The following is a 72,089-nucleotide window of genomic DNA, read 5'->3' as shown; positions in this document are numbered from 1 at the left end:
TGTTCCTCAAAAAACAACTTTTTATTGCAACTAATCATGATCACTAGGCCTATTGCTATTTCCTAATTTCTCCTCCTTCGCTATATGTTTGTTGTTAACAGCTCGAGACCACAGAGAAGTTCATGGAGGGAAGAATTATGGATTAAATTCAAAAAGCATCTGCTTTTGCTCCCTGACACTAGTATGGTCAAGCCCTCTCTGTTCCTTCTCCTTTAGTGAGTGCTCAGTGTCAGTTCACTGAACTACACGGATGTCCAACCTAAGCCCCCTCTCTTTCTTTCTTCAATTGTTGCACATCTTCTTGCTTTTTGGTTCTGAAATTTTACTTCGGGAGGATCTGGTGTAATCGGTATACAAACGTGAAAATGTCAAAATCAACTCAAACGATAACCAATTTATCTGCTTCTAGGAAGCAAGTCCTTCAATTCCCGAATTATGAGCAATATCCCATTGGTTAATTCCTGGGTCATCCACATTCAAGGTAGACGAAGCACGAGCTCTTCAAAGTTTTCAATTGCAATGCTCTCACGGTTCTTCACTTTTTGAATTCCGATTGAGCAAATTCAAAGTTTCACCTGCATGAGGGATGTCGCGCCCACCAAGACCCCAAGATTTGAGCCGTCACTAGCGTTAACCTCAACCCAACCATCTTCGCTCCGTCTCAATCTAAGAATTTTGAGAAGTCTGATGTTGGGAAGGAAGAAGAATCGTCGATGTGAAAAAAAGGATCGCAAACAAATAAGCTATTCCGATCAAAAGAAATTAAATAAAAATGGATAAGCTATGCTTTATACTTCCCCCCTCGAATCAGTTCATCTCTTCCGATACAATTGTGTCGCCATGAGAGAGAAGGCTTCTTTGAGGGCTAGGGCTTTGATGCACTCGGTCGAGGATATGCAGATCGATTTTGCAAACCTGGCGGCCGAATTCCCCTGTGGAATCACAGTGTACGTCGGCGGTGTTTCCTTCCGATTCTCCCTCAAGGATGGATCCATTGATGTTGAGCTTCGTGGAACCATTCTTTGGTGCTTTGCACTGTACAGGTTTGTTTTCTCTCTTCTTCGATCTGTTTGGTGTTGCTAGATTCCAACACTAAAAGCTTTTGTGATTCTGCTCAGATATGGTCCCTTTGAAAAAGAGGGCTTTTGAAGCCCTAATTTGTTTTCCTTTTTAAAAGTATATATTGAGTTATAATTTTAATAATCCAACTCAGCTCCATTTCATCAATTAGTGCTCCACGTCATCACTTAACGGTTTAACTAAATAGAAGGACTAGATTGGACATTTGTTGATAATTCGGAGACCAAATTGAGCCCAATCGAAAGTCTATGGGCGAATTGAACACCAAATAAAAGTCTGAGACCATTTATGACATTTTCCCAAATAAAGGGAAATAAAAATTGAGAAAATATTGCATAGGCGCCCTCCGGTTTAGCATGGAGGTGGACCATTCAGCAATCAACACATGGTGCAACGCGGCGCTGGTGGGTCCCACGGACGAAGCTTCACTTGCTCTTTCTCTATCCACTGTTCATCATCCGCAATGCGCAACTTTTTTCTCTCCATGCTTTTGACAGACCGCAGAACCAGCTGAAATGAAAATTGGAAAGGAGGAAAAGTGATTAAGCAATTAATTAAGGAGCAAAGCAAATAAAAGGAGCACGGAAAGGAAAAAAAAATGGAGGTCCTTGGCGAGTGGATTCCGAGAAAGAAAGGGGTATTAGGCCCCCTCCGGCTCACCATGGAGTCAGACCATCCAGCAATCGACACATGGTGCAACGCGGCGCTGGTGGTTCCCACGGACGAAGCTTCACCCGTTCTTTCTCTATCCACTGTTCATCATCCGCAACGCGGAACTTTTTTCTCTCCATGCTTTTGACAGACTGCAGAACCAGCTGAAATGAAAATTGGAAAGGAGGAAAAGTGATTAAGCAATTAATTAAGGAGCAAAGCAAATAAAAGGAGCACGGAAAGGAAAAAAAATGGAGGTCCTTCGCGGGTGGATTCCGAGAAAGAAAGGGGGATTAGGCCCCCTCCGGCTCATCATGGAGTCAGACCATTCAGCGATCGACACATGGTGCAACGCGGCGCTGGTGGTTCCCACGGACGAAGCTTCAGTCGCTCTTTCTATATCCACTGTTCATCATCCGCAACGCGCAACTTCTTTGTCTCCATGCTATTGACTGACTGTAGAACCAGTTGGCATGAAAATCGGAAAGGAGGAAAAGTGATTAAGCAATTAAATAAGGAGCAAAGCAAATAAAAGGAGTGCGGAAAGGAAAAAAATGGAGGTCCTTGGCGGGTGGATTCAGAGAAAGAAAGTGGAATTAGGGCCCCTCCGGCTCACCATGGAGTCGGACCATTCAGCAATCGACAAATAAAAGGAGTGCGGAAAGGAAAAAAAAAATGGAGGTCCTTGGCGGGTGGATTCAGAGAAAGAAAGTGGAATTAGGGCCCTCCGGCTCACCATGGAGTCGGACCATTCAGCAATCGACACATGGTGCAACGCGGCGCTGGTGGGTCCCATGGACGAAGCTTCACTCGCTCCTTCTCTATCCACTGTTCATCATCCGTATACAAAAGAAAGAATTGAAGACGAAATCAATTTGACAAAGCAATGGAACATCCAAATTTCGCTCTCTTTCTTTTGCTCATGTTTGCTTCCACCATGAACGCCCATCTCTTCCCTCACGAGATCTGTGCCACCGCCGGTAACTTCACAGCCAACGGCACTTACCAAACCACCCTCACAGCCCTTCTCTCCTCCATTTCCACCACCAACTCCTTGTCCCTCACCTACGGCTTCTTCAATGCCTCCGCTGCGGTCTCCGGCACCTCCCAAACCCTCTACGTTGTCGGCTCCTGCCGTGGTGACCTCACTGCCGAGAGCTGCCGCACCTGCCTCGAAGCGGCGACCTCCGATATCCGCCGCCTCTGCCCCCTCAGGAAGGCGGCGGTCCTCTACTGCGAGAACTGCACCGTCCGTTACTCTAGCACCTCAATCTTCGGCACAGTCGCAACCGACCCCGACTACCAAGTGGTCAACGTGAACAACGTCACCAGTCCGGACACGTACAACTCAGCGCTGAAGACTCTACTGGACGAACTGCGGGGCGAGGCGGCGGGAGGCAGCTTCTTGAGGAAATATGCGACAGGGGACGCATCGACGGGTTTCGACTCCATCTACGCGATGACACAGTGCACGCCGGACTTGACGAAGCAGGAATGCAGCGACTGCCTGGTGACAGTCATCGGGAGGCTCACATGGTGCTGTGCCGGGAAGATGGGAGTGCTAATCGTGGCACCGAGTTGCCAGTTCCGGTACGAGACCAATAATCGGTTCTTCGGCCCGATCAGCGAGCCACTTCTGCCGCTGCCCGCATCGTCATCTCCAAAGACAGATGCGCTGCCTCCACCACGAGGTACTTTGGCTCTTGTTTAGTAGTTAGGTGCACGGTGGTTGTGTTGTTTGGTCTTTTCTATAATTAAGATGGATTAAGATCATATAAATTTTCAATTGTGCAGATTTCACGTCACAATAAAAAATATGGGCTGGTAAGATTAACAATGACTGATTGGGAAACAAAGTAGAAAATAGAATATCACCTCACAAAACAGGAAGAGACATGCGATTAATGAGATAGCATGCAATTAGGACAATATTAGACTAAAGGGTTTTGGGGCCATCTCAAACAACATGGATTTAGTGACTTCCAATAAATGCCTATTCTTCCTTTTAGCTACACCATTTAGTTGTGGTGTATCAAAATAGAAAGATTCATGGATTATACCATGTTGTGTCATAAAGTTAGAAAAATTTGCAAAAAGTACTCATTAACATTATTAGAACGCTCCCTTTACCCAAAAAAAAAAAAAAAACATTATTAGAACGCAAAACTTTAACATACACACCAAACATAGCATGAATTTAAAAATAAAGGTACAAAATATATAACAATTCTAAACGAATTTTCATTAAATGTAGCCAAGTGACTCTAGAATAGTTATTAACAAAAGTAATAAGTATCTAAAATCCAAATTGGAAACCACATGACAAGGACCCCAAATATCTGAATTAATTAATGGAAAAGGAGATGTTGCTTGCTTAATGACTCAAGGTGGATAACTGACATGAAACAATTTGCCAAGTTGATATGACTCACATTCTAAACTAAGAGAGAGAATGATAACTAGAATATAATTTCTGAAGGAAGCAAAGGATGACCAAGACCACAATGGATTTGATATATGGAAGCAACACTAGAGCATGCCATAAATGAAGCATTTTCAAGCACATACAATGCCTTGCATCATGCCCTCTACCAATCATCCTCTTCTTAGCCAAATCTTGGAAAATACAAGAATTGATGTAGAATGACACTTAGCACTAAAATTTTTTGGTTAATTTACTAATAGACATGAGGCTAAATGGAAACCGTGGGAGATAAAGCATTAAGGACAATGGCAACGAAGGAGTTGGATGAATTGTACCGACCTCTTTACCTTCGTAGATGAACCATTAGTTAGGGTAATAGTGGATGATAATGGAGAAGAGAGGATAATATACCTAAAATACTTGACATAAAATCAGAGGCCCCAAATCTATGGTTCAAGGATAAGAAGTAACCGAAAGGCATGCAGTGGCATTACCTATCTATACTAAAGTAGTAGTGAAAGAAGTAGACGGTGAAATTTGAAATTGCTTATACTAAGCAAATTTCTCATTAGACATAACTATTACGTTGAATTAGAAGACTATGGCAAAGAAGAAGAATCAGTACTAGTTGCAGCATTTGCAGCATTTGTATATTATTATTGTTATTGCCCTAGTCTCCTAGGTAACTTGTAGCAAAATTTATGAATGTGATTAGGTTCACCACATTAATGATAAGTTCGGATAGCCCCTAAGCTATCAGTAGAAATGTAGGATTATCCATAAAGCTACTATTGGCCTTGGCCTCTCCCTGTTCCTGTGCCTCGGCCACCACCAAGGCTACCATGACCATTATGTCCTCCAAGGTTTCCTCTATCACTCCTACGACTACCACCAGCTCGAGAGTGGGAAATAAGAGCTAAACTAATATGGTGTCTTGAGAAAACTCATAAGATACTTGAAGAACTCAAGCAAATGTATTTGTGAGTGATGCAATAGTCTCTCCTCCAATAATATGAGATCTAATAATTTTATAGTATAGATCGAAACCTCCTAGGGATCCCATTACAACCAATCGTTCACTCTAAAGTTACATTTGCTAAACATTGGCTAAAATAGGAAGAAGATCTTTCAACTCCTCATGCATCCTCTTAAAATCAGCAAAGTATTGTATAATGGAATGCCTCTTCCTATTGGATCGGTGAAATTCTTGCAATAACTCATAAATCCGTTAAAGGTTATTTTGGCCATAACACAATGCACCCAAATTCTTCCATGGTTCTGACCATGTCAATATGAGTTATTAGATCAACTATATTACTCTCCATAGAGTTCAACATCTAACTATGAATATTGCATCATTCTTGGATTTAGGCCTAGTCAAGTGTATATGCTCCACCTGTCAAAGTTAGCTTTACAATTTTCTTCTATTGTTGAAAGTTGGTACTACCTTCAAGCTTCTTATAAATATTTTTAGCGAAGTGGAATTGACCTTAGTCATCACAGTATTACTCTTCTCGGAATCACCTATTTTTCAATATTAATAAGAAAACTATTACAATATTTTCCTTCAAATGATTCAACCTCGATAGTTGAATAATCCAACACAATAAAAAAATCACATCAATAAACCACTTCATATTAATGGCTTAACAAGTTTTTCACAATAGCAGTAACCAATCGAACCAACAATTCAAACATAGGAACATACTACTGAATAATATCCTTTCCTATCACAAAGTTTTCCTAGGGAACCGAGAAGCTCGATCGGTGTTAGATCTTGGCTGGTCAACACTGGAACTGGGATGAATGAGATTACGTTACACCAGACGATGCTAGATCTAAGTTGGATGGAGTTAGGCGATGCCGGATTTAATTAGGGTTGGACAAGGCTGGTCAATGCCAGGTGACGCTTGATTTGGGTTGGAATTTTTTTTTTTTTTAGAGAGAAATTTTAGCGGTAACGGGTGATGGCTTTGATACCATGTAGAATAATAATAAACAAAAGAGAGAAATTTTATACATTTTCAATATCATAAAAAAGAGTACATCAAGCCTACTTATAGGCTTGAATAGATGACAATTTAAGGAAATCATTTCAGATATGCATAATCAAAATAGATATCGAGAATGAAATAAGATACCCTAAATATCTCTAACAATGTTCATCAAATCTAGTTCTTGTCTCGTACAAATGAGATTACACCTCTATTTATAGAGGGATACTTCTAAACAAAAGAAAATGACTCTTGAAATCCTACAAACCGAGATGACTCTTGAGGTATTCACATAATGAAGACTCTTGAAATTCACATCATAGTAAAGACTCATGAAAGACTAAGAATTAAGAAGCTTAGTAACTAAGACTAAATGCATTTAACTGAGATTTTATGCACAATGGCTAGGATAAGACTTTCCAAATTCGTCCACCAGTCTTGAAAGCCAAATATCCACCATATCAATTAACAACCATGGTATCAACCAAAAGAGCCTTGGGTTGCTAGGTAGTTGTTAAGTAGTGATTAGAGTCTCGAAGTTGACAACAAATTGGTAAATCGACATCTTAGTAGTTGATTGATCAGCATGAAATTGACAACTAGTCCATTGAATCGACAACTTCCCTATGGACTCAACATCTTCAATCTTGAACCCATCAAATCAAATTTAGCCAAAATTGGCCTTTGCTTGCAAGAGTAAGGATTGGCTGGATCAATCAATGAAATTTGAGTTGGATTTGAGAATTGTTCCATGGAACTTGATGCTCCCGAATCAAGGTCTCTTTTAATCAATTAAGGGATATTCCCCTATATATTTATGGTGCACTCACGTGGGACTGAATGGACTGATTATGCATTGTGGGTCTCTTTAAGCGTACTTTTTTTGGTTTTCTCTATTTTTGACATTTGTTTTGACCTATCAATTTTAGTTTGTAGAATCTCATTTAACTAAAGACATATGGTGATGCTATTATGTAGGCAAAAGCAATAAATCTACTGGGATAATCCTTGTTGTTGCCATCGTCGTTGGCGAAGGCCTAGTGTTTCTCTTCTTTGCTTGTTGTTTTTGTCCAAAGAAAGCGACCAGGACGTACGCAGATGTCCAAGGAGATCGAAATGGTACGAAATATGTACCTTTGTCTTATTCTTTGATAGAATTGATGTACTGTTCCATGCTCCGGGTGAAATAACCATCTCGTGTTTCTTCATCTTTTAGGCATAAATGAAATTACAAAGGAGGATGTAGTTACAGATGCCGAGTCCCCGCAGTATGATTTAGCCACCATAAGAGCCGCCACAGCCAATTTCTCTCATCAAAACAAATTGGGAGAGGGCGGATTTGGCGAAGTTTTTAAGGTACTGTCAATTATTATACTTGAAAGTCCTTTAGTGTAAAAAAATACTTGAAAATCTTAAATTTCCTAATTTTGAAAAGTTTTGATCAAAGCAATTAATGTGTTCTTAATCATCAAAATACTAAACTTTTAGGGTAAGCTTCCAAATGGACAACTGATAGCTGTGAAGAGACTATCTCAAAGCTCGAACAAGGGACCGTTGAATTTAAGAATGAAGTCATATTGCTAGCGAAGCTTCAACATCGAAACCTTGTGCAGCTTCTCGGATTTTCCTTAGAGGGTGAACAAAAACTGCTTGTCTACGAGTTTGTGCCAAATAAAAGTCTTGACTTCTTTTTATTTGGTAAGCTGCATTTCAATATGTTTCTTAGCCATTGCTTTCCATGTTGATTTGAATATGTGATTAGCCTCAAATTATGTTGAATCTTTTACTAACTTTTGGAACCTAAAGTTACTTCCACAAAATCTATACAAGAGTATTTGTTAATCGAAGATACCTGCATTTTAATTGTGCATATATGTAGATCCTCAAAAGAGTAGGCAATTGAATTGGTCGACACGTTACCAAATAGCATGTGGGGTTGCTCGAGGAGTGCTCTATCTACATCGGGACTCTCGACTTCGAATCATTCACCGTGATCTAAAACCAAGCAACATCTTGTTGGATAGTGAAATGAACCCGAAGATTTCAGATTTCGGCATGGCAAGGATTTTCAAAGATGGTCAAACACAAGCAAACACCAAAAAAGTCATTGGAACCCTGTAAGTATTGCTATGCTTTGTTCTCTACTTTCTATGCTTCCGTATGCTTTTATTGTTGATAAATTATTGTTTGCAGCGGTTACATATCACCTGAGTATGCAATGAATGGTGACTTCTCTGAGAAGTCTGATGTCTATAGTGTTGGTGTACTATTTCTTGAGCTTATTAGCGGTGAGAAGAATATATCCTTCTCGCAAGCAAATGGGGGTGAAGGTCTTGCTAGCTATGTAAGTTACACAAATTGACTCTATAACTAAATTGTTAAAAGCAAATTTGACATACTGAGAGTTTTTTTCTTAATTAACTGCTTTTAGGCGTGGAAAAAATGGAAAGCCGGTAGGCCATTGGAAGTATTAGATCCGGCGATTGGGGAGACGTATTCAGGAAATGAAGTTGTTCGATGTCTCAAAATCGGTTTAGCATGTGTACAGCAAGATCCAAATTATAGACCCACAATGGCGGTGGTAGTCAACGCGTTGGACAGCCACCTTTCTCCTCTAGAATTGCCCCAACAACTGGCCTTCTTCCCCAGCACTAGCAGCACGGAAAGACCGATGGAAGAGCTCGGATCAGACCAATCCACCTTTAGGTCTGCACATTCGACTCTCATCAAGTGATGAACACGGAGCAAACACCAATGTCACGTACTAAGTGTCTTCTCTTCGAGGCTAATCATGTCTAAACCTATAGACATGGAAGGATTTTATATTAATATATATATATATGGTATGTCTTGTACATCTAAGTACAAATTGAACCTTTGATGCTAATTATATTTTGAACCTTTAGACATGAAAGATTGTTTGTAAATATATGTGTGTGTGGTTTTATTGGATGGAGGAATATAAGTTCTCCCTTCCATAGAAAAGAACTATAGGAATGGTGCTGATTCCAGGTTGCATAGCATGTGCTGATACAGCCATTATTGCTCATCTACTAGAACTTCTAGCAGCAGATAGTGTAAATCTGAGAGAACTTAAATTGGCAGCTCCACCATTCTTATGCTGTGGTCAAATTCCCACAAGTCTTCGTAAAGAAATTTTACCACTTGTAATCAATTTGCCATTCAAAACAAAGTCCAATTGCAAAATAGCAACTTAGCTAACAAACTCGAAACCAATAGCACAGAAAGAAATGACAGATGAAGCAACAGAGGTAAAACCTTCGTAATATATTTATTAAGAGAACCAAGCAGTTTTAGATTTGTTTCTACATTGATTGCTGCCGTCCCCTCCTTGAATACTAAATGATGGTGGACTGATAAGCAGCCTCCTGATGGACACCCTTGAGCTTATCAACATATCCAGTGAGCCCAACTATGACATCCCAAATTTTCAATTTTGTTTTCTACTGAATAAATCGGGCATTTCATTGACGCGCTGTTCTCAGAGCTGATCACTCTCAATATAACTAAAATACCTGGGGAAGCTATTAAGGATTTTAAGGTAAATAGACTTGAGAATTCGACTAGGAATCGGCTTCTTGACTGTGCTTATCTTTAGTGGTCAATACGGCACAATATAAAATCGATTCGAAATCAAAGATAGACCGGTTCGACTGAGATGTGTGGCTAATCGTGGGTGGCACCACTAAATTAGAAAATTCTCGTCAACCGGCATTAGACTGATTTTTCTATTGTTTTGGGACCACGTGTAATGCGTATTTGGATCCTCGGGATTTCACGACAATTGAGAGTCACCAATGAGTCGAGTGGGTTTATATTGGCTCGAAGAAAATCGACCACGAGTCAGTTGTACTAAAAATGCCTGAAAGTTACCTGGTAGCCTAGGTCACGCTAAAAACGCACCAAGTGAAATTAACTATGAATTCAAGTCCGATTTCAGAAATTGAAGTTTCTGTTATGTCACAATAAATTTTAGGAGTATCGACTCAGTCTCAGAAGATTTTTCTAACACCCGACACTTTTTGGGAAAAAGTTGTCGTGTGGCCATTTTCATTCAGTTGAAATCAGGAATTATTTCTAATGGTGAAATTGAGGAGCATGAGGGATTCTTGGATGCAAAAATGCAAATGTAGACCAAGTGCTTTAATTTGGATTTTTTCCTTGGTTATCTAGGTGCTAATTCAAAAGAAATTGGGATAAGAATTTCCTACTTAAGGAAATTCTTTTCTTTTATTTTTCTTCCCAATTCTTTCCTTTCTTGGCCAAGCATCCAAGCATCCTTTCTCTCCCCCTTTTTCTTTTTTCTTTTCCTTCTCTCTCTCTCTCTCTCTCTCTCTCTCTCTCTCTCTCTCTCTCTCTCTCTCTCTCTCTCCTCCCCTTCGTGCGAAGCCTCCATCAAATGCCCCCTAGCTGTCTCCCTCTTTGCTTTTCACTTTGACTTTTCAAACTTTTCACTCTTATCCTTTCTTTCTCTCTCGTAACCGACTTTTTCTTCTCCCTTCTTGCTTGTGCGAACTAGTAGAATAGAAACGGAAGCAGCTCGCCTGGGATCAGAGCAGCCCGCCCAAGCTCAGCCGCTCGCCGATCGTCCTTCCCCGCGCGACGCCACGCGTTTAGCCGCTCGCCCCTCGCGCCGTGCGCCTCTGTCCCCGTCCAGCAAAGCTGCAGTCTCTGCCTCGCCTCTGTCCCGTCGCGTTCAGCCGCCTCCGGCCATCGTCTAGCTTTGTCTGGCCACCATCCGGCCTCATTGGAGCTCCCCTCACCCTCCGCTGGCCTCGCCTCGCCAAACCAGCCACCGGACGAGCTTCGTCCAACCAAGAACAGTGACTGGAAAAGTGGGTTTCCAGCACTGTTCAAGGCCCGCTTTGGGCCGTTTGCGAGCCCCGAACCTGAGTCGTGCTTTGGGAAGTATCGACCCTTGCGCCGTCCCCGTTGAATTGATCCGATTTGGGCACGATTCCGGTGAGTAATCTCACTAATCCTTGGTTAGTGGATTAATTATACTTAAGGTTGTTTAGTTTTAATTAATTATGTTTAGGTGGTTAGATTAATATAAATTAGTATTTGTTAGTCAATTGTGATGCGAAAATGTGTATTTAGCAAGTAGACATGGTCTACTGTTTATTGAGGTAGCTTGGGATTTTTCCAACCCTTTATCAGGCTTCAATTTGTCAATTCGGCCCTAAGTGGAATTTTTGGTATTTAAATATTTTTTTGGAATTAAATTAATTATTTATTTATTTTTCGAAAAATTCAACTGGGATGGCCAGTGACTAGAATATTATGTTGATGACCGTGGTGAAGTCCGTTTATTTAATCGGGCTTTATTTTGAGCTAAATTAAAATTTAATATTAATTATTTAATTTTCAAATTTATTTATTTATTTTTCGGAAATTAAGGTTGAGATGGTCAACGACCGAAATCTCGTGTTGATTGTCGTGGCGCAGTCCGTTTATTTAACTGAGCTCGTTGCATGGAATTAAATAAATTGTGATATTTTAGGGATTTACCCTAAATTGATTGAAATTGAATTATTGATTGGTAGTTGACCGAGTATGGCTATTTAGCATTTTTAATGCCTTGTTGAGCGGTAAGTGGAGAGAGTGGTGAGAGCTAACTGAGAATTCTATTGGCTGAGACCGATTAAGTACAAAGTATAGACAAGCGTAGTTCGGTGATTAAGGATATCACTGTGTGAAAATGGCGCCTTAAAGAACGCACGTAGACCATCTGTGATCTATGACGGGTGTGGTTCAGTGATGAGGAATATCACTGTGTGAAAACAATGCTTTAAAGAACGTATGTAGACCATCTGATATTTACGTCACATTGGCGAAAGCGACGCCCAAGAGCATTGATGTGGCTCTGTGACCGATTGCACTATGGGAGGTTATATAGTGTGGAACGAATGACTAGGAATGATCCGACTGACATGTAATCGACTAGTTCGATTGATCAATGGTTTGATCCGATTGTTGTGATTTGATTGATTGTTCATTGTGATTTATGAAGTGTCTGTATATAAACTTGAATTGCAGGTTGAGACTGAGGCTAAGGTAAGTCCTCTGACTCGTGCTGTGCTTAGGTAACCGAGTAGTGTATTGGTTCCCTAATTGAGTCTTAGTGGGGTAGAACTCGCTGAGACGTAGTCTCATCCCCGTTATCGGACAACATTTCAAGACCCCGATGAGGAGCTGAGGAGGAGGAATCTGAGAAGGAGAACTCTAAAGGGAAACCTGAGGAGAAGGATTTTTGGAAGAAGAAGATACTACCGAGAGGGATCTTGAGTACGATCCAAATGAGGACTGAGATCCCATCCTCTTTTGTGAATCATGTTTTGATGTGAATAGAGTAGAGTAAAAAGTTGTGAATAGTAGTGAAGTATTCTAGTTTATGTCATGTATAAAGGTTTGGTTGTGAATTTCAATAAAAACGATATGGCCTACTTTTCTATCCCATTATTTTATTGACTGGAGATTTATAACTGCTTCCGCATATGCTTAATTAATGAAAGGGTTGGCAATACATAGTCCTGGGATATTGCATTTTAAAATTGACTAAGTAGAAGGATGTGTGCATGGGTGAGGATCGGGGCGTGACATCCCCTTTTTGTGGTATCAGAGCTTAGTTCAAGATTGGAGTGATAAGGAGTGATGAGTCTTGGGATAGTAATAAGAAAGGCCTTTAAGTTCATGCCGGTGCATGTCTGTGTTAGCTGGATACTAGAATTTCTTGTTGTTTGAATCGCTCTGTTTCTAATTCGGTGTTGAATTGGTGTTGACACCCGATTTTTGTCGACATTTAAAACATTCCATTTGCAAGAAACATATAAAAAAATGAATGAAAAAGAATGAAAACATTTAAAAAAATGTAAAGAAAACAAAGAAATAAAAAGAAAACAAAAAGAGAAAAAACAAAGAAAAAATGCTGAAAAAAATATAAAGGCTCGCTCATTTTTTTGGCGCGGGGGGGGGGGGGGGCATTTTCACGATCGATTCTCTCTTTCCCGCTCTTCTACGGACTCTCTATGTGGCATCCCAAAAATCTAAGTCAAGCTATAAGGTGTGTTAAAGCCTCTAATTAGGTAATGAAATTACCTATGGTTTATGCTTTAGCCATTAGTCTCTTTTTAAGATTAGGTGATTTGTGCTTGTGTTTATGAAATTTTAAATTTGATAGATTAATAATGATAATTTATGCTTGGCCATGCACCTTATGAATTAAATAAAAATGTCACAAGACTTTGGCCATGTGGAAATTAAAAAAGAAAAAGAAAAAGAGGGTTGATTTTAGGATAATTAAGCTTGGATCTTAGGCCCAAGAGGGATGGGCCTAAGATAGGCCAAGTTGGTCGGCCCAAATGGAGGCCCACGGAAGGGCTGTCGCCGGCCCATTGAGGCCCAAGAAGAAGGTGGTCGGCCCATGCATGGGTCTTGCCAAGTGGCAAGAAGAGCCTCCATGCATTGGTCCATTTAAGTGGCATGTGATGATTACTAATGATGAGGTTTAGAGGGAATAAAAGGGAAGGAGAGAGGAGAGAGAGTGGCCGGATTGCTTGTTCGCCCAAAAGAGAGAGAGAGATTGTGCGAGAGAAAGGGAGAGCGGCCGAGAGAGAGGAGAAGCCGAGGAGGGAGTCGCCGTCGCTCGCCGTCCGTCCGCCGTGTTCGCCACTGTTCGTGTAATCTAGAGGCAAGTGGGAGTCCTCTAGCTGCTCTTGCATGTGTTTTTGTTACATGTATGGTTGATATAGTGTCGAGTTTGGGTGATTAGGTGAGGAAAATCGAAGTATGGATGGATTGTTCTTGGGTGGTATGACTGTTTTCGCTTGAACAGTTCGAGTCAGAATGTTGTGTGAGCTTGCATGCATGTTTTGAGTCCGATTTTGGCTTCTATTTCTTCATGAAAGTTGTAGCTAACATTTTGAAATACAATATACTCAAATTTCGTGGAAAATGATGGAGATTTGAGGGGTTAAACTCTCATCCTACAGAGACCACAGATCTGGAACGATTTTACTGACCTCTTGTTGGATTTGTGGTTGTATGTTGATTTGTGCTAAAAATATTTATTCGATTTCTTCATGAAAGTTGTAGGGGACATCTTAAACTACAACATAATAAAATTTTAAGTGAAATGAACAAGTATAGCCTAGTAAATCGACTAGATCTTGAAGACGGTAATTCTGGAGATGTATTACAGGACACCCAAGACTTCATGGCCCTAAATGTCGACTATAATCTGGATATTTGACTTGGATCTCTTCACAAAACTTGTAGATAATATCTTGATGTAGAACATATCCAAATTTCAGAGGTAAAGAAGAAGAATAGGTAGGTGAAAACTCAGTATTTCGGAGAAGCATGTACTGGACGTTTTCGGTGATGGATCCAGAAGCTTCGTGAGACTGTAGAAATTAATCTAAAAAGAATCTGACTTGGAAGTCTTCACAAAAAAATGTAATTTAATGTCTTGGCTATAACTCGGTAAAATTTCGTAATTTTTGGAGGTCATATAGATATTTTAATCGAATTTCTTCGGAAACTGTGCATTCTGATTTCATCCAAAAATTACATGTTGTTTTGTGTGAATTGTGAAATTATGTGGAATTCTATTTGGCCATGTATTTTGCACGAAATCATTATCCTATTGTCTTGATTAGCACTTGCCTTAATTTTTATGATTTTTGAGAATTATATAGATATTAAATTAATATTTTTTAAAATGGCACAAGCTGGAATTTAAATAATAAAAAAATAAGAAGGGGCATGAAAAATGGATTATTTTATTGGCCATAAATTCCATTAAATTTATTTCATAAATAATTATACCATGTAGCATGTATGATGAGGTCTTGATGTATGCATGACATTGAATTGACATACATGTATGAATTCCATGTCAAGTATGACTTGTTTGATGTCACATCATATGCCATGCTAAATTAAGACCGAAATTGGTGAACATGTATAATGTTAAATGAGGAGATGGTTGTGGTGGATGATGATGCCCGGATTGTATTGAGATACAAGGCCGGATGACCCTAGGAGATTCAGGATGCCCGGAATGTGGGGGGCCGGAAGCCCTGTCGGAGGTCTTTGCCCGAAGGGAATGCCTCGCGATGCCAGGATTGGGGTGCGGGATGCCCAGCCAGGGAGTGTAAATGCCGGAAGCCCTGTCGGAGGTCTTTGCCCGAGGGGAATGCCTCGTGATGCCAGTTGGGACGCGAGATGCTCGGAATGTTGTAGGGCCGGATGCCCGGTGGCCTGGAATGGCTAAATGCCGGAGGTTTTTCTCGCATGGGATGCGAGTGTATAATATGAGATGAAATTGATGATCCGAGGAAAGATGATGTGGTGATCAAATTGAAAGTTAAAAGTGGAAATCAAACCATGATATATGATATGCATGATGATGATGGTGATGATATATGATATGGCATGATGACATGCATGATGATGATATGCATGATGATGATGATGATGATATATGATAAGGCATGATGACATGTGTGATGTGATGATGTCATGATGATGACGACATGTGTATAATATGATGATGATGACATGTACGATATGATGATATCATGTATATGATGATGATGATGTGTGTGTAATATAATAATGTCATGATGACGACTATATGAGTATGACATGATGATACACATGTATGTATTATGATTGTGATGATGATGCATGATAATATGCACATGGCTTCAAGGTAAGTAATGCCTGAAATGCATGTATGACTTGTATGATGCATTGAGTGGTTATTGGATTCCTTTACCTGCTGAGTGGTTGTACTCACCCCTTTTGGGGACCAACATTTCAGATTAGCAGCATGCCGCTCCCTGCCATCACGCGAGGTGTATTTTACGGTCTACCATCTGATGTCGAGGTTGAGTGCGAGGAGTTCGGCTGTCCTTCTGTGCCTAGATTGACGTATATACGAGTGCGTTGTTTTGTCACGTACGACATAGGCCTAGCTGGGGGCCCGATTGTCTAGGAGTTCGTCTCCGTCCACATTCGTTGCGACGGGGTGATGAGAGGGATTTTGCTACCGCCACCGCCTGATGCACCGGATTGGGTGTGAGGCCCGTGCGTGACGAGTAGGAGCTGGATCTTTTTGGATAGTTAGCCGACACTGATGATGGGGGTTGTGCACGTGAGATGTAGAGGGTCGAAGGTTCTTTTTGGGGTTTTAGGCCGGACGTGGCTGAGTCCTGGCTTTTCCTTTTGATGTATCGACCCAAAAGAAGTCTCATCTTGAAAATATATGTAAATAAAGTGTTGTGGCTTGTCTATAAAATCATGATGATTAGTGGTGTGTATTTGTATCATGGTTGGTAGGGGGAGAGGTGGTGATATTTTAATTTGCTTCCGCTAATGAGTCGCACTGGGACCGTTTTGTTTTGTTTTTTGTTTTTAAATGTGTCTATGAATTACAACGCTTCTTCTAAGGAGAAATGTAATAAGGTGTAACATTGGCGCTGGTGGCGACCTATAAAGGATTCAGGGTGCCACACTCTCTCTTGGTAGAACTGTTTTCTCCCGCTCTCTGGCATTGGCTCTTGAAGACTCTCTCATGATGGAGCGTTCTCTCTCTCTCAGAATTCTCGTCGAAGGCTAGGGTTTTCCTCCATCGGTGCGCGATCGAAGGTGTTTCCTCTATTCAACGAAGAGCTTGCTAGGGGATCCGGTTTCGAAACCGATCAGCGTCGGCAGCGACGGCGGCGATGGAGCCTGATTCGACCTCTTCTATTCGTCATCAACTGCCGCTCACCTCGGCTCGACTCGTGCTCCGAGCTCCGAGATCGTGAATCGCCTCTCGTTCCTTGTCTCTCTTCGTCTGGTGCACTGACGTGAAGTCTCTTCCGCCGCTGCTGAATTGATCTCCATGGAGCGTTGGTTCGATAGAGAACCGGAAGGAGAAGACGGAGTATCTACACTTTGAAGAGCTTGGGGTGTGAGGCTCAGTTTCCTCTATTCGTCATCTACCGCTAGGGTTTTCTCTCGACTCTGTATCTGGCTTGATCAGTAGGCTCGTTTTAATCTTTCCTATGATGCTGATCTCGCATGATTTGTGATGAGTTGATGACTTTTGATGATGAACATTGAAGTTGATTGAACTTGATTTGCCTTAGTCTGCAATTTCGTATACTTGATATGTCACTCTCTGTTTTAGCTGAAACGAGGTGCTAGATGAGGTTTGTTGATCTCGAGCTCTTCTAGACATAAAAAATAAACTTCTAGAGCTTCGATGTGATATGTCACATGCTCAGAGTGGATGTCGTTTGGTCGCTGAAAAACACTTTTAAAATCTGTCAATTCTACAGTAGTTTTAGATTGATTTGCTGTTTCGACTTACTGATGTTCTGTTTTGACTAGAATGAGCTGGTAAATGATGTTATTAGGAATTAATGTCTTCTAGAGATTTGTAATAGGCTTCTCAAGCTTTCCATTGACATATTATATGTGCGATTTGGTCATCATTTGCCCTGCCTTTCTTTTTCTTTTTAAATCGAGCTTTGAAATATGGAATTTGTCTTGAATTGCAATGTTGTCTTTTCTGTGGCTAGTTGCTATTAGTCTTGAAACGAAATAGTAGATGTGTCTAGTTACTTTCAATATGTTGTAGAATGCCTATGTTACATATTGCCCTATTCTATTATAGACTGACTAGTTCATGTTCTAATATTTTTAGAAATTCATGTGTTGATATGATGATAGTGTCTCTATGAGATTTATTTGGGATATCACCTAGAATTTGATCTAGAGACTTTACGACTTTAGTCACTCTTTTTAATAAAAAAAAAATGTCTTGCTTTTGATTGTTTTGATACGTGATGTTTGTTTCTCTCATTTGTATTTACCTAGTTATTAGTTTCTTGGACTAGGTTTAGAATAAGTTCCTGAGCATGGATAAAGCGTGAAGAGGGTGGAGGTCGATGTCCATTCCGACCATTGTCATATATTATTTGTTTTCCCGACATATGTCTCGGGTTCCATGCATTGTATAAAACCTGACGAGTTGCGGGTTTTCTTTCTTTCCCAATTGTTTTCCCTTTTATATTTTTTAGAATTGCATGATTAAGTTTAACTGCTTTCCTTGATTGTCTACCTAATGTCTTGCAATTTCAATTTCATTGATTATTTTCCTTTCATTTCTTAGGAATAGAATAGAATAGAATAGAATAGAATGAAAGTAATCCACCACGCATGACCACTTAGTCTAGAAATAACAATCCTGAAAATATAAAAAGAAACGCATGGATATGTTAGAAAAAAAACACAACATACTGTTTAGGTACCGAAAGGCCGTTAATAGAAATATTAGCGTAACCCAGTTCCCGAACCTAGGTATCTGGTTGCGTAGGAATCGAGGGAACTCTCCCGACCCTCGATTGGGTTTTCTAGCCGACCCCCAAAGAATGAGGCTAGTGGCGACTCCTGTATATTCTTAGGTTGTTAAACAATTAGACCACATAAATAAACCCGTTGTCACGCGGGGTACAAGCTTGGGAGAGCTCGTGATCTCGTGAGGAAACTCTCGTGATCAAAGTACCCCTAAACTTGACCTTTCCCACCTTGGACTTTTTTAAGGCGGTGAGATTGAGTCGCGACAATTGAAAGCAAGTGTCAATAAATTAAGGCAACACCATGAGCGATCAGGAGCCTAGAACTCCTGCAAAAAGGGTCGGTAGGGCCGTGACTCGGGGAAGAGCGCCGACTAGAGTCGGTACTCGAGGAGGCCGTGGTCAAGCGCCAGCACAGGCTAGCGCAAGTGGAATGATTCAACCTGTTGTAGATGCTAGAGTAGCACCACCTCCTGTTGGTATTGGGGTAGTAGCCCTGGGTGAGCAAGGAACTGTCGAAATCAACCAGGCTCTAGATGTTATGCGGGAGATGATGGGACAACAGGCCCGAGATCAAACTGCTGCCTTTACTGCCACTGTTGAAGCTGCTGCTACTGCCAACACTGCCATTGCTACCGCTGCTGCTCAAGCCACCCCTGTCGCAGCACCTGCAGTTCCACCTGCCGTCTCTCCTACTGAAATACTACCAGGAGTTGTAGCCGCTGTGTCACGCCTCAAACCCCGAGACACGTGAACAACCCACCATGGTCATGTAATTGCGACATTCCCAGGTAGTGTCGCCGACCTCATTTGAATTATTACGCGCATGCGAAACGTGCTAAGAAACCCCTGACAAAAACTTACGGGATATGACAGTAGGAAAATCAATTAAAAATCAAACAACCATACTTTCAAATATCATTATCATCATCAATCCAGGGCTTACATACATCAACAGGATCCAGCGACTATATGCACCAAAAATGGGTCAGAGTTTATGTGCATCCAAAAATGGGTCAGCCTACGCAACATGGATCGGCCCACCAAAAAGAGGGATAGTCCTATAACTACTAATCAGCCCTGTTCGACGATCCCACATCTTCCACATTTGACTGCCTCGGGTCCGGAGACGAAGGGTTGTCCACCCTACCATCAGGAAGGTCAGCTACACCCTCACCCAGAATAGCATCCATCACGGCGAGTGGACCAATCCTAAAGCCATTGGCCCCAAAACAGAACCAAGCCCTAAACCTATGGGGTACCCTAACATCCTCAGTCTCCTAGATCCATACGGTAGCCCTGATCAGCTTGTAAACCTAATGGCTCCCAAGATCAGGAAAGTTGTGCACCTGCTCGATGATCTGCACTAGGAGGCCATTCTTCTCCGGGGGTCCCGCCATCTACGGTCCTGTAATATTTTCCCCAAACCGGGATGAGACATTGTCTCAGCAAGTTCACCCCTCCTAAACCCCTATTAGAAAGAAAATACGCCCCAGAGTGGTCTAGCCACATAGCACAGAAGACTTACCTCACCTTCTTGCCTTCCTGCAGATTAGTACAATTCATATCACTCAATCATAGGTAATAATAGGGACTTAAATCATTGGAACACAATCAATTTCATTTAATTCGCAATCCCAGCAAGCATTCCAATCATCAATCACTGCCACACAAGGGCATAGCCTACTCGCAGTTCGGCTATCTACTAACATATAGCCAGGCATCGCCTCCCCCCTTGGAGCGCGGCTTCGTCAGTACATCGATGGCGTTCCCGAAGGAGCATGGGCTCAGAATCAACCGCGACCCGCATCCGTTATATGGGGCATCCCATATAGGGGCAATTCCAGCTCAATAGATCAATACAATTCCTCTTAATTTCCATACAATAACTCATAATCAACCCAAGGCACTTTGCACATCACTCACATATTCCAATTGCAATATTAATCTTTAAAAATCCAAATTTCGATGTCAAACCCGACATTTGAGATTTTCTAAATAAAATCCACATTTTCCACAATCAACACTCAATTTGCATTAATCATTCATAAATTTCAAATTCTAACTATACAGCGACGATCGGCACGAAATTCTGAGCAATCAAGGTCAAAAATAATTTTTCGAGTTTTTTTTAATTAATATTTTAATGATTTTTCGGAATATGAAATATTATTAAATAATCCAGCAATTTCGAAACATTTATTTAAATCATAAATAAATTTCTTTAAGTCACATCAAGGCTTATTTTAAAATAAACCTACTTAAACCTTAAACTAAACATACTATACTTTAATTAAACAACTTAGTCTAATCAACATCAAAATAAACTAATCTAACAACCTAACCTCAATCAACTTAAGCTAAACACACTTAAGGTATGATTAACCCACTAATCGAGGTTTAGTGAGCTAAACTCACCGGAATCGCTTTCCGACGAGTCTTCGGCGAAGAGCACGACAACGCCGACGACAAACCTACACCGATCAACACCAAATGAGAACTAATAGGGGATCGAATCGGGCTTGGAAGGGGCTGGGTCTTGCTGGTTTTTCTAGCAACTAACCGAGCTTGAAGGGTGATGGAACGACGGCTGAACGGGTGGAGGAAGACCGGCGAGGCAGCTAGGTCTCGGGGCGGCGGCTAACGGCGACGGAGGCTTCGGTGAGGCATGGTGACGTCGGGCAGCTGCTGGCTTGGAGAGATGACGACGTGGGAGGCTCGGCGGACGGAGACAAGGCAGCTCGCACACGGGATGGCGTGCAGTCCCTCGCAAGCGAGCGGCGACGGCTAGCTCCAGCGACGAACGGCAAGCGGCGGCGACGATCGAACGGGCAAAGGGGCGGACGAAGGGGGTTCGGATGCTGGCTAGTCTTCACGCACAAACTCCCTCCCTCTCTCTCTCTCTCTCTCTTCCAAGTTCAAATAGGGAAGATGATGGGGACAAAGGGGAAGTGACATCCCACCTTTCCAAGGGCTCATCCTCACCTTCCACTTGTCACCACCCTAGCCCATCTTGCCTCCCCCATGATATCATTTGTGATGTCACCATCCACTCACTCCAACCTTCCACAACTTTAGTCCAATAGGTTCAATTTCATTTTCCGCTGGGGTCCAATTCTTATACAATCCAATTTCTTCAATTATCATCAATTCTTTTCCAATTGAACCCAAATTAAAGTCCATAAACTAATCCAATGTTCCTAATAAGATTTGTGATACACCATGACTTCCAATTTCAGAATTCGATCTTAATTTCACGGTTAATTTCACTTTGGCACAATACTAGCGCATTCTAATCTACCGAGCAGCTTTTAGAAATTTTTGTGCAATTGACTTGTGGTTGATCAATTCAAGCCACAATGTACATCTTTGACACATTGGCAACTTTCGGTTGTCGGGGTAATCTCAAGGTTTCAAATACGGGCACAGGGTACCCAATCGATAGAAAAGTCGGCCCAGTGTCAGTCGACAAGAATTATGCAATCCGGTGGAATCACCCACACCTGATCACATGCCTTTGTCGAGCCATCCTATTTCCGATAATCGATTTTTATTTGTGCCGTAATGACCCTTGCAGATTATCTCGGTCGAAATGTGGCTTCCTGATCAAATTCTCGAGTCTTATATATTAGAATTTCTTAACGGCTTCACCGGATAGACTAGTTTTCACATGAGTTGCCGACTCAAGGAAAGGAACTATATGCGTGCCAACGAAATGCCCGTCTAAATTTATTGAAATTAGAATTGGAAAAATCGGGATGTCACACGCTAGGAGGCCGATTCACCAATTAGTGGATCAGTTCTTAAAAATGAATCCGTCAAAATTCATTGTACTGGAGACCCTGAGGCTGTGTCTCTGTGGGTATAGGATTTGGAGATGGCATTTGCACTTCTGATGTGCAATGAGGAGGAAAAGGTGTTACTAGCTGTGTACCAACTTCAAGGTAACGCCAATTTATGGTGGAGATCCGCTAAGGATATAGTGTTCCCGGAAGGTGTGGTCCAAGTGTGGGACATCTTCCTCAGAGTCTTTAATGATCAGTACTTTTCGAGTACTGCTCGAGAAGAAAAGATAGAGGAGCTCCACCGTCTCCACCAAGGAAGCATGACAGTTGACCAGTATGGGGTCAAGTTCGCAGAACTATCACAGTATGCTCCTAAGCTAATAGAAGACCCTGAAGAGAAAGCTCGGAAGATTACAGAGAGGTTTATCGTCGAGCCCAAATGATAGAACGAGGATTGAATGAACAAGCTACTTCATCTGGATCGAGGTTTAGCTCACATCGAGAGAATATCCGTCAAGGGAAGAGACCCATGCCTAGAGGTAGGCCCAATACTCCACCCTTCAAGAGAAGCGGATTCAATAGACCGATACCTAATAGGGTTAATTCTTGTCACTCATGTGGAAGACAACACGGGACAGCTCCGTGTCCAGCCAGATCAGGAGCATGTTACGAATGTGGCCAGCAGGGCCACATTGCAAGGTATTGTCCAAAGAAGCAGAGAGGACAACCTCAATTGCCACCGCCACCACCGATGAGACAGATAAGAGGGTATGCCCCTCAGAACATGCCGCAAGGAGGACAGTAGAAACCTCTAGCTCAAGTCACGATTTATGCAATCACACATGGTCAGGTGGAAGCTGCGCCTGACGTGATCACAGGTATGGTCTCGCTCAACGACCAACCTGCTTATGCTTTGTTTGATTTGGGAGCAACCCATTCCTTTATTACCGAGCAATATGTTAGGATGCTAGGGTTGAGTCCTATATTGTTGGAGTCGACAATTTGCATATTTACACCCTTGAAAGATAAAGTTATTGCTGCTTTGGGATGTTTGGGGTGCAAGTTAGAGATTAGTGAGCGAGTGGGGAAAATTGACTTGTTAGTCCAAGCCATGTATAATTTTGATTTGATAATTGGTATGGACTGGCTCACCAATCAATGAGCTAAAATTGACTGTTGTTGTAAAACGATTCAGTTTGACCTATTAAGGGGTAAGAGCTTCGAGTTTGTCGGGAATCGAGGAGAACCCTCGATTTCCTTAATCTCGTCACTGGAAGCAACTCGTTTGTTAGACGAGGGTTGCTGTGGGTACTTAGCAACTGTTGTAGATACGACGGTTGACAAGCTGAGAATGGAAGATATTGCAGTGGTACAGGAGATTCTAAATGTCTTTCCAAAGGAATTGCCAGGGTTACCGCCAGAAATGGAGATTGAATTTGTAATTGAACTAGCACTGGGGACAGAATCGATTTCAAAGGCACCTTACCAGATGACGTTATCTGAGTTGAAAGAACTGAAGGTACAGATGCAAGAGTTACTGGATAAGGGATTTATTCGCCCTAATGCATCACCTTGGGGAGCACCAGTTCTATTTGTAAAGAAGAAAGATGGTTTGTTGCATATGTGCATCGACTATCGGCAACTCAATCAGGTAATGATCAAGAACAAGTACCCACTGCCGAGAATTGATGACTTGTTTGATCAGTTACAAGGGGCGTCGATTTTCTCGAAGATCGACTTGAGGACAGGATATCATCAGCTGCGAATTAGGAAGGAGGATGTTCTTAAGTCAGCATTTCGTACTCGATATGGCCATTATGAGTTCACAGTGATGCCATTCGGATTGACGAATGCTCCGGATGCATTCATGGATATGATGAACAGAGTGTTCAAAGAATACCTAGATCAATTTGTGATTGTGTTCATTGATATCTTAGTCTATTCGAGAAGTGATGAAGAGCACGAGAATCATCTGAGATTAGTGCTCCAAACTTTAAGGACGCATCAATTGTATGCTAAGTTTAGCAAATGCGAGTTTTGGTTGACTCGTGTTGCGTTCTTAGGTCATGTGATTTCCGGAGAAGGAATCTCCATAGACCCGAGCAAGATAGAAGCCATAACCAAGTGGCCAAGACCGACAACAGTGACAGAAATTAGAAGTTTCATGGGATTAGCAGGGTATTACCGACGGTTTGTGGAAGGTTCCTTAGCATTAGCATCACCTCTAATAAAGCTCACGAAGAAAAATGAGAAGTTAATATGACAGACAAGTGCGAGCGTAGTTTTCAAGAGCTAAAGGAAAAGCTAACTACCGCACCAGTACTAATGATTTCATCTGGTCCTGGAGGATTCGAGATCTATAGTGACGCGTCTTTTAGAGGATTGGGTTGCATGTTGATGCAACATGGTAGAGCAGTTGCATACGCTTCCCGCCAGTTGAGACCTCATGAATTGAACTATCCAACGCATGAATTAGAACTTATAGCCATCATATTTGCATTGAAGATTTGGAGGCACTACTTGTGTGGGGAAAAGTTTCAAATCTTCACGGACCATCAGAGTCTCAAGTATTTGTTCTCTCAAAAGGAGTTAAACATGAGACAGCGCTGATGGATGGAACTGCTGAAGGACTACAATTGTGATATTCTATATCACCCGGGGAAGGCGAATAAAGTCGCCGATGCTTTGAGTCGAAAGTCTTCAATTGCTCATATATTGATTAAGGAATGGAACTTAATCGAGAGGGCTCAAGATTCGGTATTCAAGTTTGAAGTAGGCCACCATTCTAATTTTATGGCCACCCTCGGGTGAACCCGATGTCAGTCGAATCAAGCAACTCCAACCAACGGATCCCGGATGTACGAGAGAATTCTCCGGGAGGACGCGAGATAAAAGGAAGGCTGATTTTCAGATTGCTGATGACGAGACTCTAAGATTTCAAGGATGTTTGGTTGTACCTAACGATGTTGAGCTTAGAGAAGAAATTTTATTTGAGGCACATCGTAGCAATTACAATATTCATCCTAGAAGCACAAAAATGTACCAAAACCTGCATCAACACTACTAGTAGTCGGGTATAAAGACGCATATCGCCAAGCATGTCGCCAAGTATTTGACGTGTCAACAAGTAAAAACTCAACATTGCAAGCTGGGAGGGCTTCTGCAACCTCTCGCGATCCCAAAATGGAAATGGGAGCATATCACGATGGACTTCATGACTGGACTACCAAGAAGTCAGAGAGGGAATGATTCGATCTGGATAGTAATCGATAAACTGACAATGTCGGCTCATTTCATTGCAGTTCGAAAGGACCTCAGTCTAGATAGGCACACAGACCTGTACGTGCGTTAGGTGGTTCGAATGCATGGAGTGTCGATTACAATAACGTCAGATCAAGACCCGAGGTTTACAGCCGCTTTTTGGAAGAGCTTGCAAAGTGCTCTTGGTACAAAGCTTCAATACAATACAGCATATCATCCTCAGACGTATGGCCAGTCCGAGAGGACAATTCAGACTCTTGAGGACATGCTAAGAGCTTGTGTAATAAACTTCAAAGGAAGTTGGGAAGATCAGCTTCATCTGGTAGAATTCGCCTACAACAATAGTTACTAGCAAAGTATCCAGATGGCTCCATTCGAAGTGTTGTATGGTAGAGCATGCAGAACACCAGTGTGTTGGGATGAAGTTGGGGAAAGGAAGATAACAGGCCTAGAGTTGGTTCAACAATCAGTGGATGTCGTGGTAGTAATCAGAGGTAGATTAAAGACTGCTCAAATCAGGCAGAAAAGCTATGCAGATAAGCTTCGAAGGTCTTTAGAATTCCAAGTTGGTGATCACATTATTCTGAAAGTGTCACCAATGAGGGGAACCTCGCGCTTTGGTAAGAAAGGCAAACTGAGTCTGAGGTACATAGGTCCATTTGAGATTCTTGAGAGAATCGGGACCTTAGCGTATCGTCTTACATTGCCACCAAGATTGGTACAAGTGCATGACGTCTTCTATGTGTTGATGTTGAGGAAGTACGAGCCTGACCCAACACTCGTACTCAATTTTGAAGAATTGGACGTGGATTACCGTGTGTCATATGTAGAAAGCTCGGTTCATATTGTTGATCGCAAAGAGCAAGTCCTGCGTACAAAGACCATTCCGTTGGTTAAAGTGATCTGGCAACACCACGGTACAGAAGGAGCGACATGGGAGACTGAGGAGTCAATGAGAGAATTGTACTCCACCTTTTTTATCAAGTCTTGTAAGGTTTAAATTTCAAGGACGAAATTTTTATAAAATGGGAAGAGTGGTAACATCCCAAATTGCAAAATAGCAAAATAGCAACTTAGCTAACAAACTCGAAACCAATAGGGCAGAAAGAAATGACAAATCATGCAACAGAGGTAAGACCTTCATAATATATTTATTAAGAGAACCAAGTAGTTCTAGATTTGTTTCTACATTGATTGTTGCCGTCCCCTCCTTGAATACTAAACAATGGTGGACTGATAAACAGCCTCCCAATGGACACCTTTGAGCCTATCAACATATCCAGTGAGCCCATCAACATATCCAATTGGACCAACTTTTACTTAAAAAGTTAAGCCAATAAGTTATGAGTTAACTAAGATATATTAATTACTCAACATTATATAAATTCTATGATGTGGGAGTTTCCTAATAGGTACTCCAATTTTTTAAGTCTCTTGAAGCCAAAGGAAACAATAGAAATTTGAGAACGCATCCTAATGGTAGTAAGAGGCTAGGTATTGGATTTAGGGAGAAATGGAAAACTAAAGGTATAAAAATAAGGCTTTGCTAGTATAACAATTTTTGGGCCACTATGAGAATAATAACTTGTTGTAAGTCACAAACTCTTGAAGGAGTGAGCTCCACAATAATTTATAACCATCTATTATTTGATTTTTTGTTATCTATAATAGACTATTGGTTTATAGTAAATTAAAGACTAACATCGAATCATTTCTCATTAAAATACCTAAATGGTGCCATAAACATCTCGTACCAGCAAAGAGAATCCGCCACATACTCATAAGCAACATCATCAGGATTGACGACATTTCCCCTACTCTCAATTCATTTTGTAAGCACATGCTGTTAGATGGGTAAGAATTGGTCTTATAAAGTAAGAAAACAATTGGCCCAAGTCCAAGTCACCTCAGCCCAAAGCTCAAGCCCATGTAACCCACTTTCTTTTCCTCCTACAATAGCTCCTGCACTTGAAGGCAAAAAGAAGAAGGGATAAGTGCTACTAAAGTCCTAAAAAAATGCAATTTAGTCATAAAACTTACAAAAAGTGCAATTAAGTCCTAAAACTTGTCAAATTATTTCGACCGAGTCTTAAAGTTAATACCGTTAACATTTTCCGTTAAAAATGCAAACGTGGCATTTAAAATTAATTTATGGTTATGTGAATTTCAAATTGTGATGGCCAATTTAGGATTTGTTAAGTTTTGTGAACTATTTGGAGATAATAATTTAGAGTGTTGCAAAGCAATGGGATTTGAAGAAATTCAATTATGAATTAAGGTTATCAAAATGTATTTTCAAATTTTTATGTGCGAGTTATGGGTAATGAACAATGCATATGAAGGATAAAGATGAATATTCATTATGAATAAGTTTCTTTGTTAGCACGTGTCATGACTAGCCCCAAGTGAGATTCGGGGATCAAGTATCTATTAGGGTGATCACTTGCTGAGTGAAAGTAGCCAGAGCCTCTTACGAGGTTGTGCAAATGCTTGGCACGGATTCTCCCAAACTCAACCAATCAGCGACATTCGGTTGACTCGAATCATTATGATTTACCTAGTGTTCTTTCACTTTTGTGGCATTGCTAACCTATTCTAAGCCAGCTAGGGACTAAGTGAAATGTAAGAGGACATTTCACTATTCATGAACTAGAGATTTTAGGAACATGGCCTTGATTACACTAATTGTTTTTCAACACCTGAACTTGCCTCGTTTTTATTGAAAACGTGTTTTCAGGTGGCCTTGTCAAATCTTAAACCCTTAGGTACATTCTACTAAATTATCATGTATGGTTGCTAGCAAAAATGGGTATCCATCAAGCATACATATGAAAAACGCACGAAACGAGATAAATATGAAAATACGGAAAATGGAAAATTGTAAGAAAAGTAAAACTCGATATAGTGTTAGGCAAAAAATACACATGGCATTGTTATCATACCCTGGGACAGGACCCCGTTAGTGGTACCTAAACAAATCATGCTTATATCTCAAAGTAAATAACATGAAACAACCTTGACTTGGACAAAATGAGGTGACTATGTCGGAAGACCGAAGAAAAGGCGTCGGGAAGGAAGGAGAAAAATAGGAGAAGAAAATTGTATTCTCTCTATTGATTGTAATCTCTGTAATGTACAATGTATTTAATTACAAAGAAGGAATTAATAAAGGAAAATAAGTATTCCCCTATCTTTCTAATCCTAAAATATACAGGATTCTCTATCAATTTTCAATTAGATACGATTTGCCGAATCATATCTTCCAACACTCTCCCTCAAGCTGGTGGCTTGTAGATGTCCAAGACGCCAAGCTTGTTTAGAAGATATGCATGTTGTCTTTGGCAAAGAGGTTTAATGAATAAGTCCGCTGGTTGCTCCGAGGTTCTAATCCCTCTTGTCTCGATAACTCCTTCTTGAATCTTTTCTCAAGTAAAGTAACAATCAACTTCTATATGTTTTGTCCTCTCATGCAATACAGGATTTGCTGCAATTTTAAGTGCTAAATCATTGTCACAAAAGAGTGTAGTCAGTCGTTTAACTCATGCCTTGAGATCCTAAAGTAAACCCCTTAACCAAACTATTTCACAGACAGTCTTGGCCATAGATCGATACTCGGCTTCAGCTAAGGATAGAAATACAGTAGACTGCTTCGTTGTCTTCCATGAGAGCAATAATTCCCCAAATTTGATACAAAATCTAGTAATAGATCTTCTGCTCATAGGGCATGTGGCATAATCTGCATCGCAGTAAGCCGTCATTTCCATATTGCACTTCCAAGAAAGAAGTATCCCTAAGCCTAGACATGTCTTTAAGTATCTCACAATCTTCAAGGTTGCATTCATGTGAGATTACTTTGGACTGTGCACGAATTGGCTAAGAGTCTACACTGCATAGCAGATGTCTGGCCTAGTCATAATGAGATATATAAGTTTCCCTACGAGTCTCTGATGTCCCGACGAATCTTTTAATAACGGATCATCAGAAGAAGAGGATATGCTAGTATCGTAGTCGACAGAAGTCAACTTGGCATTTTGCTAAGTAGGAATAATGGCTGGTCTACAGCTTGACAGTCCTGCTTTCGATATAATCTCCATTATGAATTTTCGCTGGCTGATAGAGATTCCTTGATCTGAACAAGCTATCTCAATTCCAAGAAAATAGTTCGGCGGCCCTAAATCTTTGATATGGAAGGTAGAGTGTAGATACTCTTTAAGTCTCTTCACAGCAGAATCATCATTTCCCATGATAAATATGTCATCAACATAAATCATCAAGTAAATAGATGACATACCTTTTGTCCAAATGAATAAGGCATAGTCATATTTGGACTGTTTGAATCCAGTGGCTATAAGTGCATTAGTAAACTTGGCATGCCATTGTTGAGAGGCTTGCTTTAGTTCATAAAGAGATTTACAAAGACGACATGCCTTAGACTCCCCCTATCTCTGTAATCCTGGTGGAAGATCTATGTAGATTTCTTCATCCAGATCACCATGTAAGAAGGCATTATGCACATCCATTTGATGCAACGGCCAGTCACGAAAAGCAGCAACCGATAGGAAAGAACAAACTGTGACATCTTTTGTAACAGGTGAAAAAGTTTCATGGTAATCAAAACCTTCTCGTTATGTAAAGCCCTTGGCCACCAATCGAGCCTTATATCTCTCTATAGAACCATATGCCATTTATTTAATCTTGTAAACCCACTTATATCCAATTGGTTTGCGATGAGTAGGCAATGGTATGATATCCCAAGTATGATTTTCTATCAAAGTATGTAACTCAGCCTCCATGGCCTTTTGCCAATGAGGATCATCTTTGGCCTCATTACAATTAGAAGGTTCTTGTTCTTCAGAAGTACGGCTTATACAACATAGGTGTTCTGGTGATAGCTTATCAAATGAAATGTAAGACGAGATAGGATAATGAGTACCTGACAATCTTGAAGAACCACATATATAATCCTTTGTCCAAGCTGATGGACGAGCAACTCGACTAGAACACTGTGGAGGCTCTTGTTGCACTGAGAAGGTCTCATCTTCAGTAGGGCTTGGTTCTGGAAGGTTTGTGGACTGTGATGGCTCTTCTATATGAGATTCTTCAGTGGAATGACTCGCAGATGTCTCAATAGGCATTGTAGGCAATACATCAGTCAGTCTTGGAGGAGAAGTAGCAATAAATGTTCCTCCCCAAAGTAAATCCTCTTCCAATAAGAATCTTGGATTGACCGTCTTCTCATCTTCGGTTAAAGAGACAAGAGTTTGGAAGGGAAAAATATTCTCATGAAAGACAACATCTCTACTCACAAAGAATTCTCTTGTGGATGGTGCGTAAATCCGATATCCCTTTTTTAAGGTGGGATATCCCATGAATATACATTCACTGGCACGTGGTGCCATTTTATCCTTGTGTCCCACTATAGTTACATGACAGAGGCGCCCAAAAACTCTAAGATGACTCAGATTCGGCTTCCTTCTAGACAACATCTCAAATGGTGTCTTCCCTTTTAGAATGCGTGATGGCATGCAATCATATGTTGTTGTGACCACACAATCTCCCCAAAAATTCTCAGGAATGGATTCTTGAAACTTAAGGGCACGTGCTACTTCTAAGAGGTGACGATGTTTTCTCTCAACAACACCATTTTGCTATGGTGTATAAGTGCAAGAACTCTCATGCAAGATTTCATTAAGGGAAAATAAAGAAGCACATTCACCATTGAAGAACTCTCTACCATTATCAGTTCTAATCCGATGGATTGTTTTTCCAAACTGAGTTTTGGACAAGGAAAGAAAGGTCCTTAGGTGAGAAAGGACTTGATTTTTGGATTGCATGAGAAATATCCATGTCGCACGAGAAAAACCATCAACAATTGTGAGGAAATATTGCGACCCATCATGGTGCAAAGTATGGTAGGGTCCCCAAACATCAGCATGGATTAATGAAAAAATACCATTTGCTCAGGAATAACTATTTGGGAAAGGAGCACATGTCTGTTTTGCCAAAGGATAGATAGGACACTGGGGACAAGGAAATGAAGTACTATGTCTCAATCTTTTATGATAAAGAAAATTCTTGTCATTGATAACATGGTTACACAATGATTTATTGAACATGGCATGAATTTTTTATAAGCTCGATTAACTGATATGAGGTTGAATTGGAAGCCAGGCACATAAAGCACATTTCGAAGTGTAATTAGGGGACTAAGATTCACAATGCCAGTCATGACAACTTGTGTGGAATTTCCATTCAGAAGTTGTACCAATATAGGGAAATATAATTTCTTGATTTTGGAAAAGAAACCCTTATTACAGACAATGTGTTCGCTAGCACCCGAATCTATAATCCATGCATTCTTCAAAATTGAATTCATCAAATAGTAAGATGTACCTATGAAGCTCCTAGCCTTATCAGAGGCATCCAATTTTTTCAAAGGTTCCATCATTTCCTGATACTGCTCATAGGTAATCGATCTATATGTTGGTTGACCCAATACCGGAAAAATTTGTGAAGATTTCCCTTTTTTCTTTTTCTCCAGATTTCCCATGTAATTTCCAACAATTATCAAGTGTATGGTGCAGACGTTTACAATAGTCACACTATAATTTACATTTTCCTTTTTGACCATTGGTTTTTGCGGTCGAAGGAAACCTATTTCCAAGCTAGAAAGCTTGGGCCAAAGTGGGCCCATATGCCTTGTCTAGCCTAGTGGGTTGAATTCCACGTGCACTGTCTGGTCCATAGGTATTAATTCCCCGTGGCTGTTTGCTCCAGCGAAGCTGCTTCATGGGCCGTCTGAGAAGGGCCCTATCACCAAAAAATTCGGACCGTCCAATTGCTCGCCAAAATTAGGGCTAGGGTTTCTTGAAGACAACCCAAAATTCGCCCCTTTTCGTTCTCCGTTTCCTGAGTTTCTCTGTGGAGAGCAAAAATGGCCTTTTACTGCCAGAGCCATCGCCTCGCCTCCCTTTCCATAAACCGCCATCCTCTGTTGGCTCTCCTCTTGGACGACGAGTTGATAAATTCGGCCAAGGTTCGGCATGGGATCCATTGTCAGGATCTGAGATCGAAATGAAAGGTATGTCTCGTTTAAGATTAGGAAAAACCTAATCGCCTTCTCTCTCTCGCGCATGTTCTTGTACTACGTAGAATGTGTTCGGGCCAGTCAATTTTTTCTTCGGTTACTTCCATCTCATTCCACAGGGCCGACAGTTTATTGTAGACTATCGCGATAGTCATGTTACCCTGCTTCAGATCCAAAATTTGCTGTGTTATGGAAAAAATCTTGATTTGATCTAGCTTTCCATACATTTCCTTAATGTTATCCCACATCTTTTTAGTATCCTCCATCGGGGGAAGTCCAGCTGCAACTTCGGGTGCGATACAATTCCCGATCCAAGTTTTGACAAGTTGGTTACATTTCCTCCAAATTCGAGCCATTTGCTCGTCAGACGGAACTGGAATCATTCCGTTGAGAAAACCATCCTTATCCTTTGTTACCAGGGCATGCCGGAGCTCCCGCGACCAAGTTGAGTAGTTGTTTGGGCTGGTTAATTGTTGACTGATTGTGACACCCCGAACCCTTCAAGGGTCGCCACAGGCACCAACGTTACACCTTACTACCTCTCTCTAGAAGAAGCGTCGTAATTCATAGACATTTAAAAAAAAAAAAAGACAGTCCCAGCGCGACTCATTAGCGGAAGCAAAATAAAACATCACCATCTCTCCCCCTACCAACCATAATACAAATACACACCACTAATCACCATGATTAATAGACAAGCCGTGACACTTTATTTACATATATTTTCAAGATGGGATTTCTTTGGGTCGATACATCGAAAGGAAAAGCCAGGACTCAGCCATGTCCGGCCTAAAACCCCAAAAAGAACCCTCAACCCGCTACAACTCACGTGCAACAATCCCCATCATCAGTGTCGGCTAACTATCCCCAAAAAAATCCAGCTCCTACTCGTCACGCACGGGCCCTCACACCCAACCCGGTGCATCAGGCGGTGGCGGCGACAACATCCCTCGCATCACCCCATCACGACGAATGTGGACAGAGATGAACTCCTGGACAACCGGACCCCCAGCCAGGCCTACATCGTACATGACTAAACAGCGCACTCGAATATACGTCAATCCAGGAACAGAAGGACAGCCAAACTCCTCGCACTCGACCTCGACATCGGATGGTAGACCGTAAAACACACCCCGAGTGATAGCAGGGAACGGCATGCTGCTAATCGGAAATGTTGGTCCCCAAAAGGGGTGAGTATAACCACTTAACAGGTAAATGAATCCAATAGCCACTCAAAGCATCATACAAATCATACATGCATTCCAGGCATTTCTTACCTTGAAGCCATGCATATACTATCATGCCTCGTCATCAAAATCATAACACATACATGCATACCATCATGTCATACTCGTATCATTGTCATCATGACGTCATCATATCATATCATATATGCATATCATCATCATCATATCATGTCATATGTGCATATCATCATCATCATCATGTCGTATCATATCATATGCGCACATCGTCATCATATCATGCATATCATCATGCCATAGGTGATCATCATCATCATGTCATATCATATCATGCATATCATCATGCCATAGGTGACCATCATCATCATGTCATATCATATCATGCATGGTTCAATTTTCCACTTTTTAACTTTCCATTTGATCACCACATCACCCTTCCTCGGATCACCAATTTCATCTCATATTATACACTCGTGCCTCATGTTGGCATCGCGAGAAAAACCTCCGGCATTCAGCCATTCCAGGCCACCGGGCATCCGGCCCCCCACATTCCGGGCATCTCGCATCCCAACTAGCATCACGAGGCATTCCCTCAAGCAAAGACCTCTGAGGCTTCCAGCATTTACACTCCCTGGCCGGGCATCTCGCACCCCAACTGGCATCATGAGGCATCCCCCTGGGCACAAACCTCCAGGGCTTCCGGCACCCCCAACTTTTCGGGCATCTCGAAACTCCGAAGGACAATCCGGCCTTGTATCTCAATACAATCCGGCTTCCGGCACCCCCCATCCCGGGCATCCTGACACTCCTAGGGAATTATCATCCGCCACAACAGTCTCCTCATTTATCTCTTTTATTCATGGTTACCAATTTATGTCTCAACTCAGCACGGCATATGATGCAATAGCAAACAAGATCACTTTCATGCTTTGATTCATGCATGCATCATTAGTCATCATTATACAAGCTACATGGTACAATTATTTATGAAATAAAATTTAATGGAGTTTATGCCAATTAAAATAATCCATTTATCATGCCCTTTTTACATTTATTTAAATTCCAGCTTGTGCCACTTTTAAAAATATTAAATTTAATATCTATATAATTCTCAAAAATCATAAAAATTAAGGCAAGTGAAAATCAAGACAATAGGATAATTATTTCATGCAAAATTCATGGCCAAAATAGAATTCCACACAATTCCATAATTCACACAAAATAGCATGAAATTTTCGGATGAAATCAGAATGCACAGTTTCCGAGATAATTTGATTAAAATATCCATACGACCTCCAAAAATTACGAAATTTTATCGGGTTATAGCCCAGACACTAAAGTACATTTTTCATGCAGACTTCTAAGCCAAATTATTATTAGATTAATTTCTACAGTCTCACGAAGCTTCTGGATCCAACACTGAAACGTCCAGTGCATGCTTCTCCGAAATACTGAGTTTTCACCTACCTATCCTTCTTCGTTTCCTCTTCAATTTGGATATGTTTTACATAAAGATGTTTTCTACAATTTTCATGAAGATATCTAAGTCATAAATCGAGATTATAGTCGTCGTTTAGGTCCATGAAGTCTCGGGTGTCCTGTACCACGTCTCCAGAATTTCCGTCTTCAAGATTTAGTCAATTTACTAGGTTATAATTGTTCATTTTGCTTCAAATTTTAGTATGTTGTATTTTAAGATGTCCCCTACAACTTTCATGAAGATATCGAAGAGATATTCTTAGCACAACTCAACATGCAACCACAAATCCATCAAAAGTTCAGTGAAATCGTTCCAGATCTGAGGTCTCCGTAGGATGAGAGTTTAACCCCTTAAACCTCCATCATTTTCCACCAAATTTTAGTATGTTGTAGTTTAAGACGTTATCTACAACTTTCATGAAGAGATACAAGTAAAAATCGAACTCTAAAAATGCATTCAAGCTCTCACAAGTTTCTGACTCAAACAGTTTATGCGAAAACATTCCAGATCTAGCATCTCCGTAGGATGAGAGTTTAACCCCTTAAACCTCCATCATTTTCCACCAAATTTTAGTATGTTTTATTTTAAGATGTCCCCTACAACTTTAATGCAGAGATCAAATCCAAAATCGAACTCTAAACATGCATGCAAGCTCTCACAAAATTCTGACTCGAGCGGATTCAAACGAAAACAGCAACATCACACAAGAACAAGTCATCCAAGCTTCGGTTTTCCCCTCCTAATCACCCAAAATTCGACTTTTCTACAACATACATGTAACACACACACATGCAAGAGCAGCAAGAGGACTCCAACTTGCCTCTAGACCGAATGGACGACGGCACACGGTGGCGAACACGGCGGCGAACACGGCGGCACACGGGCGGACGGACGGCGACGACTCCTTCTTCCTCTCGGCTTCTCCTCTCTCGGCCACTCTTTCTCCCTCTCTCTCGCACGGTTTCTCTCCCTCACTTGGCCAAATGGCTAACCGGCCATTCTCTCTCCTCTCTTCCCTTTTTATCTCCCCCAAACCTCATCATTTGCAATCATGAGATTGCCTTTCAATTGGCCAATGCATGAGCTCCTTCTTGCCACTTGGCAAAGCTCATGCATGGGCTTGGGCTTGGGCCTCCCTTTTGGGCCTCCTTTGTGGCCGACGGCCACACCTCCTTGGGCCTCAATGGGCCGGTCGACAGCCCCCTTTCGTGGGCCTAATTGGGCCGACTAGCTTGGCCCACTAAAGCTTAGGCCAATGGGCCTAAGGCCCATCCTAATAAAATTTAAATTTTCCTTTTTATAATTTCTTCTATAAATTTTAAATTTTAAATTCCACATGGCCAAAGTCTTGTGACATTTTATTTATAGGAATTTAATTCATAAGGTGCATGGCCAAGCATAGATTATCATTATTAATCTACAATATTTAAAATCTTATGAACATAAGCACAAATCTCCTAATCTTAAAACGAGACTAATGGCTAAAGCATAAACCATAGGAAATTTCATTACCTAATTAGAGGCTTTAACACACCTTATAACTTGATTTTGAATTTTGGGATGCCACACTAATGAGCTTCAGTTCTGGTCCGTCAGCGTTCGTAGTGTAAAGAGGGTTGCTGGGCTCTGGCCAATCGCGGGCAACAAGGATCTGGTATGGGAAAAAACTAGGTGAAAAAGTCGGGTAGGTATTCGCACCTACATCCGAACTATTCGACTAGTTTCCTCAACCCACATTGAAGAAATCCGGGTAGGGATTCGTTTCCCCTGGTTCGCCTGATCCACTCGTCTGCTCTGGGCCGAAGTTAGAGCCTACCCCGCTGTTGGTTGGTGGACCTCCATCGGTCCGCACGCCGCTTTGGTAGCCCGGCTGTGATGTAGTTGGGCTTGGCCCATGGATCCATGGATATGGCATCCATTGGTAAGGATGGCCTGAGAAAGGCTACCCTTGATTAAACCGAGTTGGAAAAGCCTGCCATTGCACGTGTTGAGCCTAGATCTGGCCCTAACTAAGTTGTTGTTCAGCCACAGTCATCACGACAGATGAATCTGGATTGTGTGAAGTCTGTGGCGTCGCATCTCTTGCTGGCTGGTCGTTTGGTTTTAAGGTGAGAGCTTCTGATTTGTTCATTGTAGAAAAAATTCCTTTTCAAAAGAATTGATTCATTTCGGTAACTGTTTCGCAGATTGCAGTTCCTTAAGGCAATCAAGATAGATAGGGAAGCTATGCCAGAATCACAAGGTGCTCTGATACCATGTTAGAAGAGTGAAGAAAAAGGCGTCAGGAAGGAAGGAGAAAAATAGGAGAAGAAAATTGTATTCTCCCTCTCTTTCTAATCCTAAGATATACATGGTTCTCTATCAATTTTCAATTAGATATAATGTGTTGAATCATATCTTCCAACAGACTAGCTAAGTAATAGCAACTAAACATTGATCAACGGTTTAAGCCCATCCTAAAATACGATTCCAAACCATGCCCCATGTTAACTATCCCTTTTATCTTTTCCTATATATTTTTATCCTAACATCTAAATTATACTAAAATCGCTGGCTATACCATACATTAGATTAGAACAATGTGAAATTGAACGTAGACTCAAAATGTTACTTAAAGTTACAACTCAACACTAAACTAGCACAACATTTCCTGAGAAGCTATTTTTGTAAAAATTTTCATTTACATGTCCTTTTTGCCACTTAATAACATGCACATGCACTAACGGTAACATGATTAACCGATAAGATCATAGTAAATGGAACGATTAACCACAAATAGACCAGGATTATATTAATCAAAGTATAACAACACTTGAACATATGATTCCGACACCGATACTTACACTAAGGTAAAAGAGGCGCCCCGGGGCCACCCGGGACTATTAGTGAGCCGAATGGGAGCCCGAGGACTGCTGTCCAGCAGGCTCAGGCTGCAGTACAGCGGGCTTCAAATGCTCATTTGGTCCCTAAATCTATCCGAATGAGCCCGGAATTGCTCCAGGTGACCTATACAAGTAAAAGGATGTCCCGCAACGGCTCGGGATCCTCAAACGGAGCCGAGTCCACTGTGCAGTGCATTAGAGGGGCTGGACGGCGGGCTTTCGGTGCTCATTTTCCGCTCAAATGAACCCGAACGGCCCAAAAATACCCCGGACGTCTCCTATACATTCTAACGTGTACAGCCATGACAGTTCACGGATTAGACTAGATACCCCTTCGAGAAAATATTGGGTGCGCCGGCCGCTCCACGTCACCGTGCGCCCACCCAATCAGGATGCGAAATGTGTCGCCACGTTGAGCCTGGGTCCCGCTTTTGTTTTAGCCAAATATTTGCCTTCTCCTTCTCTCTCTTCATTAATTGCTGCGTCCTCTTCTGTCTTCTCCCACCCTTCGAATTTGAACTGCCCTCTCTTCTCTATCTTCTCCATCAAGATGCACGAAGTCTCTCTCTCTCTCTCAAAAATCTCTCCTTCCCAATAGCCCGCCGATTGCATCCGGCACGACGCCTCCGCTGTCCTGGAGACATTCCCTCAGGCTGCACGAGGCCCTCTTTCAAATATCTCTCAGGAGCCCACCCGTTGCATCTCGAGTTCCGCCATCGCCACTCCCTCAAGCTGCACGAAGCCCTCTTTAAAAAATCTCTCCCTCCTAGAAGCCCGCTTGTTGCACGCGAGCTTAGATCCGCCGCCTTTGGCACATTGCCTTCATCCCCGCCTCCGCCTCCACTATCACCACTCCCTCAAGCTGCATGAAGCCCTATTTTGAAAATCTCTCCCTCCCAAGAGCCCGCTCGTCGCAGCCGAGCTCAGACCCACCGCCTCCAGCACATCACTAGTGCTTCTGGTGCTTCCTCATCCCACCCCGCATTCATCGTTGGTGCTTTTGTGCTAGGTCTCTAGTGTACTACTCATCCAACACTATGGCCGTGAGCAAATGGGTTGTGCTCACACATGGTAATTCAATCGCCATGTGCGAGCTCTTTGCAAGGTTTGAAGTTTCTTAATACAATTATCCGAACTCCAAGAATGTGTATTTGGTTGTCCTGCCAATTTTTCACATATATGGCCCATCCCTTTGTCTTGGGACTGTTGTCATTAGGGTGTACGCTGTGGTTGTGATGAGGAGGTTCGATCCCAACATGGTGGTTAAGGCCATTGATAGGTATGGAGGCACCCATTTCCCTATGGTTGTGATGAGGTTCAATTCCAATGAGGTTGGATCCTCATTTTATTATGATCTCTAGAATATCAAGTATCTAAGCAAATTTAATTGGGATAAACCTGCGAAGTTGAACCTGTATTTTTTAGTGATTCAAAGCCGTTGTCTGTGGCCTATGTTTAGATTTATCATGGAAGGACATATGTCATTGTGGGAAACTCAATCTAGTTTAGGGACATGATGTACCTTTTACTTGCATCAATAGGAAAATTTTGAACTTGATTGGTATAACATGTGCCATTAAGCATGTCAAAGACGAGAGATGCGAGAGAGCCGGTGACACCTACTCCCTCTCCATTTTGGCTAGCGAGAGAGTGCTTGAGATGGAACCCATTTCTCCACATTTCCAGTGATTTACTTTTATACGTACGGAGTTTGTGAAAGAATTCGAAACGCTTGAATTTGAGATAATGCACTATATAAATGTCCATATGGTTACACAAGCATTGCTCATGACTCGTTTGAATGTTTTTTTTTTTTCATTACAAGTAGGACAGGAATTCTTTCAAATCCATCATTAGATCTTAATATAGAGGAGTCACTGGAGCACTTATAGTTTATGACATCACCTAGTATGTAAAATTTGAAATGAGAGTGTCTTGTCTGTTTTTTCTGGGAGGGATGGAAAATGGGTAGAATGATCACCTTACATCTTGTGTCCAGGTTAAATAACTTCCTTAGGCATTGAGTAACTTCGTAATATGGATGTTGCCACACGGTAATGAAAGCTATGCAGCAAACTAAAAAGGGGAGAAAATGTGATCAACAGATTATGAGGCCAAGCAACCTATGACAAGAGAATATTTATGTTGGAATTTGACGTTATCATCCTTCATTTTTTTTTCCTTATCTGCATCGACCAATTCACTATACCTTACTTGCTTTGATTCATGAACATTGGTATTTTTTCTTTTCTCTTCGGTGGTGATGGGTTTGGTACAAAATGCTCTTCGGGGGTTGACGGGACGGGGGAGCGTGTCCGCTAATGAGTTTTTGCCACCATTGTTACTGCAAATGAAAGCAAACCACGCATGATGCTCTGTTCTAAAAGGGCTGCTATTTAATTTGCTTCATGTTCTTGTTTAAAGGTTTGGAGGGATCATGACTCTAAGCCAAGGGCAAGCAGCATTGCTGACATTTTGCTCCTGCATTGGCCTTGCTAGCGTTAGCCTGGTTCCTACAATAATTGTTCTAGACATTCGTAAAAACTAGTTTTGGATCACTGCATTGAGGCCCTTAGCGTAATTGAAGATTGTTTTCCATTGAAGAGTTCGAGTTCTAGTGTTCCTCATCTTGGAAGAGCGGAAGTCATGTGTGAATATGCTAAACCCTTGATATGGAGGTGAGCAATGAGGAAGGAGCTAATTAAGGTAAAGATGATAGTGGCAGAAGACTAGACGCTATCGGAGATCGTTGTTCAGGGAATTGATCAGCAAGTTGAGCAGATGAGGAAGGAGTTACAGGCTACAGCCCAATGAGAAGGGCATGGCTTATTTAAAAGGCATATTCAAGAGATGACCAACACCCTAGCATTGATGGGGTGTTGGTCATCCAAGACTTGTAGCAATACTTACTGCAGGGCCATGCTGTTACTAGGAAGCTTAATTCTAATGGTAAGGTCAATACTATGCAGACTCTGCACAACTTAAATGAAGTTATTGATTTTCTTATTGTTGCCGGATTCCTAAAAAAGGTTCATTCATATAGCTCATATATGTAACGTTGTGACTGTCTAGATGAGCTGCCTCAATTTGAACAAGCCTGAAAGAAAAGTGCTAGAAAGCATTTGCCTGATTGGATCGAGCATTTTGATGGCCATGATGGACGGTGAGTATTGCTATGACATGATTTTTTTCAGCTGCATCTTTTGTGTTAATGAAAAGCAAAGAATCAATGTTTCAATTTATTACTACTTGTGAGGTGGACTATGGTTAGATGGTGTTTTTACCTATTGTCATTTTTTTTTCTTTTTGGTTGGTGTTTTGCTTGATTGTTGATGGGGCACCAAACAAGTCCCATCGTCTAAACGCATCAATTATCTAGTTGAATATGACAATATGCTGTTTTAAGAAGCTTCCTTGTATGTTTTCTTCGTTCTACAATAAGCATGTGGCAGGTTTTAATGCAAACTCAAGTCACTTATGTTCATTCACATGCACGATGGTGCAGTTGCTTTGATTGGCATAGGTTTTACTGTTGTTACTAGTTTTAAAGAAGCAGCATACCATGCTTGGCTTTGGCTACTATAACTTGATTGAGAGATTGGAATGGACAAAACAACACCTGTGGAGCTAGCCAACCACTTCTGTGAGTCCATTGGGTTGAAAATCCTCTGTGCTATTCCGAAAGACAGCACTGAAAATGGGTTTAAAGGATAGATGGCCGGTTGTTTCTTTGTGAGATAGATGATAACCACTTTTCAAATGGCTATGGTCATGCTTTTGGTAAAGTACTTACGCCCTGTCCCGTATAGTGTTATTTTGGCCGGTGAACTTGTATGTTAGCAGATCTAAGCTCTAGAATCTCTTCTTGGTTATTTATTGTGGTGTTTACTTCTTCGCAAAATGAGGATATGTGTTAAGAGAGATGCATTCTAGGAAGCCTCAACTTTACCGAACTCGCATATATGATGAGCTTTGGGAATCAAAGCCAGAATCCCATTCTAGCTATACCATTGATAGAATATTTGTTGGATGAAGTGAAAGATCTGAACATCGATAGAATCCCTGTACAATCTGTGCATCCAGATGTCAAAGTCATGGTTTTCATCTGCCTCAATCTTCTTTTGCTAATTGTATGCTTATGTAAATTTTGCTCATGGAACCTGATTGGAGTAACTCCAGTTTCTTCCTTTTTCTCGGGATGAGCAATATGATGGTTTTACTCATTATCAAAAGAGCAATTCCGTTAATGCTTCTCTTACGGCTTTTGACAGGTTTGGCTTGCCTTTCTTTTGTCATGCTTAATGTTCTCTCTACTGCGGATGGAGGACTTTAATGGCAAAAGTTGATACTAGGTTTAAAGAAGCAACATACCATGCTTGGCTTTGGCTACTATAACTCGATCAGGGAGATTGGGAGGGACAAAACAACACTTGTGGAGCTAGCCAACTGATTTCACGAGTCCATTGGTTTGAAAAATCCTCTTGTGCTATTCCGAAAGACAGCACTGAAAATGGGTTTGGAGGATATTCCTGGCATCCGAATTTGCAAACGATCCTTGTTTTGGTGACATCTGAGCCTTGGATAAATATGAAATGGCTTTTTCATGTTGGTTCAATGCTTCTTCAATTAACTTTGTTATTAGAGAATAGTGCTCGTCATTAATAAAGAAGAAAGTGATCAACCAAGGATAATCAATCAGGAGACATGGTGTTCCCGATGTCCCGCTTCTTCTCTACTTCCATGGTCATTATCTTCAAGCTCCTGGTTTCATTTGTCCTGCCAATGCGGCATAGATTTCCTAGAACTTGTGGTTGAGCTTCTGAGTGTGGAGTTACTCTTGCAGATTTATGAAGTGTTTAACCTGATATCAATTCCCTTGTTAAATCAATACACAAGACTTGATGTAATGGACGATTTCATTCATAATGTGTTTATTAACTCCTGTTGTAACTTGGCACTTCGAATTTTGAATTACACATTGATGCCACTCACTTCTTTGTGCAAATTTGACTTTTTCCCCAAATGAAAGATGGGTTAATGTGAGAACAAGTTGAACAACATACAACAGAGATCAACTCTTGAAATTGCACTTTGAATTTATAATTTATTCTCTTGAACTATTGAATTATCGTCACCATGAAAAGTCTTCATGGAGATACCACTTTCATGAATCAAACATCAAAATTCTCCTCATATTGCAATTGACAAATGAATCTCATTACACAAAGTAAAGAAACCAAGATGAAATTTACTTACATTAACAAATGAATATTTCATCTTCTAATGTTTACAATTCATATTTCAACTATTAAGGGTGTGTTTGGTAACGTTTCTGTTCAAAAATAAAAAAAAAGTATTTCTGTTCCGAGAAACAATTTTTTACCAAAAAAATGTGTTTGGTAAATTTGTTTCGGGAATAAAAAATAAATAAAAACACATTTGGTAAATTTATATTCTTTTTTGTTTCTTTTAATTTTTAATATTTTTATTTTATTTTCCTTTTTTCCTAGGGGCGGTGGCTAGGCAAGCTTAGCCTCGCCCGGATCCGGCAGGCTCAACCGGTGAGCCTCGCGAGCTCGAGCTCACCCAACCAAGGCGAAGCCTCGCCGGGCCGGCGACGCTCGACCTCACCGGGGGCAGGCAACGCTCCGGCGAGGTCGCTAACCCTTGACAGCGTCACCGGCCCTCGACAACCAGTCGCCGGCCATGGCCGAGACTAGCGACCGGCTAAAGAAAAAAAGAATAAAAGAAGAAGAAAAGAGAAGAGAGAAGTGTTTCTTCAAAAGTGTTTTGGAACAAGAAACAATTTTTTTGTTTCTCATTTCTGTTCTTTTTGTGTTCCAAGAACAAAAAATCAAATTTTGAACAAAAACACAAACAAACGTGTTTCTGTTATTTTTTTGTTCCCGAGAACAAAAAAAAAATTTTTGTTCTTAAACAGAAAAAAAGAAACAAAAACATGCAACCCTGGTAATAGGACACATGTTTGCATTCACAAAACAAATTCCAAAAAGAAATAAATCCAACATGTTTTATCTTGTGTAGAAGCATGACATTGGCTTGGTCTTGTTTGAAGAGAACTCTCTCGACTTTTGGCAACAGTTAGTCCTTTTTTGGGATTACAGGCTTGTTTTCCTCAAGTTTTAGAGCAGTTCCGAGCAGCATTTTGCCTCACGCAGCATCTGCAGTCAGGTATTCCCCCGCTGGTCTAGTTTTAACTTTCTCAGAACTTGCTTTGACCAGAGCAACTGAACCGGCAGACTTTTCAGCACTTAATGGCGAAGGAACAACATCCAGAGTACGTCCAACATTGTTGTTACTTGTCCTGGAAAAACCGACAATGGAAGAATGGACAATGTGAAACATGGTGTAGTCTAGAATCACAAAAAGCAAGTTTCATCTCAGAAATGTACCGAGATGGCATGTTTGTGGTTCCTTTCGATAATGGACTTGATATCTAAAAAGAATGATAAGCATGTCAGAAATCTGAGAAAGTATCCTTACCAAATGAAAGAAGTAAAGTGAAGAGCACCTTGCATAATCACCCAAAAATATAAGAAAAAAACTTAGTCAATGGAGTAGAAGCCCTCACATATGAAAAGCCAATACAGCCCATGAAAACAATAGAGGAAGCAAACAAGTCAAATGCCTTTCACTTTGGCCCACGAGTAAAAAGAGGCTGAATCAACAAGAGAAAGCTTGCTATACAGGTTTTCTCCAGTAACCAAGTTGTAGGATATATGGATTGTCACGATCCTGATTATATAACAAGAGAATGCGTCAAAAAGTATCAATTAAAACTGAACAATGGCTTGGGCATGGGAGGATTAGAGGTCACTGCCGTGTACTTAATCAAGTATAAAATTTTGTAATTATCATGTGTATCGCTAGTGTTCAGCTTAAAGTAAACAACTAGGTTGAGTAGCATCCTCTTCCATGCAATACCTATAAATAATTTCAGCCAAACAAACTAATCCATCTAATGGTGATAAAGCAGCCAAGAGGGGCTTGAAACTCTGATTACGAAAGGTATGAACAAATGCTTTTCCAAATATCTAAGGAAAACATCATTGTTCATTTCAGAAGCTTGGCACCGCAATCAATTGAATCTGTTTAAGAGGGTAATTGATAATAGTAGACATTACGGTATATCTGTACTAATTGCTCAGATTTATTTTTCATTCTTTGTATCCTCACGAATTATTTTTGAATTCTTTCAAAATGAAAAAATTGCACAGTTATTCACCCTTCAGCATAATGAAGTTTCTAGCTAACATTGTCATCATAATATATCAAGAAAGCACAAAACCCAGAAAAGCAACAAGAGAGGGTGCGTAGAATTCAAACCGTATAAGTGAGAAACATTGAACTTCAAATCATCATTTCCTCGACTTTGAAATGTCTTTCAGAACCTTCAAAAAATCCAATGGATTGTCGACCTTTTCCTGTGTAAGTTCGACAAAAAAATCCGAAGATCCCACGCAGATTTTCAATGAATTCGTTCCTGATTCATGCACCAAATCTCGTACGTACATAAATAAGCATGTGGAAGCACGATTACATCAAGACAAAATGTACATATTCAGAACACCTAACTTGAAGCTATTTATGGTGAGTAAAAAAGAAAAGAAACCTGTTCATTGTGGAGTTCAAAAACTGTGACAGAAAAGTCATATCTAGATGTAGCAGTTGCATCTGAATTCACAAAATCAAAGAACTCCTCGAAACAACGAGCATACAGACCACGATCATGGCTAGATCCTTCCTGAAAAGCATCAAAAAACACCATCATGTCAACTTCCATATCAGAATTTTGTGGAATGACATGGTGGGTGAACGTGGTTCATCATAACGTTACAAAGGCCCCCGTCCCCTGTTCAGATAACTATGATTGCCAAAGATCAAACCAATGATAATCAGATCTAAGAAATGCAAGCAGCAGAACTTTTAGCTCCTTAAATTCAGACATGACATAAGACAGATATCTGACAGAAGTATCTGCATTAATGGACCGTGCCCGTAATGGCAGCCATACATGCATAATTCACAAAACACATCCTCATTCCAGATCAGTACCCTTTTGAATGCAATAAGAATAAAAAACAAAATACTTTATCTAAAAAGCCACACCTAAATATTTGGATATTTAGCTCATAGGGAGAGAATATTCAGTGGGAGCATGTCTGAGAGAGAGAGAGAGAGACCATAGTGTGCGTCTTTCCTGAGTTACTTTGTCCATAAGCAAATATTGACATGTTAAATCCATCCAAAGCTGATTGAACCAACAGTTGAACATCATTAAATATATCAACTGCACATGCACCAGTCCTACTGTAAGATAACAAACCTCCATGCAAACCAGCCATGTAGCTAGTATATACCAAAAAATTTTCAAATGCTGCCTGTTATGTAACAAAATTAATCATTTTCTAGCTCACCCTGTCCAGCATGAGGTCCATACACCCTATCAAATTCATAATCTTTCTTAGGATTGGTACCGGTCTCATCACTAGTGTCAACACAGATAGTAAGATCATCAAGGAATTCTACAACAGGGGGACCTTCATCTTCAAATAATGGTCTCGAACGACAGAATACCTTTATGTTCCCTGAAATTAAAAGCATCTTCAAATCATCATAGGAAAGGAAAATACCCATAAATTTCTGACCAAAAAACTTCGTACAGCCTCAAAAAGGGAGGACTGGAAATTGAAGAGAAGAGCTGTTGAAACAAATTATTATAGTAGGAGAAGAGAGCACACAAAGAACAGAGGAATTCCCTATCTTGATCGATTTCTGTGCTTCCGTTAGAGAGTAACCAATTGAACTATAGTCCCTCAGCAACTAACTAACAAATAGCCCAACTTCTAAACCAAACAGTTACTTAACGTGTGTGCACCTCCTACACTCATAGCCAACCAAATGGCTTGAAGATGATTTGTCCTTCTCACTTAAACAGTATTAGTATAACTTAGGTCGACCAATCTAGTGATTGGGCAATCAATGGTGAATTGATGATGTGAAAGGAGTCCAAATGGAAATTATATCACGGGTGACTGGACTCTTGTCTGAAAATCATATTTCTTGGGAGTTCTTCCATAAGCTCAATCCAAGAGATTCAATTTCTATGTAACCAAAGTATCAAACTGATCCTAACAGAGGAGGAAGAAGATACACAGAGTAAAAAATCATTTTCGTTCTTGATATCTAGTCTCCATTTACATATTAACGAATCTCTGAGGCTTAATCAGTCCTGAACTAACAAACAGCTCAATTTTTCAGACTAACAACGATCAGAAAAATGCATCACAAACTGGCAGCTATTATCTCAAGTTAATCTGCACTTCATCGCTAAAACTCTATCAGTCATATTCCAACTTGATCTTACTTGTTAAACTCAAGTTTTGTCCTCCTACTACACACTGCAAAATTGCCATACAAGCAAGCTATCTCTACCCATCCATCCGACAGGAACATCATCCCAAAAATGAATTGCAATTCAAACTATAAATTTTCTGAATTATCTGCTCATATCCAAGTACTTCCGCTCCACGTGCTTCGTGTGGAAAGTGGGAGAACTCAATTAAGAAACCAAAGACTGACCTTTGGACGTCAACAACTCATTGAACAACTTCCTCTTTCTCACTGATGAGCGGTGCTATCCTAGCCTCACCTTCAAGGGCGACTTGATTTGACACAAAGCACAGAACCTGTCAAAAACCGAAATGAGAAAGCAAACGTGCGTCGAGGCACAACAGACACCGCACCGCCTCACCTAGTTTCCGCATCTTGTCGGCGAGAACGCCGACGTAGCGCGTGACTCGATCGAGCTTCGCGTTGGAATACTCCTGCACTTCGCTAGCCTCTTGTCTCAGCTCCAAGTAATCCTGCCTCGCAAGCTGCATCCGGAAATCGCTCTTCTCAGAGTTTGGCAACAGAGAAGGAATCGACCGAAGCAAGAAGCAAAAATTCGAAACAGGCAAATCCCCCAACTTAATCGGGAGCCAAAACAGAGAGCGAGAGACGATCGAAGCGTTTCGGAAAACCTGGACATTGTTTGCGAGCCACTGGACCTTGGAGGCCAGCGGGAGCTGCGAGGGCGGCGGCGGAGATCGAGTACCGCCGGACGAGGGGGGCGCTCGGCCGGTGCTGGTCGTCGGCGTCGAAGGAGGCGGAGGTCGAGGTCGAGGGAGTGTCTCGAAGGAGCAGCTCACCTCCCACTTCCACCGGTTGCTCCTCGGCTCCGACTGAATTTTTTTCAAAATGGCGCCTCTTTGTGCAGCTGTCTCGAGGACAGTGGAGGCGTCGTGCCGGATGCTATCGAGCGATTTTTGTGAGAGAGAGACTTCGCGCGGGAGAAGACAGAAGAGAAAGGGCACTTCAAATGCGAAGGGCGGGAGACGCGGCCATTAATGAAGAGAGAGAAGGAGAAGGCAAAAATTTGGCTAAAAACAAAAGCGGGACCCGGCTCCAGTGGTGACACGTGTCGCATCCTGATTGGGCTCGCGCACGGTGACGTGGAGCCCCTGTCGCACCCAATATTTTCTTCCATTTCTCACCTTCTTTCTTTTCATTTCTCCTCTTATTCTTCTTCTTTTTTTCCTTTTATAGAAAAACCATTTTACTTAAGACTCCATTTATTTCTAAAAGCATCTTTATGGGTGCGTTTGGGAACCACTTTGGGGTAAAGCGCTTTAGGAAAATGCAATCTTTGACTTAAAGATGTTTTCAAAATGCAAACTTGTGTTTGGCAAATTGTACTTTAAAAGCTCTTTGTGAAGTGCTTTGAGCAAAATAGCGTTTGGGGAATTTACATATTTACAAATGAGTTTTGTGATAAAAAAAATTATTAAAAAAAATAATAAAAAAAAAAGACCGGCGAGGCGGCGGCCGTCGGCAACCTCCCGCGACCGCCGGCGACCTCCAGCGACCCCGGATCTGGGGCGGCGAGGTCGCGCGACGCCGTCGCGACCTCCGGCGACCCCGGATGCAGGGCGGCGAGGTCGCGCGACGCGGCCTCGACCTCCGGCGACGCCGGATCTGGGCGGCGGGCCGCGCGTCGAGCGACGCCGCCTCGACCTTCGGCGACCTAGATCCGAGGCGTCGAGGTCGTGGGAGGACCTCGCCGCCCGGATCCGGGTCACGACGGGGTCGCGCGACCTCGCCGCCCGGATCTGGGGCGCGAGGTCGCGGGAGGTCGCGCGACGCCGCCGCGACCCAGATCCGGGCGGCAAGGTCGCGCGACCCGATCGGTCGCGCCGAGCCTCCGGCACCGGATCTGGTCGCGACCACCGGACTGCGACCAGATGGGTCGCGCGGCCTCGGCGAGCTCCCCGCGGAGGTCACACGGTGCGGCAAGCGACGGTCGCCGGCAACGCCGCGACTCGCGGAGGTCGTCCGACTCTCCGACGACGATCGCTAGGTCGCGGCGTCCTCAGCATGCGGCGTCGGCCCTGAGAAGATGAACAGTGTTTCATCCAAGGGCACGAACCGGAAAAACAAAAATTCATGAGGACAATTTTGGAAAAAAAAAAAGAGTGAACGAAGAACGCGTGGGCATGCCGAGAAAGCCGAAAGCCCAAGGCGAGTCCCCCTGCCTTGGGCTTTCAGCCTTAAAAATGCTAGCATTTTGTCCAGGTGCCTTCCAAAGTTTTTTCCCAAACGCCTTTTTTTTTGCCCAAAGGACTTTGGACCCCGAAGGGGCTTTGGGAAGTGGTTCCCAAACGCACCCTATAAAGGTTTGCTTTGTTTATAAAAATGAACGAACGAATTATCCACAAAGGTGGAAAGCAATTTCCCTTGACTAATTATTTTAAGAGATGCAAATGACCACTTTTAGAAAAATATTTTCTGAGCTTTTCAATTTTGAGCCTTAATATGTTTTGACAAAATAAGCTACCATTTTTGTTCATCAATGAGATTTTTTTTTTTTACTTCATAGGAAAATCTAACTTTATTCTAATTAAATACTTCCGTGTTCATTAGATACTCTCTTTTGTCTCCTTCTCTCTCTTAAAATCCGAACAAGGACACCCACAAATAAGTATAGAGTATTTTTAAATTACATTGACAAGTGAAAATAACCTTAATAATGTAAATAATTAATGCACAAAATAAAATGTAGAAGGTAAGAAAGATTGAGATTATGATGCTGAATTTTTAAATATCCTTCCTCAAATCTTTCTCCACGAATACTTACACATTCTGTCAACATGATTTTTCGGAAAAAAAATAATTCGTTATAGGATGGACGAAGAAAATAATTCAATGTTTTGTTCTATTGAACATGGTGGGCTTCATATCCGCTTGTGAAATTAGATTATTTAGATCACAATTCGTAAAAGGTTGCTTTTACTTTGTCAATGCATATTCTTATACATTCTCTCAACATCATTTATTCTCGACATTTGCTCACATAGTGTACTCTTTTTTCTTTTTCTCCATTTTTCACGTTTGCTCTGGCTTATGGTAATTTTGAAATCTCATCCAGTCATATCCCATAAACTGATGCCATTGAGATATGGTTGCTCATATGCAGTCGGAAGCAATATATTTACTGTGATAATCATCGTGGTCGCCCTTTCTGTCATCTCAACCACGGTGGTTCTCTTCCTCGCTTGGCGTTTCAGTCGGAGGAATGCGACCAACAGACATGAAGTCATCCAAGGAGATCGAATCGGTAAGAAATATGTACTGCCGCCGTCTACTTGGACAGAATGATAAAACTGTGTAGGCAGGATGTACTTTTCTATTCTTTTAATGAAATGACCATCTGGTGTTATTTCTTTGCGTAGGCCTAACAGAAATTACGAACTCCCAGTCCATGCTGTACGATTTAGCCACCATAGTAACCGCCACAAACAATTTCTCTTGTCAAAACAAGTTGGGTCATGGCGGATTCGGTGAAGTTTTCCTGGTATAGCTAGTTATCACACTTGAAACATCTTTTTTGTTAAAAAAAACTTGGAAGATTTTTTATTTCGCCACTTTGAAAAGTTGAAAGTTGTGGTCAGAAGCTACTCAGGTGTACTTAAACATAAAAATACTAACCACGCTTCTTAATGGACTACTGATAGCCGTGAAGCGACTATCTCAAAGCTCTAGACAAGGTTTAGAAGAATTTAAGAACGAAGTCACATTGCTTCTGAAGCTTCAACATCGAAAAATCTGCTCGGGTTCTACTTAGAGGGTGAAGAAAAACTGCTTGTCTATGAGTTTGTGCAGAATAAAAGTCTTGACTACTTTTTATTTGGTACATCATCATTTTGAGATTTTACTAAGCTATTGCTTTTTCTGTTGAGGCGAATATGTCATTAGCCTTAGATTATGTTGTATCTTTTGCAACCTAAAGTTAGTTCCTTGCGTAGAATACATTCAAGAGGATTTATCAACCAAAAATAACCTGCATTTCAATTGTGGATTCATGCAGATCCTGGAAAAAGCAAGCACTTGAATTGGTCGATACATTACAACATAGCATGTGGGATTGCTCGAGGAATGCACTATCTACATGAGGACTCTCGAATTCGGATCATCCATCGTGATATGAAATCAAGCAATATATTGTTGGATAGTGAAATGAACCCCAAGATTTCCGATTTTGGCATGGCAAGGATTTTCGGGATCGACCAAAACACTAACAATGATCAAAAGAATTGGGGGGACTTAGTAAGTGTTGTCATGCTTTGTTCTTTGCTTTTTATGCTTATTTATGCTTATATTACTAATACATAATGGTTTGCAGTGGCTACATGTCACCTAAGTATGCGATGAATGGGCAATTCTCAGTGAACTACGATGTTTATAGTTTTGGTGTCCTACTTCTAGAGCTCATTATTGGTAAGAAGAATAGCTTTTTCAACCAGGAAGACAAAGGCGAAGGTATTGCTTGCTACGTAAGTTGCACGAATTGACTCCTTAACTAAAATGAAAATGGTTAAACTAAGCAAATTCGATGTCTTGAGAAATTTTTTCAATGAACTATTTTCAGGCCTGGAAAAACTGGAGAGACGGTACGCCATTGTTGGTGTTAGATCCCGTCATTGGAGAAAGGTCATTGGAGAGAGGTATTCAGTTGCCGAAGTTGCTAGATCCCTTAGAATTGGTTTGCTATGTGCTCATGAAGATCCAAATCGTAGACCCACAATGCCCACAATGGCGGACATAGTCCATGAGTTGAACAGCTGCTCTGTTACTCTTGAATTGCCCCAACCGGCTTTCTGCTCCAGTAGGACTGGGAGACTGGAATTGAACAAATCCACCGGGAGGTCTATCATTGGGGCTGAATTTGGGTGATCATCAACGAACAACAAGTAAACACGGTGTCTTCTCATCGAGGTTTACGGTGTCTTCTCATCGAGGCTAATATGGTCGTTTATATTAATCTATTCATATGCGAATGGAAGTTCTTCCTCATATGAAGAAATGATTAATTAGAAAGGACCATCTTTATTGAGGGTTTCACTTCATTGTGAAGATTTTCTCATAGTATTTTCATGATATGTGATAATAAAATCTGCACGCTTTATTTCCATCACATTCATTAGAAATCGAGGTCTTGAATGTCATCTCTAAATATATTCCGTTGCATCTCCGACTTCTTTACTCGATTATGATGGTTGGTGGTTGATTATAATGGTACGGCAAAGCGATATTACACGCATATTTCCTTAATTCCTCGATCTTCAAAGGGCCACAGAAAGTTCAGAGTTCGAAGGGAATCGCTGAACATGAGAATGCAACTCACGCAATTGACCATGTAAATGACCCCCATACTACGCCAATGGGGGACCATCCTCACTGGTCACCATTTATCTTATTCTCTTTCACACCTGTTTTGATGGCTTAACCAACAGTAACGTATTTAAAATATTTTGGGATCATCCTCTTTCTCTCTCCACCTCCCCCCTCCACCACGACTTACACGACCCTCGCGTTATTTCCGTGCCTCACCATTATCGACATTTCGATTCTGCATTGCATAAGCCCATCTTTGCTCAAGCTCGCCTTCTTATCACATAAGGAGGAGGGCAGTGGCATTACTCATGGAATTGAGAAGAAGTGAAAGATAAGAAAAGGAAAAGAAGAATTTGTGGAAGAAAAGGAAATAACAAAAGTTCAGAGAACTCTTTTCTTTATTTGACGGCTTCAACAAAAGAACTGTGCATAGATGGTTGATGGAACTATAAGGATTTGCGATAAATGTGATTAATCATCTGGGTTTGAACAAAGTATTACTATTGGGTGAAATGTGGATGTGCTTTCTTTTTTTATATAAATGCGGATTTCAAGGAGTATAACTCAAAGTCCCTAACAATTGTTCCAAAAAAGCGGCATGTCTTTTGTGGGAAAAAGGAACCGGAAACACTCGGAATTCTTTTTAACATTCACACTCATTGCAAGCAATTCAAAAGATTGTCTTGTCAATATTCTGGACTTGCTTTGACCTTGGCCATAACTTTTCATTATGGAAAAGAACACCGATTTTTATTTTTTTTTGGTCGAAAGTGCAACGGGTATTCATTAAGACGTGAGATTACAGCTTGAAGATAAAGCATCAGCATAAACTAGATCAAGCAAAATGAACAGGGGAAAAAGATTCCAGTTCTGGGTCGAATTGTAGAGATGGGCCTTCGAAGCCCAATCAGCAGCTAGATTTGCTTCTCGTCTGCAGTGGAGCATCATGAGGTTACGAAACTGGGAAAGCAAAAAGAAAGCTTCATTGAGCACAGATCGGAGCTCCCACGGCGGCGATCGCAGACCCTTCATGATTTCGACAAGATGAAGACAGTCAAATTCGACCTCCAGATTAGCGTTGTGGAGGCATTGGCTGAGTAGATGTCTAAGTGAAAAGATAAGGGCTTGACACTTTGTTTCAAGAGCGGAATGCGCAGAGACTCGACTCGAGATAAGATCAGTAAGTCTCCAAGAACACCAACTTTGAACATTGTATTTTTAACTTTCTCCATTGTCTTATCTACTCCATTCTCTTTTGTCGTTTATAAGATAATATTGTACAATATCCTCTGGAAATTTGTACCAATTGTTTAGTGGACTAGTCTTTGATAAAGACAAGTTGCGAGAACGTTAAGTGAGACTGTCTTTCCACACCGTTAATGAGACATTCCATTAATAATATGCGATGTGTCCAAGTAGGACCCAATTCTCTCTCTGTATCTCATGGCATCAAATTTTTACCACTCTAATCAAGGTCACCACCGTAGAGCCTCCAATCGAAGTTCATGGAGACCGGACATTGATGGTCGGTGTCGAGGTCATAGAGCAAGGAGTTGCTGACATGCACTTCTATAAGGGTCGTTGAACCTAGCAATCGCGTCGATGCGCTTCATGTTCTCAAAAACAACAATGAGTGAGAGGAAGGCTCGGGCTTAAGGTTTCTACGAAGTGTAGGTGTTTGTGTTTTCGAGGTCGGCTATGAGTTTATGAAGGTTTCTACAAGTTGAAGCATGTTCACCTTCCATTTCATTTAATAACCTTGAAGAAACAGAGAATTGGAAAAGAAATTTAATTAAGCTTTAATTTCAACTTTGATTCCTAATGAATTGTACAAAAGCTCAAGGGATTTTGCTTGTGAATTTTCCTTATAAATTTGGTCATCTTGCTGTGCACATTTTTGTTTGCATAGCTTGTTAAAAAAGTGTAAGCATTTCCTGATTTATGGTGTGATGCAGAAGGACGGAAGGAAAGGAGAGAGAGGGTAATGAAGTAGAGAGAAATAAAGGAGGTGAGAAAAGAATTGAATTAATAGGTTCACTAGGACATGTGGTAGCCCATTAATGGAGTGTCTTGTTGATGACATAGAAAAACAATCCCACCTAATATTTTCTTGGAGCTCGTGTCATCGCAGAAGTCAAGATCAACCTGATTGAATATACAATAGTTATAGATGGGTTCGGCCCATGTTTCCAAAAGCCCAAACCTATGTTTCAATAGCCACAATTCAGTTACTTTCAAAGTTGCCTCCTAGATATGGGCATAAAGTTAGTGAAGGCGGTGACAAATGGAAGGAAAAAGAGAAAGTGGGCTTGTCCGCGAAAGAAATGAGAAAGCAAAGAAAAAACGGAGAAATTTTCACGTGTGCACATTTTGGACACCCCGACCATACCAACACGATATAAAGTCATCATTACTAACCTTAGAATGAGGCCTCAAAGTAGTCCTAACCATTAAGGATTCCCACCAAGAATGGGTAGCATTTGCACCACAATGAACACCACCCTTAGCATGAAGAAGTGATCGTGATATAAGATTCATCTCATTTGTTTCCTTTAGTATTGATGATTTTATTTCCTTTTGCTTTTCTTCATGACCGATCTAGAGAGGAAAGATTGCCTAGGGTAGGGAGACACAACATGCCAGTTTAACCGATGCTCTTCATTGTGATAAATGTCCCCAAGCATTGGCAACTCCATATCCATTACTATTTATAAAAAGCAACATTATTATTTTAATTTTTAATTAAAATGAGTTGTTTTATAATGTTGGTGCAAATGAACTTACCACCATGGAGTCCTTGTAGTTTGATTTGGCTACAACACAAGCTGCAACAAATGATTTCTCTCATGGAAAAAAGTTGGGTGAAAGTGGATTTGGTGAAGTTTTCCAAGTACATATTACAAACTGTTAGAAACAATTCAAAATGCTTTACATATAAATTGTATTGAACATAGTGATGTTGAAGAAAAAAAACATGTAAAGCCTTCTTATGTTAGCTTCTAAGAAGTTGTGATAAGGAATTAAATGAAGACACAAAATCATTTAGGGTAGACTTCCTAGTGGAAAACAAATTGCAATGAAGAGGCTATCTTAAAGCTCAAGACGAGGTGATGAAGAATTTAAGAACAGAGTTCTATTAGTTGCAAAGCTTCTGTGACATCCCGATTTCCTAATTATATTTTCAATAAATTGAGACGGGCATTTTGTTGGCACGCATATAGTTCTTTTCCTTGAGTCAGCTACTCATGTGAAAACTAGTGTATCAGGTGAAGCCGTTAAGAAATTCTAATGCATCGGACTCGAGAATTTGACCAATAAGCGATCTTTCGACTGAGCTAATCTGCAAGGGTCATTATAGCACAATTAAAAATCGATTAGAGATCGGAGATAGGTCGACTCAACAGAGGCATGTGATCAGGTGTGGGTGATTCCACCAGATTGCACAATTCTTGTCGATCGGCACTGAACCGACTTTTCTATCGATTGGGTATCTTGTATTCGTATTTGAAACCTTGAGATTTCCCCGACAACCGAAAGTCGCCAATGTTTCAAAGATTTACATTGTGGCTTGAGATGATCAACCACAGGTTAAATGCATGAAAATTTCTAAAGGCTACCTGGTAGGTTGGGCCGCGCTAGTATCGTGCCAAGGTGAATCTAACCGTGGAATTGAGATCGAATTCATAAATTAAGAGTCTGGGTGTGTCACAAATAATTTTAGGATCATTAAATCATCTTTGGAAGATTTTTCATGCAATCAGAGTTTTTCAGCAAATTAAATCAAAGAATGGCTAATTTGGCTCGAGAAATTAGTAGGCCTGCTTTAAGTCGTGTTTTTGGGACTTAAGTTAGTTCTACGGACAAGTGAATATGTGAATTGAAGTGTGGTGACATTGGATTAATTTTATGGACTTCAATTTGATTCAATTGGAAGAGAACCGAATAGAATTGAAGAATTGAACGTACAAGATTTTATGCCCCGGCAAAAAAGTAAATTGCAACCATTGGAAAATATTATGGGAGGTTTAGAGATAGTGGAGTATGACATCACTTGATGATGTCATGGTGGGCCATTTTGTGGGATGAAAGAAAGAGAAAAAAAAAAAACACCGGCCGCGGTGGCTCCACTGAATAAGGCCCTGCTGATCCTCAGCCCAGAGGTGAATGGTTCAAAACCTAGGGGAGGCGCTAGGTGTATTAAGTGTGACTCAGGGGTGGTGGGTCATCTTGCTTAAGTGTCACCTGGGGGTTTACGGCGCGGCTGTTGGCTACAAGCCGATTCCTCCAGCACAAAAAAAAAAAAAGGTCCCCTCCTTCTCTCTCCTCCCTCTCTCCTTCCTCTCTCCCGTCGCCTCTCTCCTCCATCTTCATTGTGTGAAGACCAAAAAATGCAAGGAAGAAACCGGAGCAGCCCCTTCGCCCACTCGCACGCTCGTCTGTCAGAGGCTTCGCCGTCACCGTTCGTCCGCCGTTAGTCGCTTCGCTTGCCTGCGTGTGTGCTGCTCTGCCTTCTTTCTCCCCCTCCGTCTGCTGCTCGAGATCTCAAATCTGGTAGAACGCCAGGCAGAAGCAACAGTTGACGTCGCCGGGAGCCGTCGCTCGCCACACGCCGTCCTTGCCCCGCGTTGTCTCGTCGTCAAGCTGCCGTCCTCACACGCCGCTGCTGGCCGCGTGTCTTGGTGGTCTTCTCGCTCAGCTCGTCGTCCCGAGCTGCTGTTCAGCTCGCGCAGGAGCCGCCGGAGCTCCCTTCGGCCACCGTACGCCACCACCTCGACTCACCTCAACCCCGCTTGCCCTCCGCCGGCCTTGCCTTGCCACCTCAGCCCCGGATCCGCCTCAACCAGCTACGAGCGAGAGGTTGCAGAAAATGGGTATGACAGGTGAACGTTTGGCCCATTTTGGCCGGCTTCCCGGCCTCGAAGCTTGGCCCGCTTTGAGGAAAGTTGTTCCCCTCGGCGTCCCCGTCGTTTTGGTCTGCTCAGCTCACTAATCCGGTGAGTTTAGCTCACTAAACCTCGCTTAGAGGGTTAATTATGCTTAGGGAGGTTTAGTTTATGTTAAGTATTATTAGGTTGTTAGTTTAGGTTATTTAAGAGTTGATTAGATTAAGGTGGTGTTTTAATTTAAAATGTGCTTAATTAAGGGTAAGTAGGTTTATTTAGAATAAGCATTGATTTGACATAAATGGATTTACTTTTGATTTATTTAAATATCTCGAAATTATTAAATAATTTAATAATATATCATTATTTGAAATTATTAAAATATTACTATTTAATTATTTTCGGAATAAATTTAATTATTTATTAAATTCCGAAAATTTTGTCAAGACCCTAAATTCTCGGAATTTCGTGCCGTCATTCTTTGTGTAGTCAGATTTTGAAATTGATGATTGGATATTATAAATCGAGTGTGGATCGTGAAAAATATGGATATTATTATTTAATTAATTTTCGAATAAATTTAATTATTTAATAAATTTCGAAAATTATTTTGGGACCTTATTTTCTTAGAATTTCGTCTTTGATCATTCTTTGTGCATTTAGAATTTGAATTTAATGAATGGATGTGACAAATGGAGTGTGATTGGATAAATAGGGATTCTTTATAAAATCCCAAGTGTCGAAATTGATGGGAGATTGGCCGTGATTAACCACCTATTAGAGGTCGTGCCCAGTGGGGCCGTGATTCGCCACCTGATAAAGGTCGCGCCCAACCGAGCCGTGATTAACCACCTATTAGAGGTCGTGCCCAGTGGGGCCATGATTTGCCACCTGATAAAGGTCGCGCACAACTGGGCCGTGATTTACCACCTATTAGAGGTCGTGCCCATCGGGCCGGGATCTACCACCTTTTAAAGGTTGTGCCAAGTGGGGCCGTGATGCCACTAATTCTAATTTTGCCGAGTGGGGCCGTGATTGCCACTGGTTGTTAAACCTTCCTATAGGGTCGTGATTGGAGGCAATGATTGATTTGCTAGAGTGACATGTAATCGGCCAAGTCGATTGATCGTTGAGACGATCCAAGTGGTTGAATTGTTCTGATAATGTGATTGTGCAACAGTTGTTTGGTTATCATAATTGCACGTGGTTGAATTATATGAATTGTGTTAACTGCGGGAAGAAACCGAGGCGAGGTAAGTTCTCGTGTGATGTGGCTAGGCCACCCTTGGCGTATTTTCTTTCTAATAGGGATTTAGGGGTTGAACTTCTTTGAGACATTGTCTCATCCCGGTTGTGGGATTAAAATTTTAGGTCCACGGTGGACGGAGCGACCAAATAGCTTTGGTTGGCCTTGAGGAGTTGCAGAGGTGAAGTCATAAGGATTGGAGAACGTGTCCTGCTAGCTGGTTTTAGGATAATTCCCCTTTTTTTGAGCTGGTCTATTTTGTAGGCAGTCCAGTGTTGTATTTAAACCCTTGGTGGTTGTAAATGAGTGTTTGGTATTGTGATTGATTGCCTGCATTTTTATCCCAAGTTAAATGTTGTTAAGGGGTTTGTTTCGCTTCCGCATGCGTAAATAAATGAATGGGTCGGCGACGTATCCTGGGATGTCGCATATTTGATTGACCATAGTGGGATGTGCGCGCGCTCGGGGTTCGGGGCGTGACAGCTTCAACACAAAAACCTTGTTCAACTACTCTAATCTTGCTTGGAGGGAAATGAATACTGCGTGCCTACGATTTTGTGCCAAATATAAGCTTTGATTACTTCTTATTTGGTACGTTGTAGTTTAACATTCTTATGTGCTTAATGTACAATTTGCTTGAAATAAAATAATCAAAATTTCACTAGCTACAGAAACCTTGAAATTTTTTGTTTTTGTTCTTTCAACTGATTATTGGTTTTTCTTGAGCTACATTTGATAAATGAGAGTAAGGGTGTGTTTGGAAGTACCATTTATAAGGCACTTTGGACACTCAAAGCCCTTTGGGCCAAGTATTGAGTGTTTGGGAACAAACTTGAAATCCCTATGAGGCCAAAGTTGGCATTCTAAAGGCTGAAAGCCCAAGGTAGGTCTGAGGGTGCCTTGGGCTTTCAGCTTTGTCGACATACAAGTAGGGTGTTGTTCATATTTTTATTTTCTTACAAAACTATCCTCACTCACTCTCTATTTTTCTAGTTTTGCCATCGTCATTGGACTATTCATCTTCTTCTTCATTGAGGTTGGCCAACGTGTTGTGCGAGGCTGTGAGCGACAGGCGACGACTAGAAAAAGGTCAGCATGTTCGCGATGCAAGCAACCGTCACCAAGAGGTGGCACGACCACCATGCCATTTGGATCGCAGCGAGGTCTGGGTCACTAACTTTGCCGCAACCTAAATCTAGGTCACCAGAGACCTCGTCGCAACCTAGATCTAGGTTTTGGGAGGTGGCACGACCTCAACGCCCCAAATTTGGGTCGCGCGACCCTCGATGACCCAGCTGCGACCCAGATTTGGTCATGGCTGGGTCGCCGGAGATCGCACAACCTCGCTGCCCTAGATCTAGGTCGTGATAGGGTTGCTAGAGGTCACGCAACCTCGCCGCCCCATATCTAGGTTGACCAACCTCCGGCAACCCTCACTGGGGGTCGCCCGACTCGAGCGGCCCTCCCCGGTTGTTTCAAGGCAGCTTGAGTTAGATGTCGGCCATCAGCGATAGATTTCGATCGCTAGCCAATTCCTTTATTTTTCTTTTGATGAATTTTTTTTTTAATGAAAAATGTCCGTTGTAAATATAATCTCTCCAAATACTATTTTGCTCAAAGGTATTTCACAATGTAATTTTAAATTATAATTTAACAAATACAATTTGCATTCTAAAAAACCCCTTCAACTTAAAGTCCTTTATATTTTCCCAATGGCTTTCTTCAAAAGTCCAACCAAATGAACTCTAAATATATTTTGGTATTGTGTGATGAGGTTCGCCTTGAGTTTTTGAATAGGTGTCACATCCTAGAACATTAACGAATTTTGGTGAACGATGTAGATCTCGACAAAAGGGGAACAATTGGATTGGTCATTACGTTATAAAATACTATCTGGGATTGCTCCAAAAATACTATATCTACATGAAGATTCTCATCTCTAGATCATCCATCATGACCTAAAATATAGCAATATCTTGTTAGATAGTAAAATGAACCCGAAGATTTCATATTTTGGTATGGCATAGAATTTTTGGAGTTGATTAAACTCAGACTAACACAAATAAAATTGTAGTGACTCTGTAAGTGTTAGTGTCTGAATAAATTTGACTTTGTGATTGGATGCTAGACTTGCTCATTTGATCTATTTAAGGATGCTACACAATCTGAATCTAAATCCTAATTTACATATGACTAATGTTCGTTTTTGCAGTGGTTACATGTCTCCAAAATATGCAATGCATTGAGAGTTCTCAACAAAATCCGATGTTTATAGCTTCGGCATACTACTAGAGATCAACAGCAAGAGGAGTAACTTCAACCACCAATTGGATGGGGATGAATATCTTGCTAGTTATGTGAATTTTTCCATGCTACTGCGACAAATATTGGAACCGCACTCTTTGTAATGTTGGTCAAGTGAAATTGAAATTCCTTTCTAAAAACTTAGTCATTTTAGCATATAAAAATACTTGTGGCTTTTGTTATGTTCCTTGTTCATATGTGATTTTCTACAAAATTCAGATGTCTTGCATGATGAGTCATTGAATCAGTGCGACAATTCTGTGACGATTTTTGAACTTATTCTTGCAGGTGTGGAATCAATGGAGGGAGGGCACACCCTTGCAAGTGTTGGATGCAGCTATCATAGTTCCATATTCAAGCGCTTCGATACTTGCACATTTTCTTACTATGCATTCAAGGAGATCTTACTATTAGACCCACCATGGCCACAGTAATCCTCATGCTCAGCGGTAATTCCATTACCCCGCCATTGCCTCGACATCCAACTTTCTTCATCGAAAGTAAGCTTGCCCCAATGAACAAGCTTGAATAGAAGGAATCCACAAGTAGCATGTCAATTATTGAATTGTACCCCTAGTGAATGGTGGTATGACTAAAATCCTCCTTCATGCAGTTGTGTCTTCTTAGTTCTTTGATTGCTTGATTTAACTTTTTAGTTAGTTGTCCTGGTATTTAATTAGATTACCCCCATCAATCTTTTGATCATGAAGTTGACGGGATGAGCACGTAATTGGTGTCCTCTGGGAATAGGAAGTCAAACTGTCTTTGTCGTTTTTGGTGATAGGGTTTGCAAAACCCTCACCAAGGACAGTCGATGATCTACAAGCTGTCTATAATGAGATTTTAGGACCGATTTTGACATTTGGTACTGTACTTTCTAGTAGCTTTAGCTCGATTAGGGAACTAATCTTTAACTCCATTGAGCTTTTCTTGGGTAACTCCAATCATTATTGTAAAGAAGAATTTATACAGCAGACACCATCCTATATTTAACCAAGTGTGTGCGCGCATGAGAGAGAGAGAGAGAAAAAGCTATATGGCACTTTGAACATAATACTTGAGATGGTAAAAGTTAGAGTAACATAATACAATTTCTTCTTTTCTTTTAAATTCACCAATCAATTACGATGAAGAATTTTTTTTCTTGTCTATTTTTTTTTCTTTTTGGGAAGATATAGGTTTTCTTTTTTTCCTTGTAAGGAATTATTGAACTTGCGTCATCCACCTCTTCATGCATATGTCCACTCCATAACTGTTAAACCAAAATATACCCATTCAATTAGAAAACAAAACATTAAGCGGAGATCTTTTTAATGGAAAATAATAAAAGGAAATTCATATTTTAATATTTGATTTGGTAAATAAGCTAACTCGTCCTCCTAATTTCCCCAAAAGTCTCACCAGGACTTTGAAGCACGATTTTCATTTTTTATGTTACAAGTGCACAATCATTCTGGAATCTTTGACGAGCTTCCCCCATGTCTAGTGGACTCCTCTTATTCCTGATATTATCTCTACGACTTTCGTATTTTCTTTTTTAAGTACGAAAATATCCATTTTAATAATGTGAATCAATAGTCTCTGCAAGGAATCGAGTTTGCTCTATACATCTGATTTATATGCACAACCAAGATATTAAATTGCAAAGCCAATGTCATGGGGGTTTGATTTAGGAAAATAATAGATTTATTAAGACTATTTTATACAATTAATTTATTAAATCATATTTTAGGCTATTGATGATTTCTTTTATATGACCATTTCTTAAGTTAATTGCTCCTAATCTCACGTATCTCTCAATAAAATAGCTTTGTAAACTAGATTTAATAAACCACTGGGGTTTGGCCCAGTGGCCACTTTTAGGGGGAGGTGGAGGGTTCGAATCCCTACCTTCTTAGGAGGAATTAGGATGATGATGATTTAATTTAAAATGTAGGTTTCGACTCCCACATCCTACAAGGAGGTAGGGTAAAAGTCTGCGAGTGAGCATTATAGTAGAAGTAGAGTAGGACTGATTGAAAAAAACAAAAAACTAGCTTTAATAAATCTAGCTCCATTGTTTTGGGTTTTAACTTGTTGACATATGCTACTTTTCGTTGTGTACTCATGAAAAATGACCAAAGATTATGTCAAAATGTGTAGCACACAACCTGTCAATCACAAAAGTCATCACATTTTTATAGTATGTGCAGTCATGTGGCAAAACCCTCTTAATAATATGTGTTGAGAAAACATTCCCTAATTGATTTTGATGATTGACAAAACTTAAAGAATTTGATTCCGATATAAATTATTTTCAGGTGGAAAGTCTAATGAGATATGATCAAACAATATCATTCAGAATTTGAGTCGTGGCTCATTTCCCTTCCTTACATAATTTGTCCAACGGCTAGGAAGGAGTCAAATGCTCATGTAACGGCTAGTTGCAATTGGTTAGATTCTCTATCATATTTATAAGGAGTTCCAAAAGAAAAGTCTTCCTAATACTCATTGAATATTCAACTTTCCTAGAATATCTTTTAATAGGCGAAACATTCTTTCCAATTCTAAGCACTTAACCTTTGGAAACTCGAATTGCCATATAGGCGACAGAACATATAGGAAGCTTCACCCTTGCCGATCCTGAACTAGTCAAATCTTCTCAACCAGATTCAGGCCAAGGGATAGATTGGCTGGTTAATCCTCTTGGATATATCTCCAATGGACAGCTTGGACTAAGAGGAGTATAAGAAGAGGTTTCGAAACTGACAGAATTAAGAATTTGTATTTACAAGAATTGAAGCTTTTAATTCCAAAGTCTGAAGAGTGTTTTGAGATCTTTTACTTTCGTCTCTATGAGTGAAATTATATAACCTATTAGAGGTTAAGAGTGTGTGAGGAGTGGGTCACATAAACCTTAGTGTTCTTGGCTCAATTCTTGTAACCTTTGATCGATTCTTATCAGTAGATTCTAGCCAATAGGTTGTAGCGCAAGAGAGTGAACGTAGGCTTGCAAAAGTTGAAACATTATAATTTTTTGTATACAATTCTCTATCCCTCACTCCTTTTAATTATTGTAATAGAATTGTACACTCGTAAAATCTAACCATTTCATCAAAAGTAGTCTTGCTCCAATATTTGTTTAAATTTTTTCATTTCCGCATAATCACCTATTCACCCCTCTCTAGGAGATATTTATAGCCATAATAATAATATGTTCTTTCCTTCCATGGGTAACTTTATTATATTCATTTATTAATTATGTTGCATAATCTTGTTTTTCGTGATGATGGATTTTTTTATTCATCTCTTAATATTGTTATTTGTCAAATATGAGTGAAAAATTAGATTTTATATCATAATAGGTATCCTACATTATTAATCTTTTTCTAAGTCACATCATAATACATAACAGAATCCATTTGTAAATGGATACTAGTTTAAATAATTATTACCAAAAATTATTTCTTGCACATCAATTAGAGATTTATTATCAAAATATGTATAAGAATTAGAGATGCAGAATAAGAAATTTGCTAGAATTAGAATTGACTAAGGTGATTATAAAAGTAAATTTCTTTGTAAAGCTCGTACATGAGCCTTTATATCAAAGAAGATGTAGTAGTTCTTAACTTTTTCCTCGCTACAGTAATCAGCCAAAAGCGCAGAATATTTGACTGAGTCGAAGTGACAATCAATTCAACATGATGGCACTATTTACTTAGGCATTACAGAATCTTTATTTCTCAAATTACTGTCACCACATGAGCTCCCCCCCAACGTGGCCCAGCCTGCCTCCACTTCATAACGTTCATCTCCCTTTATTTAAGAAGAAAAAAATTATTCAAAAAGTCATAAATTTATTAAACTGTGATCGATATAGTTTTAAAATTTTTAATTATGTCGATTTAATTCTAAATCTTTTGATAAATTGCCAATTTAGTCCTAAAAGTGTAAATATATTCCTAAACATTTTGACAATTTATCAATTTAGTCCTAAATTTATTATTTTGATATTTATTGGAGGCATTATATTGGTAAACCGTAAAAAAAAATTAGAATTAAATTGATAAATCATCAAAAAATTTAGGACTAAATTGACATAATTGAAAGGTTTATAACTGAACATGTTTCAGACTTTTTAGACAATTTTCCTTTTAAAAAGCTTTGGAATATGCCTAGGGGCTTAAATTATTCAAATATAATATTTATTTATTTATTTTGCGAAAAAATAAATGATTTGAAAATATTTTTAGAAATGATCGCTTATAGTAAATCGTGTTTGGAAAAATGCTTTTTAAACCATTCTTCTTTCGTGAAAATGAAGTCCATTGATTCATTCAATTCAGTCAACGGGCCCGTTTGGTTCGGCTTTGGGAAAATACCCTTAAGAGAATGCAAATACCTTTGAGGTAAAGGGGTTTTCCGAAATGCTAGACTGTTTGGTAAACATATATTTGAAAAGCCTTTTAGTGTGACCAAATTAAGTTTTTTAGTTTTAGTATTTTTAAAATTGCAAAAAAAGAAACAATGACTATATAACCTTTTACATTTTCATGTTGAGAGTAATGTAAAAGATATATATTAGTAAATTTATTTAAAAATTATATTGAAAGAATTTGATTATAGATTAGATGCAAAGCTCAACTTTTGGCCTAGGGTTCTTTTAGGTTTGTTTTCAACTTTGAATATATATTTTTAATTATTGTAGTATTAATCATCTTCGTTAATTAATGATCATTCTAGTGTATTGATAAAAAATTGGGCAATTGATTGTCAAAAGATAAAAATGACAAAAAAAAGAAGAAGGTGAACCCAACAATTTGCAAAGGGTTTTTATTATTTTTTAAAAAATAAAAACTAAAATCCAATGAAACTCCGTCGTTGATCAACGGCGGTTGGGGTGAGGGAAGATGATCGGTTTAAAAAAGAAGAAGTCAACAGATGAATAGTAGAGGTGGACTTGCATTTCAAAGGCCGTATTTGGCCAAGGACACCTCCAAATGTTGAACCAAACACCTAAATTTTTTTCCAATGGGCTTTCGGGGCTAAAAGTCTCTTAGGAATGCTGAACCAAATGGGGCCATTGAGTGGAATATTGCCAGCTTTGCATCTCTAGGCAACGTGTCACGTTTGGCCTTGTTTTGGATAAAAGAATGAAGGATTAGTATGATCTCTCACGTTACCTTCTTTTGCTTTGTGGGATATCCACATAGAAAACTGTATACTATTAAATATAGAGTTAGGCGCATTTTCGTCTCTTATTTTAATGGTTTGAATTCTTGCTATTCTGTAAAAAGTTATCAATCTAATTCCTAAACTGGGGAACTTTATTATAATATAGAAAATAGAAAGGAAAAAAAAAGAAGCTTTGAGAATTGATCTATTTATTACTGTTTCAAATAAATAGACCGCCTATTAATGACGTGCTGAAGACAAAATCCTTCAACTAATTTTCTCACAATGTATAGAACAGAGGGTCCCTTATCTTAATTGTCTGACATATCAACTGGTAATGCTAATCTTTTTTTTTCTAAAATTATAGAGGGAAAAAAACAGATGAAGGTACATGAAAAAACGAGCGCCTTGTTCCTCAGAACCATTCAAAGCACCAAAAACTACCAGCACATGATACTTGCCTGTTCTTTTCCTTCTTTTCCGCGGTGTGCTTATACTTGAAATTTTTTTCTTTATTATGCGTAGGTTTCTGGTCGTGGTTGAAAATGCCGTCCAAAGTTTTTGGGCGACCATAAGGACACATTGGTCCTGAATTTGGTGATTTTTTTTTCCGTTGCAAGGGCTGTATTTTCTTGGACCAGAATTATTATCTTAGAGAGTCTCTCAGTAAGATTGCTGAACTCTCCTTTATCCAGTTGGACCACGAATTCTGAGTATTATATTTCGACTTGATATAGCCAGTTAGCAAGAGTATCCAGCCAAGCACCTGGGGTGGAAAATTTTGTTTTGGTTTGTTTGCTTTTTTTGTATTATTTTATTTTGGGGCCAGCATTTGAAAAGCTGTTCTCGACTTTCCTATTTCCATGTTGTCAACGTGAATCAAAAGCTATCAATTCACAAGCGATGACTTTTTTGTTTCATCCTTATCGGCTCTTTTTTCATCGTCAACTTCGGATCATTTGAATGGACATTTAAAAAGCCCTTTAAGCTCCAAAGTTCTTTCACCCCAAATTGAGGTGTTTGGTAATCATCATTCAAAGAGCTTTTAAATGAAAGTGAACTCTTAAAAATGCTAAAAGCTTAAATCTAATAGAGCATTTATCAGCATTTTCGGAAGGGTTAATACCTGACAAATCCTAAACTGGTACACTTGTGACAAATTTACCATAAATTATTTTTGACCATGAAAAACCCCAAACTAGTATACCCGTGACAAATTTACCCCGGGATTGACTATAAAAAACCCTAAACTTGTACATTTATGACAAATTTACCCCAAACTAATTTATTCGACTGCAAAAAACTCCAAAATGGTAAATTTGTGACAAATATACCATTTGCTAAATTGGATTAATACCACAAAAAAATCACAAAAATTGTAAATTGTGACAAACGGAGCAAAAAAATCCTAAATTGGTATATTGGTCAACTGTTACGTGTCCTTTAACTTAATAATTTGAGAATAAAATTTAATAAAAACTAACGGAGGGTAAATTTGTCACAAGTGTACCAGTTTGGGGTAAATTTGTCAAAGGTATACGAATTTAGGGTTTTTGGTGGTTAAAAAAATAGTTTGGGGTAAATTTGTCACAAGTGTACCAGTTTGAGGTTTTTAAGGGTATTAACTCTTTTCGGAATGCTGAAGGGTTCATTTAATGAAAATGTAAATTACCTATTTTACCCTCAAAATTTATTGAAAAACAACTTTTGCGAAAACCAAAAAAAAAACCTAGATCTGGTTCTCCCCCCTTCCATCGCTCTGCCTTTTACTATAGCCGGGTGTTGGAATTTGTGATCCAATTCTAGAAACTTCAAGATAGATTTGAGCTAGAAAATTCAAGAAAAATTCTAGAAGAGTCTACAAGCCGCCATCTCTTGTGTGTTCTAGAATTCTCCATCTTATGTTAGTAGCTATTTGTAGAGAAGTCTAGAGACTCCACCTACTTTGTAGCCTATATAAAGGAGCAAGCGCTCCATGTTTTGGGGAGGGGAGATAACCATAAAAACCACATCATGTAGCTCCCTCACCATCACCAACACTTCCTTCAACTATTGTAAAATTATTTTCATAAACTAGTGAAACTATCGTTGTCCCATAAACCTTCTCAAAATATCCTATCCTTGTCCCTTGTCCATCCTCTATCAAATATAAACTATACCATGCTTCTGCGCACGTTTAAATTTTAACATGATATCAGAGCCAGTTGCACCCAGGTTCGTAACTGAGCCAGGTGTAAAAGCCAGAGATAGGCACATCGGATGGTTATGGGCGTTTGTCCTCACCATCCTCAACTAAGAAGGCCAGAGCCCGAGCGAGAGCCAACAGAGCCAGAGCCGGAGCCAAAGCCAGAACCAAAGCCGGAGCCAGAGCCAGAGCCTACGAGAGCCAGAGCCAGAGCCCAAGCTAACAACTACAACTAAGAGCATTTTGATGCCCGGAGACATATGGGACATTGTTGAAGAAAAGTCAACAAAAGCTGCTGGCAATAGAAAAATGCAGAAAAATGGAGAAGAGACTAGAAGATCCGAAGAAGCCGCACGAGCATGAGATAAAGAAGCAAGTTTGTAATTTTATATTAATTTTTGTACAAAGTCGGTTATGTATGGCGGTGGATTCACGCTTATAAATATGCTTGTACATGACCATTTGAGGGTGTGAGGGAAATACCTCCACCGTGTGAGAGGTCCACTTGTGTGGGAAAACCCTCCACCATGATTATCTCTATCAAACTATTTCCTTTAATTAATGAAACTATTTTCCCTCATATCCATGTTTTTTATTCTTGAACTATCCTACCTTGTCCCTTGTCCATCCTCTACAAAATATATCATGCACTTGCACACGTCACTAACCAAAAACTATAACTAATACCAAGACCATGTTTCCGCAGCGCACACATCCAAAATATTTTTTTAACACCGGGCTTTTGTTGTCGTCCCTTCCGCCACCAGCAATCTCTTTCCTTCACCGTCGAGTTCAGTTCGAACCCATCTGCTGTTCCGAACCGCAGGTTGTCCCCTCTGTCTCTGTCTGTCTCTCTCCCCATCATTTGCTTTTTTGCCGGGTCCGGAATCTCCGCGACGGAGATCGAAGGAGGAGGAGGAGGAGGAAAAGGAGTTGGAGATGGAGATGGGAATGGAAAGTTCTTCGCGTGCTACCTCTTGGTCTCCCTCAGCCCTCGCCACAAGGGTTAAACCTACATCGGGTAACCATCTCTCCTCCCTCCTCCCCTTCCGTGTTTGGGCTCCGATCACCGTTCACTTCCCGTCGCCGATCGTGATCCGGCGACGGGTTTGGCTCTCTTGCGCATCTCTTGTCGACGGCGAGCTGATCTTGAAACCGGCGGCGTGATTTCTGCGTCTATCTCGGACAGGTTCACGGTGAACCCTAGACGGCGAATCAGGCAACACAACGGGGAATTGATGTGCGGAGCGTGGAGGACCAAGTGAAAGCGACCTTGGGAAATGGTCTTCTGCATCTACGGCTTCCCCTCCCATGTCTCCGCTCTTCAGGTTCGGAAATTGAAAGAACAATTTCAATAGCAATTTTTTCGAAGTTCGTTCTACAGAGCACGAGTCAATTGATCGCTTTCTTGGACTGTTTTCATGAATTGAGGGTTTAGACTTCTGTCTGTACTCAAAATTACTGAATTAGTTATTCGTCTACTTCTTACAGCCATTATGCCGTCAATGCATGCTTGGCTCCGCTATATTCAGTTGAAGGAATGCATGTGATCACAGTGGAGGGAATTGGAAATCGAATGCATGGCCTGCACCCAGTTCAAGTAATTTACGAATGGTTTTTGTTTGTTTTGCACTAAGCATGCTGTTTTTCCTCTTCGTTCTATTAGTGTCTTTGGCTGGTCTCATATGAAAGGAGTTCTACCCTAATATTCTCATTGTCTGCAAGCAATGCCATTATTTTGTGATCTTCTAAGAATGAATAGAGTAGTTTTGCGGCTCCTTATGATCTGACCTCGATAGTTATGAGATTTCTAAATGCATTTCCAATTCTTTCTCAATCTATGGATTCTATTTTAAGTATTGGATGTATCATCTGAAGTGAGGATTTGTCTTTGTGGGTCAATATGGAACAATTCATTGATAATTTCTTATTTAAAATTTAGAGGGAGAACTGATGAAAACTGTTTTGTCACTATTGTAATCTTAAGCTACTGATCACTCAGTTGTGGGTCTTTCTTTTAGCAAAAAACATAATAGGCCATTCTGTCAATGACTTTGTTGCGTGATTGAACGAGGATAGGTGTAGAGACTCTATGGGAGCTGTGTGTGATAGATAACCAACTAGCTCATCAAGCACGATAAGGAAAAACAGATGACAATTTATGTATCACCTTTTGTCATTTCCAGATTTTTTCCATTTTCATAAAGGTTTCACTTTCATCAAGAACTTAGAAACCATTATCCCATTAGCCATTTTTTATCAGGACATCTCATTTGGCAAAGCATCGGTTTTACTGTTAAGTAAGATATGGATTGTCATGTGAGTACAATTCTTTATCAATACTTTGTACTTTGTGAAGACTCAACCTCATTTGCATACTTGGTTTAGCTCGTTCTGTCCAGCTATAAGGGAAGTTTGACTATGGATTTTTGAAAAGCTGCTTTCCATATTGCTCCGCAGGAATCACTTGCGCGTGCTCATGGTTCACAGTGTGGATTTTGCATGCCTGGTTTTATTATGTCGATGTACCCTCTGCTGAGGTCAAGTCAAAGCCCACCCTCTGAGGAACAGATTGACGAATGCCTTTCAGGAAATTTGTGTCGATGTACAGGTTACAGACCAATTCTTGATGCTTTTCGTGTTTTCGCTAAAACAGACAATAGCTTATATGGTCCTCAGCCATCTTCATCATCTGTTGAAGAAAGCAATTTTGTCTGCCCTTCAACTGGTAAACCTTGTTCGTGCCAATCAGGAAGTCTAGTTGATTCAGAACCAACCAGAGAATCTATATGTTGTGGACAAAAATATAAAGCAATCTCCTACGATGAGGTTGACGGTAGCCTGTATGCAGAAAAGGAGCTTATATTTCCCCGAGTTGTTATTGAGGAAGATATCTTATTTGAGTTTGAGCGACTTCAATGGTCTCAAGTGGTACAGACCCTCGCGACTTAAGCAGGTATTGGAATTAAAATCAAGATATCCAGATGCCAAATTGCTAGTTGGCAATACTGAGGTTGGAATCGAGAGGAGGCTCAAGAGAATATCTTGAGTGTAGGATGCTGTAGTTTAACTTCAGAATAATGATGGAATCATCTGTAAGGATGTAACTTCCGCTTGTGCTTTATAATAAACGTACGTGAAGTAGATCACTTCCGGCGATCTCTTTCCTGTGAAGGCGATTGGTTGCATTCTAGAGGACGAGTAACTTGCTGTTAACTTTGGGAGAAGTTGATGCAGCAGTTGTACTTTGGCGAATTTACTGAAATACACCAGCAAAATGTTCGAATTTTGAGGGAAGAGTATATATCAACGTGTTATATATTGTGTTATATCACGAACCCATCAAGTCTTCTG

The 72,089-nt window shown here is 40.6% G+C and overlaps 2 protein-coding genes and 3 long non-coding RNA genes across 5 annotated transcripts; 4 read left to right on the top strand and 1 right to left on the bottom strand.

Moving 5' to 3' along the window:
• Positions 1-2,617: 2,617 nt before the first annotated feature.
• LOC120294011 (cysteine-rich receptor-like protein kinase 10) lies at positions 2,618-8,884 on the top strand. Its single transcript, XM_039313874.1, has 6 exons — positions 2,618-3,422; positions 7,129-7,269; positions 7,367-7,506; positions 7,639-7,703; positions 8,344-8,494; positions 8,582-8,884. Exons 1-6 carry the CDS (start codon positions 2,618-2,620, stop codon positions 8,882-8,884), a joined length of 1,605 nt encoding a protein of 534 aa, XP_039169808.1.
• A 31,350-nt stretch (positions 8,885-40,234) lies between these two features.
• LOC104420903 lies at positions 40,235-41,864 on the top strand. The gene is made up of 3 exons (XR_005551008.1): positions 40,235-41,173; positions 41,297-41,387; positions 41,730-41,864. It is a non-coding gene; the product is annotated as an uncharacterized LOC104420903 (long non-coding RNA).
• A 2,286-nt stretch (positions 41,865-44,150) lies between these two features.
• Positions 44,151-48,608, bottom strand: LOC120293258. Its single transcript, XR_005551003.1, has 7 exons — positions 48,271-48,608; positions 48,000-48,123; positions 47,828-47,934; positions 46,429-46,833; positions 45,858-45,989; positions 44,638-45,669; positions 44,151-44,549 (listed from the first exon to the last, which is right to left on the bottom strand). It is a non-coding gene; the product is annotated as an uncharacterized LOC120293258 (long non-coding RNA).
• A 3,248-nt stretch (positions 48,609-51,856) lies between these two features.
• On the top strand, positions 51,857-52,762 carry LOC120293256 (putative cysteine-rich receptor-like protein kinase 35). The gene is made up of 2 exons (XM_039312298.1): positions 51,857-52,105; positions 52,215-52,762. The coding sequence occupies exons 1-2, from the start codon at positions 51,958-51,960 to the stop codon at positions 52,517-52,519; spliced, it is 453 nt and encodes a 150-aa protein (XP_039168232.1). The 5' UTR covers positions 51,857-51,957; the 3' UTR covers positions 52,520-52,762.
• A 16,796-nt stretch (positions 52,763-69,558) lies between these two features.
• LOC104439077 lies at positions 69,559-71,238 on the top strand. Its single transcript, XR_005551004.1, has 4 exons — positions 69,559-69,756; positions 69,925-70,063; positions 70,227-70,335; positions 71,196-71,238. It is a non-coding gene; the product is annotated as an uncharacterized LOC104439077 (long non-coding RNA).
• Positions 71,239-72,089: the final 851 nt, after the last annotated feature.

Source organism: Eucalyptus grandis, chromosome 5 (genome assembly GCF_016545825.1).
Source record: "Eucalyptus grandis isolate ANBG69807.140 chromosome 5, ASM1654582v1, whole genome shotgun sequence".
In the NCBI taxonomy this organism is placed as follows: domain Eukaryota; kingdom Viridiplantae; phylum Streptophyta; class Magnoliopsida; order Myrtales; family Myrtaceae; genus Eucalyptus; species Eucalyptus grandis.
This window is presented reverse-complemented; position numbering and strand designations above follow the sequence as displayed.

What these genes read in the sequence shown, in the direction of transcription:
- LOC120294011 (XM_039313874.1), top strand. Translation starts at nt 2,618, where the DNA reads ATGGAACATCCAAATTTCGCTCTCTTTCTTTTGCTCATGTTTGCTTCC. An exon ending in GATTTGGCGAAGTTTTTAAG is followed by an intron (nt 7,507 to 7,638) that starts GTACTGTCAATT and finishes CTAAACTTTTAG; the next exon opens with GGTAAGCTTCCAAATGGACA. An exon ending in CAAAGCTCGAACAAGGGACC is followed by an intron (nt 7,704 to 8,343) that starts GTTGAATTTAAG and finishes TATTGTTTGCAG; the next exon opens with CGGTTACATATCACCTGAGT.
- LOC120293256 (XM_039312298.1), top strand. Translation starts at nt 51,958, where the DNA reads ATGGTTTGCAGTGGCTACATGTCACCTAAGTATGCGATGAATGGGCAA. An exon ending in CCAGGAAGACAAAGGCGAAG is followed by an intron (nt 52,106 to 52,214) that starts GTATTGCTTGCT and finishes AACTATTTTCAG; the next exon opens with GCCTGGAAAAACTGGAGAGA.